At 50.1% G+C, this 61,147-nt stretch overlaps 2 protein-coding genes and 1 pseudogene across 3 annotated transcripts in view; 2 read left to right on the top strand and 1 right to left on the bottom strand.

Annotated features, from left to right (window-relative positions):
* MEDAG (mesenteric estrogen dependent adipogenesis) overlaps positions 1 to 1,875 on the top strand; it is a 12,127-nt gene extending 10,252 nt beyond the window's left edge. Inside the window, exon 5 of the mRNA XM_039862379.1 lies at positions 760 to 1,875. Within this exon, the coding sequence (XP_039718313.1) occupies positions 760 to 881 (122 nt within the window). The 3' untranslated portion in view covers positions 882 to 1,875. The remainder of the gene's footprint in view (positions 1 to 759) is intronic.
* A 4,599-nt stretch (positions 1,876 to 6,474) lies between these two features.
* Positions 6,475 to 29,422, top strand: TEX26 (testis expressed 26). 2 transcript variants are annotated; one of them, XR_005652649.1, is made up of 7 exons: positions 6,475 to 6,904; positions 10,460 to 10,541; positions 15,418 to 15,580; positions 16,623 to 16,776; positions 22,274 to 22,450; positions 23,978 to 24,111; positions 29,148 to 29,422. XR_005652649.1 is itself a non-coding variant. In XM_039862241.1 (6 exons), exons 1-6 carry the CDS (start codon positions 6,844 to 6,846, stop codon positions 24,055 to 24,057), a joined length of 717 nt encoding a protein of 238 aa, XP_039718175.1. In that variant the 5' UTR covers positions 6,475 to 6,843; the 3' UTR covers positions 24,058 to 24,166. The 2 variants fall into 2 exon arrangements, 1 of the variants encoding a protein (XP_039718175.1); XM_039862241.1 differs by lacking the exon at positions 29,148 to 29,422 and having other exon boundaries at positions 23,978 to 24,166.
* A 2,011-nt stretch (positions 29,423 to 31,433) lies between these two features.
* LOC120603143 (uncharacterized) lies at positions 31,434 to 31,553 on the bottom strand (annotated as a pseudogene).
* Between the last annotated feature and the right edge of the window lie 29,594 nt (positions 31,554 to 61,147).

The raw sequence follows: 61,147 nt of genomic DNA, 5'->3' as shown, positions 1-61,147 counted from the left end.
CTCCTCCCTCCCTCCTTCTTGCTTTCCTCTCTCTGTCTGGGTGTTCCTTACCGGGATGAGTGCCCGCTCTGCTGCGCTGCAGCTGTGCGTGGGGGCTATACGCTGACCCTTTCGGGGGAAGGTGACATTGCTGGGTCGTGGCAGCCCCAGATGCCTCATCCTTCCCGTGACGCACTTCCAACCCTGCCCACTGGCCACAGCAGCCTGGGCAGTGTTTTACTGGTTCTCCATCGCTCACCCTCCGTCACGTAGGCTGCTCAGAGTGTCCGCTGCCACTCCGGGGACACCCAGGGGCACAGAAGCTGGGCAGTGCTTCCTCGAAGTTTGCTCTGAGCCAGCCCTGAGACCCCCGCACTCAGAGCTGTGGGGACCACAGTCCCGTGGAGCCCTCGTTAGCGTGGCAGAGGGCATGGCCAGATGCCACCAGTGACCGGGCAGATGGGCCCGGCCTGGCCTCCACTGTCCCCGTGCGGCGGGCCGGTCAGCTCAGCTCCACCTCCTTCTCAAAAACCGACCTCTGACCCTACTGTGGGCCTTTTGTCATCAAGCGAGAAAGAGTTCACGCAACTCACTGCGGATCGCCTCCCACCCATGGGGGAGCAAACGGCCACCCGTGTCCTGGCAGCAAAGCACGAGCCGTAGGTGTGGCCTTGGCATGTGTCTGAGGAAGCCGGGACCTCTGTGACCGTGACGCGGCGTGAGCTCTGTTGGTTTGCTTCTGTTTCCCTCGACGGTAACGGCCTGCTTTCCTTCCTCCAGGTTCCATAGACGAAGTTTTTAACTGCAGCCTGTCACCCAGAGCTTCCTTGACGGGGCCTCTGTTGGAAGAACTGCCGTTTCCTGTTTTGGAATCTGAGGAGACTCCCAACCCATTTCTCTGATCGGCCCGAACATTTCGCGGTTTCTCCAGGCCTGGGCCAGGGCTGAAGGTCGAGGGGACACCAGTAGGGGTGGGAGGCAGGCCCTCCTACCCGTCGTCCTCCTGCCTCCCGCTTCCGTGGGTGCCCCCTGGCAGGCCCCAGAAGCTGACTTCAGGAGGGGGCGGGGCCTCTGGCCCTGTGGCCGGGAGGGTCCCCTCCTCTGAACACGTCCCCAGAGAGGCAGAGGGAGCGGCAGGGTCCTGCCACCCAGAATGCCTTGCTCGGGACCCTGGCCGCTGGAGCGGGCTCACTGGGCGCTGGCTCCTGGCGCCTCGTGAATCAGGTCGGGACACCCTCATCTGGACCGAGACCCAGCCGGCATGGCGTCAAACCCGGCTGGGCAAAAATGCCTGTGACACCTTTCGCTGGATGGCAAGGATGCTTCTCATCCTGCCTACCGGGTCTCTTAGGAGAGCCAAACCCGGTAAGGTTTGCCGACCGATTCGCCACTCGCTGCCTAAAATTTGGACTCCCTTGGCCTCCCTCTTAACCAAGAAGCCGGGTGATGCGGTACCAGACAGCGACAGGGGAGGGATAATGCATAGAGCAGTGTTCTCTTTATGGAAAACACATTATGTCGGTTGGGTATTTTAAGTAATCCTACCACTAAAAGCAAAATAGGGGAAAACTCTGACGTGACCATAATACATTGTTACGTCCGTGCGATGTTTCTCATCTCATAGCCACAAAAGAATTCTTCGAAAAGAAAAAAAAAAATCATCGTATCCACATATAAAACCTGCATGAATGAATCACTAGGTTCATCCTCACCTATGTGACGATGAGGATGCCTCATGGGTCTTGGTATACGTTTTCTATCCTTTCAAAAAAAAGTCTGATTTTCGATAGCACTACCAGTTGTACTTTTTTTATATTTGAAATGTTATGTACTATCTCCACGCAATTATACCCTGTCTCGTCATTCAACAGAGAACTGATTAAATCTGTGACCAAGTGTGTGCGTGATCTTTCCGCCGTGCTCTGTATATTTGCCTCGTAACCTATTCAGTTACAAAGAGAATTGTGGTTTTCACAGCCCCTGTTCAAGAAGAGTCTTTAAGAGTTTTTAAAAAGTGCCGTGTTTGGAGAAAAAAAAAAGGAAATTTGATATGGTCTTTCAGAATGGGGAAGGCATCTTCCCAACGGGAGAACAAACAGTTGTTATTCGACTCGGCACAAAATGAGAAACATTCACGATAAAGCAAGTTCTATGCCAGTGCAAACAAATCCTGCATGGATATCAAATATTAAGTGTTTTCCAAAGGAAATAGAAACTCGATTCACAAAAATTGACAAAGATTTTTTGTAAGTAGCTGAGTTAAGAAAACCCATCACTAACCATCCTGGGAGCCAAGTAAAGTTCTGGAAGCTTTCTCTTGGCATTAAAATTTTTTTTCAGTCAACTGTGAACCGGATACATTCAGTCATTCAATATATACATTGTGCTGATGTACTGTATCGGCAAACATCACAAAAAGTAACGTTGGGTGATCTTTAAAATCGGCGAAAAGTTACGGGGCGGAGACAGATCTTCCTGGGTGAAAGTGGCCTCAATCTGGGTGTAAATGTGGCCTAAACCAGATATTTTAACAGTTTAAGATCAATAGAAATCTACAGGGTGACAGCAACCTAAGCAGTGCATTCATTCGATTCACTCATTCATACATTCAACCCGTATGATTGAGCGTCTACGACGTGCAGTGCCCTGAGGTGGATGCTGGCGTATAAAGGTGCCTATAGCATAGCCCAAGCTTTCGAGACACCCTTGGCCTTGGGAGAGAAGACAGGTGTACAAGTAATAAGAACAGCGAAGTAATTTATTCCAACGAGAATGCAACATGTGGGCGTTTTCTACAGAATGAGGGCGTTTTCTTCTCATTATAGTTATAGTTTGATTTTTGGCTAAGGGATAATATTGCCCAACACGATCGCCTGCCTTAGTTATCAGCTCAAATGTCCTTTTACTGTTTCAAACACTCAATTTACTGCCAAGCTACGCCTGTACTTAAGAAATTCGAAAGTGCTCACCCGTCTCTGAAGGGAGTTCCTAAAGAATTTTTTAAATGCTTTAAGCAACGCAGGGCCATTAGAAGAAATTATTACTTTGAAGAAAAGAACATTCATTTGGATGGCTAAATGTGGGTATAAAAGAGTTTAAATGAGTGTTCATACTTGATATTCGCCAACTAAGTAAACGTGTAAGAACTCACAGTGTAAAGCGTTGGTAAGTACCTGATAGCTGGCCAGGACAGCTTACTTCTTAAGGATCCAGAGATGAGAAAAATATAAGAATCAGAACAGGTGGCCCAGGAGAGAGGTGACATTGATACAGGATTGATGAGGTTTTGATAGAACCAACAGTCTATACTTGCTGTTACAGCTTTATAGATAAAATGTAAGTTTGTTTGGTGAGCAGCCCGTTGGAAGCAGGGCTTAAAATCTCCCCCTTAAATTGGACTGCCCTGATAAAGTAGAGAATGTTCCAGCAGTTTCTTTCCTGCATTTTTGAATAAAAGGACAGCAATTGTTCTTGGACTCCTTGGCCATAACCCTCCTTAGTCGCAGGTAAGAATTCAGTGACTCCAGGAAGATTTGAGTCTGCGATGGTTAATTTTATGTTGTTAACTTGGCTAGGCCACGGTTGGCTGAACATCATTCTGGATGTTTCTGTGAGATGTTTTTGGATGAGATTAACATTTAAAAGTGGATTTTGAAGGAAGCAGATTGTTCTCCACGCTGTCAGTGGACCTCTCCCACCAACCAAAGGCCCGAACAGAACAGGAAACCGACCTGCCCTGAGCAAAAGTGAATTCTGCACAGAATCTAGCTCGAGCTTCATCAGCTCTGCCCTGAGCCTTGCAATAAAGCCCTCTTCACACACATGCTCACATGCTCGCTCGCTCTCTCTCTCTCGCTCGCTCTCTCTCTCAATCTCTCTCAAAGCAACGTACCGCTTCTTTTTCACATGGAGACACTTAAACAAAGCGTTGCATGCTACGTGGTACTAGAAAGTCTTTTGGGCAAATAGGACAAGGAAGCCAGAGGAACTATACTCAGCGTAGTCATATCCAAAGCATGTGGGCGTCACCGTGCGTGGTCTGTGACCTCTTCCGGGCTTTTGGAAGCAGCCACCTGCCGAGTCTTTCACGGGTCCGTCATCAGCTTCCTCTTTAAATTCTCCCAGCGATTCATTCCCATCCTCCCTCTCGTTCAGCAGACAACCTGGCCTCGCATTACCTGGAGCAGAGGTTCTCAGACTTGAATGAGCCCAGGAATCTCTTGGGGGGTCTCATGAGACTGCAGATCCTGTTTGAGTGGGCCCTGGGGCTCTCCACCTCTAATGAGACCCCACGATGCCCAGGCTGCTGGCCCTGGGACAAGGCTCGACATCTGTCCATCTCGAATCCTCTGCCTCACCTGGGGATCTCATCAGAAAAACAGAATTCAGGCCCTGCCTGACATGGAGCTCTCCCTCCCTGCTCCTTACCCTCGGCCTGCGATTTTGGTGACATCTCCCGTATAAGTAATATTTCTACCTGACCCCCTCCCTCACCCCCAGCTGGAGACTTTCTTCCCCTTCACAGCTCAAATTTGAGTGTTCTGTACTTGCTGTCTCCTCCCTCTCTGACCCACTCCACTTCATGTTCGTGTGTGTGTGTGTGTGTGTGATCGTTTATTGTGATCATTTAAGCTGGAAACAATCAAGTAGTATTTAATCCATTCAGTACAACCATTCTCGAGTGTTTTGTTTGTTTGTTTGTTTTTATCAATTCAAAACTCCATAAAAGGCATATTAGTAACCTAGACATCTTTGCTTCTGAATAGTTAGCTTATTCTGGGACCTTGCTTTTCTTACTCCTGGAAAGAGGCCAGAATTTACTTATACTTCTGACCTGACCCGTTTGCTCTGTGGCTTGACCCTCTCCAGTCATCTCACACACACGGAGGGGAAGTCCAAGCTTCCTGACCAGGACTGTAGGGCCTCCCGTTCCCACGTCTCCTAGCTCCCCCACTCCCCCACTAAGGGCCTCTGGGGTCTGTTCTTGCCTCCTGGGCCCTTGCTCGGCCTTGTGGCACCTCTCCCTGTCACCCAGCATCATGGAGAACTCAGCGGGGGGCCTTTCCTCTTCCAGGACAAGTCCCCAAGCTCACATAATGCCCTGCCATCATGCAGCTCAGCTGCGGTGCATAAGTCAGTAGCTGTGGAGGGAAAAATGAAAAAAAAAATAAAATAAATCATAGAAAGAGGCTGCCTTGAGCAACTGCCCTGTGCTGTGGTGCTCGCAATAAAATGGACCTGCACCAAAAATCCATTCTGAAACAGAAATGAAAGATGATGGGAAGCATGAAGACCGGAAGAGCAATGAAACAGAGAAGCCGTACTTCCGGTTTGCGTGGCTTTTACCGTTTATAAATCGTCGGGAGAATTAGTCATCTTCACAGCCTGATGAGGTCAGCACTAGTAGACGTGTTTTACGGATAAAGAAACTGGGGCTCAGAGAAGTCTCCGCCCCACTCCGAAGCCCTCCCAGGCAGAAAGTCAAGGGGTTCTTGACACACGATGCACCCGCCACTTCTCAGCTTACCCAAGAGGAGGCAAACGTAAGATGTTATTAAGAATTCACTTCTAAGATTCTATATACTCGCTGCTCTATTTTAAAAATACAGTCCTCCTAACTTACACTATGCTAATTAGCTCTCCTGTTTCTAGACGGTCATCTGTTATTGGGTGTCACGTTCTTCATTTAGACGCCACTACTAACTCCTAATTGAGACTCATTCCTTTTAACGACAGTGACAAAAGCCTGTGCCTCCTAATGCGGTCTGCCCTTCACTGCCAGGGAGTGGGAGCGTCTCAGACGTGTGCTAGTCATTTCATCACAGGAATAAGACTCAACTCTCAGAAGATTCTAGTTTAGATCCTTGTTAAAAAAACAAAAACAAAAACAAAAAGACCTCCTTAAATGTATACTTGAAATCCTTACTTTGATATAAACTTCTTCGTGTCCTTGGGTAACCGTCCCTCTATGCTACTTCACTGTCCCAAGGTACGATGTCACTGTCCCCTTAAGGTTCTATGTCACTGTAACAAAAACCCTTTTAAGGATAAGGAGTGGTTGCAAATTGCTTTTTAAACATGGAGTCAGAAGTTTCCACCTAATCACCTAGTGCCTTCTCTGCATCTGAGTGGGTAAATGTGTCCTACCCCAGAGGCATGAGACATTACTGAGCACCTACTATGAGTCAAATTGCCAGGTAGTTGCCCAGAATCTGAAGATAAAAGACCCTCCACAGCCTGAGAAAACTCTAACACGGTTTCACTGGTGGGGGCAGAACTATTACTAGGACGGTCACAAAACGGTGCCACGGGGCTTGGTGAAGAGGAAGGTGTCTCCGACTGCCCACTCCCCCTCCCAAACACACCTTCCCCCTCCTGCCCTCTCCTGATTCCTGGGCCCCGGTGACCAAAACCTCTCAGGGACTTTGGTCCTGCTTCTACCTACACGAGGTGACCTTTGTCCTCTTGCTTGAGTCCTGCTTGCGGGAAGGCTCAGTGACAACTTGGCCCTCATTCGCTTAAGCTGAACGTCAGAACGGATGAGAAGCTGCGGTTGAACATCTGACAGCGTCACTTTCTCTTCCGTCTCCTCCTCTTTGGTTCGTTCCTCTCCCCAAATACACGAGACAAAGCTCAGGAAAGCTTTTTGCGAACCAGCGGGCCCTAGAAAGCAAGGGATCCATCCATCTTTCTAGGCGCGCACCTTCTCGCTCTCAGCACCTGCACCTGGTCCCCTGCGCCGCGGAGGCTGAGCCTGGAGCCTCTGAGAACGCGCTGCGTCTCCATGGCGACGCGTCACAAAGCGGCGGCGGCCGCAGCGCCCAGTCCGGTGGCGCGAGGCCCCCACTGCCCGTCGAGGCAAGAATGGCTCAGCCTGGGCACGAGGATGAGCGCCCCTCGCAGTGCGGCCCCCGGATCCGGCCAGGTAAGCTTTTGAGGGTGGGGGCGGGAGGGGTCCCCCCTGCAGGTGGGGTGCGCCTGGGGCTTCAGCGGTGTCTGCCGCTGCCCCGCGGTGGCGCTCCGTTTAGGGGGTTAAGGGGAGACTGAGTGGGGCGTTCAGAACCTCGCCGGTTCCCAGCGCCTCGCGCTGCTTTCCGCCAGCCCCCTCCCAGAATGCCCTGGCACTTTTACACACCCCATGCGATGCTCCTTGCTCGGCAGGGAGGAGGCAGGAAAAAGGAGGGGCTAGCGCCTTTCCAGAAGAATAAAAGCAGAAACAAAGAAGGAAGAGGGGAGAAGCTGGAGACAGCAGACCCCCGAAGGCGTCCTGGTCCCCTGGGAAACAGCTCAGGAAGTGGGGAGGTGCAGACCGCAGGGACACAGCCCCCAAGGGGATCCACAGAGGCGGTGTTCCCCACCACCCACACACACACTCATGGCTGTAGCAGAGGCTGGGAGCAGCCTTGAGCTGTCCCTTGTTAACCTTTGCTGATTTTTCTTTCAAAGTGCTTTTGTATTTTAACAGACTAGTGCTTGAAGTACGACTTTTGCATGCAAATGTGGCAGGTTTCCTAACTCAGCTGTCGATGTCGGTGGAGTGAGATCCACTCGAGCTGCGATGCTAGCGGCTCCATGACTGTGTGGCCAGCTCTGTCCCGGCCTCTCCCGCAGCCTTCTAGCTGGAGGATTGTGGTTCTGCGGTGGCTACGGAGGAGTTGGGATGGTTCCACCGCAAATTCCCCAGAATTGTAGTCCCACGAGAATGAATGAAACGTGTTCTCCATTCCATTCACCCCTTTGTCAATTAAGGAAAGGACATGAAAATGCTTAATGAGTATGAGAAATAGGTAAAACCCCCAGTTTCTATATGGTGGCAGGGCAATAAGGGGGGGGAGCATCTGCTGGGTGCCCCCACTGCACTCCTTCCGGGCTGCTGCCTCTCTTTCCAGCCCCCCGTCTCATCTCCCTCTTCTTGTCGAGAAGTGCCGGAGTCCTCCGGGATTGATCCTTCTCTGTTTGCATCCCCTGTGCGAGTGGCCGCGCCTGTCACAGGGCTTCAGTTCTACGTGAAGGGGGCTCTCGTCTGTGCCATTAGTTGGGATGTTCTTTCTATTTTCAGAGCATGATAGTCGACCGTCTGCCAGATCGGCCTGGATGTCACAGAAGGGCCCCAAACTCAACATGCCCAGAACCACCCTCCTGCCCTCCTCGTCTTCGCCAGCTCAGTTAGGAGGGTCCCCGCTGCTCAGAGTAGGCACCCCAATGTGACTGATTCTGCTCCAAATGTGCCCTCCCTCTTCGCCTCTCCAAAACATGCCTCCTAACATCCAGTCTGGGGCCTCGCGCAGCCACTCTGTGCTGCTCCATCCTCCCTTCCGGAGTGGGCCCGCTGTGTCACTGCCCGGCTTTGTCCCCAGACAAGGATGAGGCTGATGATGGCGGTGTGGGCCAAGTGCTATTGAACTATGGCTATATGCTGGGCTCCGAAGGGCTGTGTTGGTTCTAGGACTGCCATAGATTACCACGACTGGTGGCTTCAACAGCAGAGATGCATTCTCTCGCATTCTGGAGGCAGGCTCTACGTGTTGGCGGACTGTGCCCCCTATCGGTGTCTCTAGGGGACAACCCCTCCTTGCCTCTTCCAGCCTCTCTGGTGGCCACCAGGTCCTTCGGAGGTTCTAGTCAGGTTAAATGACGGCTTCTTTGAGGAGCAGCCCCGCCTCACACTTCCCCCCACTTCCTTGTCCACACTTGACACCCTCTTAACCGAAGGCATTTAATTCTGCTGCGGGAATAAAATGCCTGAAAGCATTAAGTGACTCCCATGAGAGCAGGAATCTCAAAGGATGATGTCATTTCTTCTCCAGTGGGGCCAGAGCACGGGCACCAGGAGCCCGTGTGAGTGTGCCATGCAGGGTTCGGGGGAGGGGGACTTTGACCGCTGTGAAGGCACCAGGTAAACAGCCACAGGTGAGCAGATCCAGCTGCACGGCTGGACCCAAGGGCCTGTCCAGTGAAACACAAGCCCTGGTCGGGAGAGATGGGGAGGCAAAAGGTAAAAAGTACGCACATGGCCAAAACTAAACGTCTGCTCGGGGCTCTGTACGCTTGGCGTTGGCCTGCAGATTTGAAGACTATTTGTGAAATCAAAAATGTATTTGAGAAAGAGACTCGACAGCCATTGTCTTCAGGACACATGAATGGGGGCAGACGCAGGCAACAAATGAGATGTGGCTACAGCGTCCCACAGGGGAGGCCACGGACCCCGGACGGCGGTTTATTCAAACATTAAGGGGCTCATTTTGACCAAGTTCTAGAGAAATGTAAAAGACAACGGGTCACTAACCGTCCAGAGGTGAAGATTTAGAGGAGGTCCAAATTGAACTTAAAATATATACTCTTGAGAAATTAGGTGCTGCGGGGTGGACAGTGGGGGTTAGGGCGATGACTTCTGTGGTTAGCAGAGGGGGAGCCACTCTGACTGTGACGCTAGTGGTCCGTCTTCAGTCCTCGTCCCTCTGGACCCGGCCAGCGTCTGCCATGGCGATGCCTCCCTCCCCCCGGAAAGGCGTTCTTCCTCTGGCTCGGGGGGGTCCATCCCCGCCTGGTCTTCCTCTCACCTCACCAACTGCTCTTCTCAGCCCCTTCCCTGGCTTCTCCTGTCTCCCCAACCTCTCATTGGTGTGCCCAGGTGTGCCCAGGTGTGCCCAGGTGTGCCCCAGGTGTGCTCAGGTGTGCCCCAGGTTATCATCCCCTCTAACTATGCTCCTTCCTTTATTGATCCCACCCACTCTCACAGTTTTAAACAACACACACCGCAGAATCTCGTACAGTCCTTGGAGAATGAATTAGAGCGCCCGAGATGAGCTGGGGAGGGGGGGGTCCCATACGACACGGCTAAATGCAGAAGCAAAGGACCCTCTGTGTAAGATGAGCCCATTTTTGTAGAACAGAATGGTGAGAACTAAACCCCCATAGGTCAACATAGTTATGCACGTGCATACAGATCTGTATATGATTCTATCAGTAGCTACAAAAGTCTGGAAAGGAACAGGCACACTGGTTAACATGGGCTAGTGGGAGGAGGGCTGGGGAGGAGGGGGATGATGAGCAGGGAGAAGAAGGAGCAAGGATATGGTGTCTCAGCTGAAACCCGACGTGCAAGCTCTGAGCCCCCTGTGCACAATCTTTTCGTGTGTTTACAGGTATGTCGAATGTAGGAGAAGCTGGTCTCTAAATCAGAAAGAGTGAACCTCTTAAGACGGTAGCATTTTTTTACATAGCGCTTGAACTCTTTAAATAGCGTGTATGAATTCTGAAGAAAAACAATAGACTTAGTTTACTATAGGGGGAAACCCAGATAATTAAATTGAGCGTCACTTCCCAGCAGAGGCCACGAGTAGCTCTTTATTCCTCTGGACTCAAAATTACTATTCCAAATGCTTTTCTCTCGCAAAAACGATTTTAATGATCAAAACGACATCTGATCAGAGTATGCCAGTTTGACCCATTTGAAACTGCTTTATTGTACTTTCGACAGGTGACACCCGCTGGGACTCCTATGCCACCACCACGAAGACGGCATTCCCGCCCAAGGCAGGCACCGTGCCGCCTTTAACTCGGTACAGCCCTCCTCGAATCGGACTGACATGCACACTCTGTAATTTGTCCCCTGGTGCCCTGTTACGTAGAATTCTAAACAATTAGAAAGAGTAACCCAAGAAGGCTCATGGAACATGCACTCAGGTGGGGCCCATGACACGCATTGTTTTCTGAGCATCAGAGAGAGTCCCCTCCCCCTCCAGCGTCCAAACCTCCTTCCTGCAGGAAAGCTAAGAAAGCAGACACGTGGGTTCTTCCTCGCGTGTCCGCGTGTCACGGTTTACAGCAAAACAATAACTAGGTTGGTGGAGTCGGTCTCCCCGAACCCTGAGTATGAATCGAGTCCCCTACCCGAGCCGTGAAGGCAGGCAGTGGGGGCCGCATGAAGGAACAGATGGTCAGGAGTTGGCGTGTCCGGCCACGTGGGTCCTGGAGGCTGGAAGGAGGCTGCCAGCCCCGGATCCTGAGCTTCACTGCTCTGCTTTGCAAGCGTTGGCTCGCAATGTCTCCAGCTCCACCTGGGTGGCTGGGTGGTGGGGGTTTCTACCCATCAGCTGCTCTTGCAGCTCGTTGGAGGGTGAGGGGTGGGAGGTGGGGGTAAGGGTGGAATGACAGAGCCCGGCATCTCGCGTGGCATCAGCGGTAGGTGGGAAATCAACCCGGAGAAACTTCACTAGGCTGCGTGAACTCCCTGAAGTGTTTCCGATAAAAAGGATCTTTTCACCTTAAAAGTTCAAGCGATCGAGACGTCAGATATGGAGGAGCGGCAGGACCAGGGCCGTGTGGCAGGCAGAGATGGGTTCTGACCTCTGCCCCTGCTCTGACCCGTTACCTCTGCGGCCTTGGGCAGGTAACAAGCCGCCCGGGGCTCATTTTTAAGGTTGGTGCTTTTTCTGAGGCGACGAGCCCAAAGAAGTTCCTCAAAAATTGTTCGTTCGCTGTCCCCCAGCATAATATTTGACAGACTTGCAAAAGGACAGGACTGTAAGACTTCTATTACTGGCTCTCCCTCTGAGTCACACGATGTCCCTTAAGTGGGGGGTTCATTACCTGACAGTAATGGTTCTGCCAGCTTCCCAGACTACGGTAACAGTCGTCTGGAGAGAAAACGTTTGGGACGAAGCCAAAAACAAATGGGTACTAAGGAAGTCCAGGTGAGTGGGCCTCCAATCCACACATTTGTGTTCGCAGAAACGTTTTTATCGTTAATGTACATAGTTGCAAAAGAGAGAACTTACAGCGCATCCTACATATTGACGTTTAAAAATGAAACGACTGGGTCATTCCTTTGAAAACAACCAACCGGGAATCTAAACACCCTAGGAAATCAATACACGTTACTATCCTTCAGAAAAATACACAAGCTCTTCTTTAATAGATCATTTATTTCATTCCTTTTCCTCCTTGAATTCTCATTCCCCCTCTACTTCCTCCATAAGATTTTACCCTGCTGCAATATATTTTATGTTTGAAAGCAATTTATCGATCACTCCATTCTACTTCTCGGCAACTATTTTAGTATATTAATTGAAATTAATTTTTAAACATGTTATGTGACTCTCAGTATTGAGCATCACAGTTATTTGTAGTACACAATTACTCAAAGCAATAACTACATTACACATGTTAATAATTACTAAATGCAAAAATTAACCATTTTGGAACTGCATCTTAATGAGATCAATGGGGCTGTTTTGTTTTCAGTTTATGTATCCAGTTTTGAATGTTTTTGTCTCTAGAATGAGACGGGATTCGGCATTAATTTTTTTTTTTTTTGCTGCTTTTTATTTATTTTTTTTTAATTGCAGAGGTTGGTGTTAAGAAACTTCAAATAAATAAGATGACGTGAATGAAGGGAGTTTTAACGTAGCCTTGTCACTCAATACTCTGAGCTCTTTCTGAGTTATATGCCAAAAATCACGAGGTGACCTTTAATGATTGATTGGCTGGCACCTTGGTTGAGTACTCGTTCAATTTCATTGAAAGCAAATAATTAGATGATTTGTCATCCAGTTATTGAGTTATTTCCTGTCTCGTTTTCTTAGAAGTATCCTGGAAAAGTTCGTCTTACCAAATGCCTCTAAATTCTATCTGTTCCTCTCTTTCTTGGAGGAAGCTCGTTTAATATTATATACTCTAAAAGGACTCAGAAAATGAGAACATTAGTTTTACTAAATGTTTTCCAATATAATTTTTTTTTTGATAAAAGGCTTCTGTCATCACATTCTTTAACTATAGTTTTATCAAAATCTCAGAGCTGAATATTTAACTCACATAATTTAAACCAGGTTTAACTAGTTGGCAAAATCAGTCCTTGTAGTCAAACTAACAAGCGAAATTAGGTTTACTAACTATCGAAATAAAATCTGACCGCACTTCCAGTTCAAAGAACTATTAACGTGCATTTCGAGGAATAGTATGGAAACTACTGATAAATTGTGGAATGCATATTTCAGGGAAGGTAATTAACAGTAGACATGGAAGTATAAAAATATTCAGGTCTGATATGATTAATAATATTCTAGTCATAAAAATAATGCAATGAAATGTATAGCTAAATAGGTAAGTTATCTGTTAAGTGAGGAGTATGATTTAAAAAAATCTGATGTTTCTTAATTAAACGTGTTCTCGTGGGTGGAGACCTTTGGTGCTTGACTGTAGGGAATGCTTAAATCATAATCATGTATAAAAATCAGAAACAATTTCATCGATTTCTTTAGACGCCAGATCAAACATTTATTCTGCGTTTAAGGAAAGAGAAAATTACATATGGTGAAAATTAATTGGTCTGGCAAGCCGGCACATACTGTCATGTATTATTAATATTTGACAACACAATGTGAAGACTGGCTGTATTGGGGTAAATATTTCATAATAAAATCAGGTTAAAAAATAAGATATAAATAACTCATTGAATGACGAATAGAAAATTCGAAGAAAAAAAAATCACAAGATTTTTAGGTACCAGTTTTACCCAGTGAGTCTTTAAATCTGGTGGCTTCAGAAAAGATGGCAGTTACACTGGAAAGAATCACCACCGCCACCCTGTCCTGCTCCATCTCCTCAGACATGCTTTTGTTTCCAGCTAAAGATGTATCTTAGAGACTGTTTTTTAAAGCGGAAAAAAAAAAAATGCTTACCTTTAAATGTGTAGGGGGAAAGAGACATTTTAAGCATGCTATACTCTCTGCTCTCCTCTGAGAGGCTCCTCCCTAAAGAGGGATGAGCATTTTATAATCATTAGGAGATGGAAAAGCAGACGTCACTCTCGGCCATGCCACTGCAGCGTGGCTGAGCTCAGAACACTCCTCATGTACCATGACACTCTGGTTCTGGCACCGCCCTGCACGCACTCAGAAACCCTCACGAGACCGAGGCCGGTGGCTGGCTTTGGATGACAAGGAGACCGCCCTGGAATCTAGGACAAAGGTTTCCTCCACGGGGCGCCTCTCGGGTCGGAGGCGTAGACCCCGGGTGTACGAGGTGTCATGTGCCTTCTTAAGAAACGTGGTGTCGTCGGGGAGTGGGGAAGGGCTGTGGGAAAGGGAGGACCCGCCACCGTGCAGGCTTGCTCTCGGGCAGGTGCCCGCTGGCAGAGGACCCTCGGAGATGGACATCGACGCCTCTAAAGCTCCCCATGCTCTGTCCCCCTTGAGGAATCTTTGTGTACCTTTGATCACTTCCCCTGGATAGAGGACCACGGTCCTGCCTGACCCCACACATCTGGGTGACCAAGTCAAACGGTCCACCATCCAGATGTGTCCTGCTTCCCAGATGTTTGGTTTCGTACAGAAATAACCGGAATCTAACCCAGCCTTCCTTAAAAAAATAAAAAAGTCAATATGAAATATTTGAGATACACACAGTGAAACTCCAGCTGTCACCCAGCTTCCATCATCAAGGACACATAGACACTTTTTATGTGTTCCTTCCTCACGGCCTGGCCACTGGATAATGTTGAAGCAACTGTCTATCATTTCAATTCTAAGTATTTTTCATGTATCTCTAAAAGTCCTTATGTATCTATATGGACTCTTTAAAAATATATAACAATGCCATTATCTCACCTAAAAAAAAAATCCTTAATAACAAATATAGCCAATCAGAGATCAAGTTTCCCCAACTGTCTCATTTTTTTTTTAAAAAAAAACACAGTTGGATGGAAATTAATTCCATTTGGTTATTACATTTCTTGTCTCATGCAATCTATACGTCTCCTTCCCTTGTTTTTTTTTGAGAATTCCTTTGTTGAAGAACAGATTATCGTTCTGGATTTTTCTGATTTCATCCCCATTGTGCCATTTAAAATATTCCCCATTTCATGTAGGTCCTGTAATCTGATACCCCAAAGTCTTCTTCAGATTCAGGTTGGGTATTTTGGCAAAAATATTTAACGGGTGATGTTGAATATGTCCATCCAGAGCACGTGAAACCTGGTGGCCCCTCTTTCTAAGCTGTCAATGGAAACTGACTGGATGCATTATTTCACCGAGGACTTGCAAACCAGTGACACTCTAATTCTTAATTCATTCCTTTTAATAACTGGAAGACGTTTCTAGAGAGAAAGTCGTCTTCACCACCTGGGTGGTCATATTGCAGTACTGTTCATGCAGGAGAATACTCAGCTCTTTAAAAAATGCATTTGAAAATTAGTGAAGTTCAGATTTCTATTCCTTTAAATGTCATTTTTAGAGCCTCCCATACTTTTGTTAAGAGCTGTCCTAAGATTCAGGGTTGCTTCTTTTCAGGGAAATCTGGAGATTAAATGATCCTGGCATCAAGTCTTAAAGTAGTTAATTTTTTTAAAAAACACAACAGGTAAAATTGACGTGTGTGTATCATTGTGAGACTTAGCATTTAATCTCTTAATCTAATTTCTGGTCTCTCTCCTTATAGTCCAAAAAGTACCAGAAGATTAGGGTACACCTATTTCCTGAATGACCCTATTTTCAATCAGACACATTACAATGACGAGTTCACTTGGAAATCGTATCCTAAAGATCTGATCAAAGCCAGGACTTCGAGAACAGTTGGGAGCCACAAGTCTCATATCAGTCAAGTAAGATAATATCTACCTATCTCCTCAATTTAACATTGTATTGATGATCCACGACCGAGAGTTCGAATACACCCCAAAGATCCTTCATCACCTACAGTTATGGTTCTTCTAAGGCTCTTTTTGCCCACCTTCTCACGCTTATTGCTAACTAATTCCCCCCCAACCCCTCAGTTTAAAACGATTTTCAGTTGAAGTACAATTGAAATAGAGAAATTATGAGAGAGAGAAGGGGTTGGAGGGGGAGCCTGGAGATTCCGAGACTGGAAAGGTAAATTTGGGACAGCGAGTGCCACCTAACTGTTTGCAGATTGTCACCACAAAGGCAAACTGAGAACTCTCTCAGTCCGTGGAGGAAGGAAGCAGGGTGAAGAGGGAGTTTTGTTCTTAAACAGGAGACACACAGGGAGGCTTGGGTCCCGACAGCAACTGCCCAGGACAGAGGGAGAAATGGAGGCTTCAGGAGCAGTTGGGGCGATGCGCTGGACGGGGCCAGACGCAGCGGGCTCCAGGGGACCAGGCGGGGCAGGGCGCTGCTGGGTGGCCTCGTGGTGGCCGATGAAGGGTCTCTTCCTGGGCTTCAATTTTCTCAGGAAAACAGGAAGCAGGAGGGAAGAGAGAGGGAAGATGAGAAAAGGCAGTGGAGGTTTCAAGTTTGTCATCACAAAATCTCTTCGAGGCAGAGCGGGGAGAGGGCCTGGGGCTCCCGGCGGGGTGCGCGTGCGGCCAGAGTGACAACTCACAGAAGTCACAGACTGACGATGTCTGGGTGGAGGCACAATGCTTTGCTCTATGCGATCACATTTTCTTTCACTGACAGGAAGTAAAGGAAGGGACGAAGGGCCTGTGTTGCAGCTGGGGAACTGTTGGCTTCGTGGACAGGCTCCTGCGCACAGGGCGTCTGCAGGGTGGCGTCCGGGTGTAAAGGGCTGAGAAGGATCTGTGCGTGCGGGCACGCTCACAGGCGCACACGCGGGCACGCGCGGTCTTCATTCCAGCAGGGGAAGCCGTCGCCTCTTCTCCAATGTCACGTTTGTGTCGACAGGACCTCCTCCACTGGACGCTACCTCCGGGTCACGAGGTGTCACAGAGGATCTACCTCCTTCGGAAAAGTGCCGCTGCCGTGGACGAGGTCAGGAAGGCCTTGGCGAACCAGTTTATCTCCCACACGAAGCAGGACTTTGTGGACAGAGCCGAAGGTGAGCGAGCCCCTTTCTCTGCCGAGGCGCGACGCGCCGGAGTCACATCGCGGATCTCGCAGTGTCCACGCGGGAAAGGGCAAGTTACCAAGGGAAACGGTCAAGTTATAGAAGGTGCACTTTGCGGGAAAATGCCCCGCAGCGTACGGTAGGACATCTAGCCAAAGGCGAGGAGGGAGGTCATGAAAGGCTTCTTGGGCTGAAGGGCCGGGACCCCTAGCCGAGTGCCGATGAAGGGATCGAGTCCCACGGGCTGTTGCCAATTCTTAACCACTCGGTTACTGCTTTTAAAAATTAAGCCTTCGATGGAGCCCACACGTGCATGGACGAAAACGCAGCTGCCCGCGGTCCCTGCGCCCGCCCCTCCCACTCACTCCCAGCCCCACGTCCCATCCGCGGTCACCCCCAGACCGTTTCTTCTCCATGTTTTAAAATAAGGTGTTTATGCCGCTATTGTTCGATCCGTCAATTTTAGGCGTTACCGCTGACTTCCTCCAGCCATCGCCTCCATGCAATGACTTTCCAAACGTTTGGTCCATTCAATCGCTAGGGTTAGTGTTATGATTATGGCGATATGATATATTATGATTATGTCAACATTTATTGCTGAACCAGCCGGTATTTCAGAATTATATTTTCTCTTACCTTTTGTTTTCTTTTGGGTTTCGTTTCGTTTTGTTTTTACCGGAGTTAATAGTTGATGGTTTCTTCATTTGCTTGGTTTTCTACATGCCTGTGACTTTTTCCAAATACTTTGTCATACTCTAAGATTTTCTTCTGCCACCGTCCATCAGTCTCCCCCAGTTTCGAGGAGTCGCTGGGTAGATTTGCCTCCCGCCTGTGCCACCTGCGCCCTGGGACTTCCTTTTTCACCATTCTGGGTGTTTCTTGGGCCTCCGCCTGCCCCGAATCCCGTTTCCTGAGTCCACATCTTCCTCTGCCTTGTCCCCCACCCTCGTTTTTTCGAAGCGCATCCTCCAGTAGCTTCCTATGAAAGGCGCGTGGGAGGAACACTTCTGCGTGTGCTCCTCGTGATCTGGAAATGTCCTTTCTCCTTCCTTACATGTGTTCGATAGTGTGGCTGTCCTTCTAGGGTGACAGTCACGGTCCCTCGGAAGACGCTCTTTTCACCGACGTCTGGCACCCAGGATTTCTATGTAGAATTCTGATGCCATTTTGATTCCTGGCCCGTTCGTATTTTTTTTTTTTTCTTTCCTGGAAGCTTTTAAAATCAGCTCTTTATTTTTTGACATTGTGACATTTTATAACGTGTGTGATTTTCTTACTTTTTCTCTGCTAGGATCTTTCTCTTCGTACCTTTATTACGTTTATTCGAAACACCGTTAACTTTTTAATATAATTCTTATACTGACTTTTCCATTTCGGCGCTCATGCTTTTCAATTCCAAGCTGTCTTTCTTCTTTCTGATTATTTCTTTTTAATGGCATTCTGTTCTTGTTTTATAGATGTCGTAATTATTACAAATTTGAGGATACTTATGATATAGTTTTCAGTGTTTTCATGTGTTCCTTGCATCGTGTCTGTTTCCTCTGAATGTCTCAAGGGTCAAATGAGATTTTGGTTTTCTGTTCACATCTGCAAGGGGGGTGGAGGCAGATTTTTGATGAAGCTTCCATCTCACTTCTATGGGCTCTTCTTTTAGGAAAGCGGGTTTACCCCAGATATGAAGCTCCAGGGCCCACAACACCGACCAGGGAGGTGCTGGTTGGAGTGGCTGGAGGTCCTGATTACAAACTACATGCAGAGGTGGGGCTTAGTGGCCGGTCCTCGACCTAGGTGGCGAGCTCTCTATATGTTGGGGAACCGCCACCCCCACCCCCACCAATGCCAGTATTTGTCGATCACTTTTTCCAGCGAGGTAAACGTTTGGCTGTTGGCTTTCTGGGAGCAGGACTGGGGGAGGGATGAGCAGATTCTCATAGAAGAACCCTCTCTTTTCCAGTCCAGCCCCTCACTACACCCTTCTACTGTTCCTGGTGTCCCAGAATCCAGAGCTCCTGTGGTTCAGTTTTGAGCTGAATACACACCTCTGGTGAGGAATCGAAAGGCACCCCCCCCCGCCCACACACACACTGCAGACAAACAAACATGAAGGGTCACAGAGGAACATCTGAAAGGCCAGCATCCCTCAAAGATGTCTTTGAGGTTCCGATCAAAGTTGTCCTTTCGACATGGGCAGATCGCCCTGTCCCCATGTGCAGATAAATACCCAAGACCTGTCAAGATGCCCTCGTAAATCTCTTAGCTCCATCTGCTCCTCTCGTGCCCACAGCCACTGCCTCAGTTCAGGCTGCCCCTGTCTCTCCCTTGGATGACCTCTAAGCCAACTCCCTCTTCTGGTGCTGTAACCTCGAGTCCACTGTCCATCCACACTCTGCCATAGCGAGTTTCCCGATGTGCCACTTGACATCACCTGCTAGCTTAAAACGCTTCAGCGACTCCCCGCTGTCCTCAGCATCCCTGTCTAATCTGCTCCCTGCCACCGCCCAGCATCTCCCCTCCGGCCCCCACGCTGTGAGATGAACTGCTCTGCGGCCTCCTGCCTTCACACGCACCTCTGCCTCCCCGTGGAACGCTGCCTCCTACCTTTCCTCCTTTTAGCTCATGTCTGTCCGTAACTTAAGCCTAAAGGTAAAGCTTCATTTCCTCCCAGGGTCTTCTCTGGTCCCCCAACTTTGCGTCCGTGGCCCTCCCGTGTGTTTTTATAGATCCTCTCCATAACTACTTCTGCAGCATTTATCACATAATAAATATCGTAATTATCTTCTTTTGTATCTGTTTCGCTCCTACTTTAAGCTTCTGAAGCACAGGGACCAGGTCGTGCCTGAGTGTCCTCATTATTGAATTAAGGTGAAAGAGTCAGAAGCACTAACGGGTGGTTGGTTCCGCATCCAGGCTTGGAGAACTCAGCCTGGGTGATTGAGAACAGCGGATCGAGATACCAGAACTGGTTCTCACATGGCTGTGGATGATGGGCCGAGGGTCCTAGGGGTTTCGAATCATCCTAGCCGTAGATTTACTTTGGGGTAGGCCTTCCAATGCATGCCATTCCTACGCTTTAAAGGGCCAGTGTCTGTCTTTGGGCCACACGTACTATGGAACATGTCACCATTATCAAGCGGAAAGGAAGCCAGTGGGACCGGAGGCCCCGAAGGGCAGGAATGGCCCCCTGGAGGAGTCTGGGCCTTGAGGGTATGGTCAGCAGTGGGCCAGGTGAGCAATGGTTCACGGTCTTTCTGTCTGTCTATACTCAAGACCCCATGGGGACTTCAGATGTTGGTCCGGTCCCTTTCAAGACCATCTCTCCCTAATAATGCCAACGGAACTCAGGAATGCAGTTTTATAAAAACAATAAAAGCATTCATTGAGAAGAACTGAATTATTTTAAGAATATATCACATAGGCAGTCACTAGGGTGCGGTTCAGAATAATCGCTAATCCGCAGCCATTACGTTCTAAATTTTCTTCTTTCGTTCATTCGTTCATTTAGTAAGTATTTAATGAGGTCTATTACTGTGCCAAGTATTAAGGATCGATGAAAATTTACAACTTAAATTTTATTTTCAAAGGAACGCTGAGCAACTGCTCTGTTTCTAGGTCTTGATCACCACTTACTGTACTTCTCCGCCGGTCCAGCCTGATCCACGCAGACCAAGCCCCTGGACCTTCACAGCCTGTTCCTACCCCACCCCAGCGACGCCTCCCTGCCTGCACTCCTCCCATCCCCAAACCAGACTGCATCTCACGGGTGTCAGGGCCAACCGAGCTGGGTCTGCCTTCTCGTCCTTGCCTTCCTTCCCTTCGTCCGACAGAGCTCATCATACTCTCTCTGGGTTCTGTAGCCTCTGAGTCAGTGCTTCTTAAGTCGATGAGAAACTTGTCCACAATATAAGCACCTGGGTCCCACTTCCGGAGATTCTCAATATCTGGGGTGAGCTTCAGGAGGTATAATTTAGAAACATCAGCCCGGTGTTACAGCTGCAAGATGTCGCATTCCATATGTGTTTGTCCTCCACGTACCTTTCTAGTCACACTCGTCCGAGGTCATCTCAAGGTAGAACGACGATTTAATTATCTTTAAACTTGGCACAGAACACATGCAGGAAGTGAACACATTTGCTTTAGAGTAGTCTCTCTCAGGAATGGGGTTGGGCAGATGCATCAAGTATTTCAATCGGTTTGGCTCTGTAAAGCTGTTCATAATTTACAAACCCAAGTGATGGATGATGCTTGCTACAACAAGGCCAGATGGTCTGCCAAAATATCTAAAGGAAGGTCTTGATTTTGAGCTCTAGAGTTTCCTTCTCTCTGTGACCTTGTCATCTCCTTGGGCAGTTTACAGGTTCATCATCATCACCCACGCCCTCTTGTCCTGAGTCATCTAAATTAAGAGCATGCGGATCTACACAAAGATCATTTTTTAAAAATCACTAATAAAATGCTCTTGGGTGACAGTAGATGACATCACATATTGTTTGATTTACAATGTACATTTGATTTTACTTTGAAAAGACCTAGAATCTGGTGTCCTAGTAATTCACCCTGAGTTTGATGTCATAGTAATTGGCACCGTTCAGACATTGTTCGTGAAATCCGCATTTTCAACATCTTCATCCTGAATAAAGCTGGGGTCATACGATGTGCCTCTGAACCTACACTTCGAAGCAAGAATTAAGGGTAAACCCCGTCTAAGTGAGATGCCCATGACTCTCTCTTCTGTAATCTGGTGGTGCTTGTGGATCCTGGCATCTAGTCAGTACTTAATAAATATTTAATGATTATAAATCTGATGGATTTTTTTTTAGCAGTTATTTCAAAGAAACGATAGAGCTATTATCCACTGGTGACAATGGAGTTACCTAACCCTCCATCGGTAAGGGACAAGCTCTGTGGGGTTCTTCTCCAGGTGATAGGGATGATATGCACTGTCTCACCTAGGTCTGCCAGACACAGCAAATAAAAATACTGAGTGCCCCGTTAAATTTGAATAACAATATATCATAGACGAATAACGAGTACCTACACAATCTTACACTGAAAAATGATTCGCTATTTATCTGAAATTCAAATGGAACTGGTGTCCTATGTTCTATACGGTGACCTGGCCCTATCTAAATTCTCTTGCTCTGCTGCCTGCCCCTGCCCCACGGACGAGGCCAGCTTGCTGGAGTGAGAAGTACCTTCTGTGTCCACAGAGTAGAGCAAACGAGTGCCTTTAACTGACACACGATATATTTAGTAACTGCTTCTAGCCCCTTGAGCATGTACTTCCTGTGCCCGATAAAGCAGAAAATGATTTCTTGGTTGAAATATCCTTAAAAAGTACCCTGACCATACCTCTCGATACAAAAAGAATGGGTTTGGGTGTGATCAATTGGAAGCTACCGCCAGAAGCAAAATGGAATGGAAATATGATGCGATTTAGAAATAGCTTACAGGGAATAAGTGTTTCTTTCGGTTTCTACCCCCTCCCCAGCTCAGAAGATGAAGCAAAGTTCCCAGATGTTTCCGGAATGGAAAAAGGTACTTCCGCACCCCGCAGACACTGAATTTCGACGGAATTACCAAGTTCCAGCTAAAATTCCTGAGTTTCAGGATTTGGGGTTCAAATACAGATGTTCCTCGAGCCTCCCAATGGCTTCTCATGGTCCAGGTGAGTACACCTGTGGCTTTTAAAGCAACTTTGTAGATTCCATTCCTTGCCCCAAGATTCCTCCAGACCTTGATGAGAATCGTGGAGACTGCCAGCGACCCCCATGTGGAATTAAAACGATGCCTCTTTGCGCTTAGCCTCAGACTCAGGCAGTGAGTCTCGGAAGAGAACGGATAGCTCGTGGTGAGAAATGAGTACATCCTCCACCTGGGAGGGGCCAGTGTTGGGATTGGGGGACCCCCATCCTTGCTTATAAAATGAAAGGGGAAGAGATTAGGTGGGGATCAAACTGGTCTTGTCCATTATTCGCTGAAAGTTTATCCACAAGGCGAACCCTCAGATTTAGCACTCATTCTGAGTCATTTTTTTGCCATCGAGACTCCTATTGTTTTCAACAGAAAAGTTTTTGAAAGTTCCGTGACCCAGCCACCTCCAAGCCACAGGCGAAGAGGATAATGGGGTGTCAGTCTGAGATAGCGATTGTTCCCCGACGTGGAGTGGGGACCAAGTAATACTTTAGAGAGAAGTCACAGAATGGAAGCTTAGCATCTTGGAGTTAGAAGGTAGCCAAGAAGTTAACCTGGTCTAGGTCCTCGCGTCACGCGTGAGTCACCTTGTCCCATCCTTGCCAAGGGGTGATATCCTTCCTGCTCAAGCTCTTCAGAGGAGCGCCTCTCCCCAAGATGGTGCCTTCTTTCTTAGATGGTTCAGCTCTTCCTTGCTCGACTTCTGGCCTTGGGCTCTCTTCTTCCCAGAAGTTAACCCGTCTACATCTATCATCCTGTGAAAACCTTAGTATATGCCTTCTAAGTTTCCTCCACTGAAAGCATTTCCGGATTCTACCAACACGCTTCTCAGATGTGGTGTCCAGTCCCCTCCCCAGCTCGGCCCGTCCGTCTGGCCGGTGGTCCTTTGACAGGAGACACCCAGAACCGAAAGCAGTATTTAAGGCGTCCTTAAGGTTTACAAAGACTGGACAAGTTCTCACACCATCTTTACTTTTTTAAGGATAATTCCACAACCATCAGGACCCATGTAAAACGAGCAACAATCAGGATGAGATCTAAGTGATTAGGTTCTGCCTGCCCCCCACACACCCCCATTAGTCTGCACGTGCAGTGATGCTGACAGCCTTCTTCCTAACCGCCCGTCCCAAGACACCTGGGTCCCTGGGGGAGGCCCCGGAGCACACGCAGCCAGGTCTGCCCAGGATGTGACACGAAAGGAGAGGGCCTTTGTTTACGAAGCAGGGAGCGAAGCCTGCCGTCCTGGCCCGCTGACCTGCAGGAGAGCGGGCTCCAGGGAGAACAACTTCTCTGAAAACGGGGATCAGACGCAACCTCTTGGCCATCATCATCTCCAATCCCCACCCCTGCCCCCCGCCCGACAGCAGCGCCCCCTCCCCCAACCCCCTTCCCTTAAAGGCTGCTGCGTGTGTGCCAGGCTGGGCTCACGGGCCGGGCCGTCCTCAACAAATAAGGGCGGGAGTTCTCTGCTCCGAGCCTTTCCTTCCCTTATGTCCCCTAGTCCCTGGGGAGCCCACGAAGAAGCAGACTACGTACCAGAACGATTATGGCAAAGCCCGCCTGGATTCTGTAGGAGCTTGAAGTCACTTCATCCCTCCCGAGTCACAGTGTACCTGCGGAGTGTTTCCCAGGAAGGTAAGACGAGGTCTCGAGTTACGAGGGAATGAATTTACAGGTCACGATACACTGCTTTGGGCCAAGTAGAAATTGTTCCAACTTCCAGCCACTGGAGTCAAATACTCATGAAAAAGAAAAATATTGCCTCAAAAAAAAAAAAATCCATAGTTTTTGTGCAAACCTCAACCCACTGAAAATAATTTTTTTTTCTGAAAACGAGCCCCAGGGACTACATGCCCGCTTTTTAAAAAGAAAAATGCAGCTTCTCATTCATTTTCGACCTCACCTGCCTGCGGCCATGTGGTCCTCGGTTTGACTTTTTCTTACAGTTAATGGGTTTCTCCAGTGGCTGTTCTCACGCTCTCACAGTTTTGTCTTATCTGCTGTCGTCTTTATTCCGTGGTTGGTGGTGCTTCCGTGTGACAGGCTTTAGGATACACGGGAATCTCCATGTAGCACATCCTCGGAGAGCAGGTGCCATTCCCAGGTTCCCAAACATGACAGGGACTTGCCCCCCCCCGGGTTTAGGCTTAGTGGCGGAACCGGCGTGCGGGTAGCTTGGGGACCCCCGGTCAGCCCGAGCGTGCGTAAAGCAGCAACGCAGAGAATAAGAGGCAGACGACAGGAAAGCAGACTCTTCCGACGGCTGCCCGTCCGCACCAGACGCTGGTGACGGCGCCCTGTCACCCCCTCAGCGCTGAGCACGTGCCCCAGTGCAGACGTCTATAAAGTACATCCACGCGCCGCTGAACTAATGCACTGTGGATATTGCAAAACCTACGCCATGTTGAAGGAGGGTTAAAAAGCAAACAGAATAGAGGTTTGTATTTCCCCCTGCGGTGAGTGCACCATCTTCTGCAACCACCTGTGCTCTAGGCTACGTGGGGATCTCTGCCTGGTTTTGTGCCCCGTGGTCAGGCTCGATGAGCTCAGAACTGCCTCCAGCTCCTCGGTAGCATCCCCCCCCACTGCTCTGCATGTCCATCTCCGTCCCCAGCCACCATCGGAAGAGCCCGCTCCTCTGAAATCCTTGCTGAAAGGCTTTTTCATTCTTGGATCTCCTGCCCCACACAAGACTGAAACTGTGCTGGGGATAAGAGGAAGTGTATGTGTGTGTGTGTGTGTGTGCCTGTGTGCATGTGTGTGCATGCATGTGTGTGAGTGCGTGCACACACATGTGTGCAGGTGTGTGCACATGTGTGCATGTGTGTGTATGTATGCATGTGTGCGTGTGTGTGTGTTGGGAGAAAGAAGTGTCTTCCGCCTTCAGACTGAGGGCCGATGCCCCAAAGGTACCTGATGGAGCTCAAACGCTGGGTCTCAAGGAGCCTCTAGCCGCAGGTGTCGCAGAGCGAATGTCACGCCTCGCTCTGAGGCAGAAGCAAGAGTCTGTGTTTCCCACTCGGCGCTTCACTGCTCTTAACAGATGCTTCTGGGCCAGTGTGACAACCCAGGACACTGAGGGTTCCTTGAGGTCTGCTGCTCAGATCTCCCAGGAGGCAGAGCAGAAGGGTGCGGGGCCCAAGCCTGCTCTCCACGCCTCTCCCGGCCTTGGATCCCATAGGAAGCGACACCTGCGTGTCACGCCCGCCTTTCTCCCTCCTGGAGCCACGTCTGGTTGACCCGTAGACTGAGTATTTCTGTCCTTGGGAAGCAGACGCTCCCATCCGCCCGGGGCTCACACATGGATGGAGCCGTCCCTTCTCTGCGGGCCCGGGAACCACGCCAGCTGCCGGGGCCTCTGTCTCTTGTCTGCGTGTCGTTCTCAGTTGGAGCCTTAGCAGTGCCCCCCAAGAGCGAGCTAAGGACCCTCAGAGTGCTCCCACTCAGTAGCTCCCTCCTCGATGCCCCGGTAACCTGATCCTTCACAGGGACACTGTCCTCCAGTTGGGCTTTCTTCCCAGACAGTTGAGACGTGGCCTGTGACCTGACAAGGTAGCTTTGGGGCAAGTCTAACCTTTGGTTCCTTCTTAGCTTGCCTGCTCCCCAGTCCCCTAGACAGCCCGGGACTGGCGCCCCATAGTTTTGGCCGTTCGTGGTGACGTGGGTCCTGCAGCCTCTGCTTCCAGTGGATTCTAGTTTTTCCTCCTTCGCTTTGCTTTGGAATGGCCACTCACCGAGGCCAGCTGTCTGGAAGTAACAAGCAAATGGGAGGCTCCCTTGGGATTCTTACACCTGGAACTTCTTGTCATTTGCCTCTGTCCAGGGCGACACTAATGCTTTTTGCTGGCGAGACCTCAGCAGAGCTCGCTTGTCTCAGGGCTGAGCGCGTGTGCCAAAGAGCGGAAACCAGGCAGGTGTGTTAGGCTGAATTCTTAGCCTCTCTGCCTAAGTCGTCGGGATGACCCCTCTCAGACAGCCCAGGAGCCCGGGACCAGGTAGATAGTGAGAGAGGGGAAGGGGAAGGGCCAGCGTCATGGCCCACGTCAGGGGGAGGGGGTGCTGGGAGGTGGCAGGGTGACGTGGGACACCGAGAACACACAAAATAAAGGCAGGAGGAGCCGCCGAAGCCGACTCTTTGCTTCCGCTGGCTCCATGGCTGTTTGGTGTTGAGTTTCTGTACTTAAAACTCGAGGAAAAGGAACGAGATGGCTGTGGTGGCCTTTCTCTCTTCACGGTTATTTCACTCTTCCAGGGGTTCAGGCCACACGACAGCCCACCCTTTGGGCCTCTGTAATGTCAACGCATCATCTCTATAGCCCCCTCCCCCAAAAGATAAAATCAACTGAAATCTGCTTCTCAGAATTTTTCAGCTATGGCTCCCTCCCATCTCTTCCCCCCATGAAAACTCCCATGAATATATGGCTATTCAAAGGGTGTGTCTTCCTAGGGCGTAATTCAGTATTGTTAAGAATGCATTTATTCGCTCGCTGGATCAGCTTCCTCCATTGATTGAATACCGATGATGTTCACGCGATACAAAGATACATGAAAAACAAATCCTCCCTCTCGGGGCACTGGGAGTCGGGGTGGGAGACGGTGCACAGTTACGATGTCATAAGCTCCGTCAGCCTGTAAGGGGCACTCCCAACCCTGCACGTTGCTGGCGGGCTGCCTGGAGGAGGCCTCCTTTAAGCATCACAGGTGAATCGACATGACAAGGGATGCAGGATCATTGCTAAGCAGGGGACCTAAATCACGGGGACCTAGCTCTGCATACATAATACATATGGGTAGCGTGTGGATTACAGCTGGTGACCTTTTTGAACAGTTATTTCAATTGAGATTAAATTTGACGCAGAATCATCTTTTTTATTAATTCATGCCAAACTTGAGTCATCTTGATACCAAAGATAAACAAAGTCATTTGATACCAAAGATAAACAAAGATGTTTATCTTTGGTATCAAAAAAAATTTTTTTTTTTTTTTGCTTATCTTAAACTTAACTCTTTGGCATAAGATAAAAAAAAAAGATAGAGACGTTTCAGGCTGAAAATTAAAACAGCTGACGATAGCGAATGTTGATGACACAGAGTGGATGTTGCTGGTAGCTATAGGACAGTGCACTCACTCTGGGAACAGATCTGGCAGTTTCTTACGAAGTTAAATGTTTACTTAGTCCATGACCCAGAAATTCTAGGTATTTACTCAAGAGGAAAAAAAAAATGCATACACACAAAAGGTCTTGTGCAAAAATACTTATAACCATTGTATTCTTAAGAGCCCCAAACTGGATACGGCCCAGACCTCCACCAACAGGAGAATGGAGAAGCTGTGGCATATCCACATAATGAAATACTGCTAGACAATAAAGAGGAATGAATTATCGATATATTCAACAAAATGTACGACCCTCAAAAACAGTATGCTGAGCAAAAGAAGCCAGACACAAATAATACATCTTGTATGATTTCTTTGGTTCAAAGGTATGTAACATGCAGACCTTGTCCATCTTGGGGTAGGAGGCACAGACTGGGGAGGGGTGTGGCAGGGCTTTCTGACGCTGTACCATCACATGGCTGTGTGTTACACACGTGTGGGTGTCGACCATCGAATTGCACACACAGGAAGATCAGTACATTTCACTTTGTGAAAAGTGTGCCTCGACCAAAAAATGCCGGGGCCGAAGAAGGCGTGGTTCAAAATTGCATGGGAGAGCATAAAAACAAGCAAGTGCGAACAGACGGAGAGTCAAAGGGGAACACGCGCACACACACACACACACACACATACACGCAAGCGCGCACGCACACACACACCCGGGCTGCAGACCTCGGCGGGCGTGTGTAACACTGGCCGTGAAATCTTGTTATCATCTTGTTATCATCTGCTTTCTTCCTCCTCTCGGTTCTGTTCTTTGGCTGCACAGGTGACACTTGCTAGATGTGACCCACATTTCACAGCCTTGCTCTATACGATTTTAAAAATAAATGGTTAGGATTAGGGACGCAGAGATGTTCAGAACCAAGCAAGATTCTTTCATCTTCCAGACGAGGCCGTGGGGGCCGGGTTGTCGAAGGGCCTCGTCATGGCCAGTCACCAAAACCGGCAGAGCCTACCCTAGTTGGCGGGCAGGTAGTAGCCCTGGGTTCTAGAGAACTTTTGGAGTAATGTCTCTGTTATTTGTTTCTTACGTGTTACTGTGTGCGCAGTAATAAAAGAACAGGCTATACGGTGATTGGGTGTCTTTATGGATCTGGCTCCGTCTGGGGGCCTCACATACGACATGCTTAATCCACTCCCACACCTGGGCAAGGTAAGCCCTATCACCGGCATTCAAAGACGAGGAAAGGAAGAAATGGAGAGGTCAAATGACTTGCTAATACTTGGCCGGCACAGAATCCAAACCTAAATCTGTCTCATTCTAAACTCCGTGCTCTCTCTGTGAAGATTTGCTGATCCCTTGAATGTTAAATTTGCTCTTTTTAATCAATAGTGACACGGCTGTGCCTTTTTAGCTATTAGACCTACTACCCATTGGTTATTTCGATCTCATCAAATTCGTGTATGGAGTACTATTATCGGATATTTGCCTCCTTCCTAGAATTTCTTTAGCACTTAAATAGTTAAATGGAAATTTTCATCCTGTTTTTTTTTTTTTTATAATTTTCAGACACAAATTCTTGATTGCTTTATTCACTCTTGCTATTACGTCGACAAAGGGACAGAATGAAAAAGGAAAATAGTCCAAAGGAAGAAAATCTGAAAATCAACTAAAGGACGTCCCGGGCCATTTTACCAAAATTCAAGGAAAAATAATATCCAGATTGTTCCAAATATGATATTCATGACTTTGTGTGATTTTGCTTTCTTTTTAAACAATAAAATCATTTAAGACTATAAATCCCTACTCTACCTGTCTCCCTCCGCCCCCAACAAAGCTTTAACTGTATCCAGGGGATTTTGATTTAAAGTTTTTCCTAGTCTCTTTTGGATTCTTAATTTGTGATTTCAATTTTGATTTCCTTTTTGAACCAGGAATTTCCCAATAATTAGAGGATTATAAAAACCTTTTTATTATTGACTTCCAGTTTGTAAGTTTAAAAAAAAATCTCTGCTTTGGGAAATTTAAACAAAGTTTTCTTTATGCCAAGTATATAATTAATTTGTGTATTGTATGAATACAAGAAGAAAAATATGTCGTTTTTTGTATTTTTCAAATCCGTTATATCTTTGCTTTAATTATATACTTGAACTGTTGAATTCTGAAAGAATATTAAAAACATCCCACAGTGAAATGTTTTCATCGATGCCTCTGCGTATTTCTGGGTTTTTTTGCTTTATCTATATGGCTTTGTTGTTTATCTATTAATGTTTATGACTTACACACAGCTTATTCATTGATTAACTTACCTGATTCCGTTTTTCCTCTTTAATAATGCTTTCGGCTTTGAATCACCTTTTCATTGATATTAATATCGCCATTCATGCTGAGTTTTATTTTTTTTTCCTTTGTATTTTCTTAGCATATGCTTGCCTTCCCTTAATTTCCCGTCTTTCTTTGTAACTTTGTTTTGGTGCGTTTCTAAAAACACTTCGTGCCTGGGTTTTATGTCATAACTAATATGAGGGTCTTTGTCTTTTGAGAGGAGAATTCGGTTCATAGTAATCGCGATGCTCGACGCGCTTGCTTTTATGATTTCCATATTTTTTGTTTGCTATTCTTTGCTGTCCTTTTTAGCTTGACTTTGCCCCATCTTCATTTCTTTATTGCACTGTTAATTTTTAAAAGAGACCGTTTTCCGTGATCCTCGTCGTGTTTGTTTAATCACACATGGTCATTACTAAATTTGGATTTCTCGACTAACACGTAAAAATCGCATGATCCCTCTGCTCCTAGTCCGTGTGCTCCACAAGTCATTCTATCCCCACTCACTGGCAGGAGACATTTTACTTTCCTGTTCTGCATGGTACGTCCCGCTCCATCCCCTGCATGCGTGCACGCACCCATACTCACACGTGCACGCACGCTTCCTTGCTGAGATAGTGGGCAATTTTTGCTTCAAGCTTTTTTAGGGATTTCCTTATAATTTCCTTGTTTAAGACGTAGTCTAAATTCCCAGTCACATCGTCAAGATCCTCCATTTATTTGATTATCACTCTTTCTGGCATGCTCTCGTTTTCCCAGATTCTGAGGTTTGCTTTCTGTTTGTTTATTTAGTTACAACAGTTTCTACGTGTTTCCCCAGATGGGTCACAAGGGTTGCACTGCATCGAATCCTTGCTTGCCCCCAAAAGGTCAGTCTTTCGCATTAGAGTGTACCTTGTCTGGGTATAGAATTATTAGAACTTACTCCTATTTTCTCAGTCGTCCAGTATCATCCCACTGTCTGCTGGATTAGCATATAATTTATAAGTCAGATTCAATTACCATCATGTGATCTGGGTTTTTCCTGGAAGTTTTTGAGATTGTCTCTTTGCCCTTGGGGCATTTCTGTAATATTTCGAGGCTGTGTTCCATTTCATTTTGAATCGTCAAGTTCAGAAATGTTTTATTTCACCTTTTTATTATTGTTACTTTTCTCCTCCATGCTACTCTCCGAGATATGTTTTCTCCTGAGGGTAATAATATTTGCATCGGAGGTCTCTTGGATCTGTCCCTCGAGTCTTTCATCTTCTATCCTTTTGTTGACAGTTTCTTGTTTTTAATGTTCTTGACTTCTGTCGTTTGAAATGTCTTCACTCTGCTCACTCGGAATATCAGTTTGGTTCTTAGCAGTGACTGTTCCGTTTACCACATTTTAAAATCCGGGCACCACATTTTATTTTAGTTTTAATTTAATTTAATTTTATTATTTTTATTATTTTTTTTCAGGTGAGGCGACCCTTGGTTGACCTCACAGATTGCAAGGACCTTGTCAGCTTACAATCCCTTATTTTTTAATTTTTTTATTTTTTATGCCTACAGCAACCTGGTCTTCCTAGGTGGTCTCCCATCCAAGTACTAACCAGGCCCGACCCTGCTTAGCTTTCGAGATCAGACGGGATCTGGCCTGTTCAGTGTGGCATGGCCGTAGTAGACTAGTTTTAATTTTAGAAAGTCTTCTTTTCCTTATGTTTTGTCGAACTTATCCTTTACCTTCTTCATTGACTCTGCCATTGATTCCTGATGGCACGGACTCTCATTCTAGATTCTGTGTTCCAGAATATTCAATACGGTTTTGCTGATTCGAGTTGTGGCTCGCTCATGGGCATGGTTTGATTTTAGGCAAATCTTTCTCTTTGAACTAACTGTGCTAGCGAAGCTTTGTCCGGGGCTGGAGATCTCAGCCACCGCAGAAATGTCACAGACACGTCTTAGGCTTTTCGTCTACCTACAGAAGGAGCTAGCCTCACATGCTGGAGGTCCCCGATGAGTTCCCCGACCTCCTCAATGAGTTTTTAAAACATTTTATATGTTAAAGTCCACTCTTTGTGCTGTAATGTTCTATGGCTTTTGACAAAAGCACAGTGTCACATCTACCATTACAGCATCATAGAGAACAGTTTCACCGCCCTGAAATATGCCCCCTGCTTCACCTGGTCAACAGCCCCCCCACCTCCCCACTCCCCGCTGCCCCCAAATCTCCCAACACTACTTTGGAGATTGTTTTGATGTTTTAAAGGGCAGGACAGCAATAAAAAGCTAACATCACCTCCATTGCCTTGTGGCAGACAGCTATAGGTGAGTGTCATCCTCCATCTGGCTGGACACAGAAAGGCGTCCTACTTAGAGTTGTATAACAGGTAAGTGACTGCCACTCCAGAGCTAGAAATTCTCCCGTAAACACAGTGTGGGGACGCACTATTCTACAGACTTTTTCTCTAGGCCCTGTGGTGAATTGAATCGCCAAGCCCAGTTCTTCATTTACCCCTGGCTCCGCTTAGCTGTGTGACTTTGTCGTCCCTCATGCTCAAGATGGAAGGTATTTCCCCAGCCTCCGACTGTGAGCTTGGCTGTGTGACTTGCTTTAGTCCATGGGGTGTTAGCAGACATTGGCCTGGGCTGCCCACTGTCCCAGGAGGAGGATGAGACGTGTGGGGAGCTGCTGTGATGATCTGAATGTTTGTCTCTCTCTCAAACACAGCTGTTGAAATCCCAGTCGCCGAGGTGGCGGTGTTAGGAGGCGGGACTTTGGGAGGTGATCAGGTCATGAGATGGAGCCGTCATGACTGGGGTTCGTGCCCTTATAAAAGAAGCCTTACGGAGCTCCTTAGCTCCCCCCGCCATGCGAGGACACAGAAAAGACAACTGTCTATGAACTAGGACCCTCCTGCCTGACACAGAATCTGCTGGCGTCACGATCTTGAAATTCTCAGCCTCCAGAACTGTGAGAAATAAATACGTGTCGTTGGAAAGCTATCCAGTTTATGGAATTTCATTATAATAGCCCAAATGAATGACTATAACTACCCCAGCCCACCTGCCCTGGTGACCCACAAACCGTGAGTGAGAAATAAATGCTTTTCCTTTCGTGCCACCGAGGTTAGCGTAGCAACAGGTAACTGATGCGGGCAAGGTACTTATTTCCACGAGGCATCCTGGAAACCTCGAAACGGAATGAAAGTCTACGGAAGGAAAGTCTAGAAAGAATCGCCACAAAGTGTTTGAAAAGCCTTCGTCTTTTAAACAGAAGAGCGTGGTTGTGGTTCTTCTGCATTTCAAAACCTGCCAAAGGGCGGAGGCATCTCAAACTTCGAACACTTGAAAGGTTCCCACGAGGCCGGTACCCACTGTGGATTTTAATGTGCCAAAGGACGGGACGACGGGTCACTGTGGTTTCTTCTCAGAGCAGATCGCCAAGGCCAGGTCAGCCAGGGCACTTGACCGAGTTAATTATGCGGCGCTATCACCCCCAGTAGTGTAGGGGAGGGAGAAGGGAGGTTCCACACGGAGCGTGACTCTGAAAGTCAGTCTCTCGTGGTATCCCCTTCCCCACCACAGCCCCCGCCCCATAGAGCTTTGGTTCCCTTTTTCCCTTCCTGCAAAACTCGCCCTGCACACACACCCCACCGAGAAAGGACACCCAGCGGAGTTCTATCTTTCCACAGACATCTGTTTTTTGTGTTTAATTTGAGGAAGCGATTACATAAATACGTTTAAACTCGTTCTATTTTAAAAGGTGGCTTTCACAAACGGGAAAGTGGAAAAAGAAACCACTTTAAACCGAAGACGGCAATAACCTGTAATAAATAAATTAACCACGATGGATCGTATACCGTTGACCTTGAACAATGCGGGGGTTTTAGGGGCGCCGACCACCGGCATGGTTGAAAATCCCCATTTAATTTCAGTCAGCCTCTACATATGCCGACTCTCCTCTACCAGCTGACCCTGAACTCACAGGTTTGAACTTTGAGGGTCAATTGAAAAAGTGTGTGTGTAAGTGGACACGCCCGCTTCAAACCCACAGTGTTCAAGGGTTGAGTTCTCAGTACGAGCTGACCGTCTCTACGTGCAAGGGGTTCTGAGTGAGAGGAACGCTTCTCAACCTGGGCTGCGTGACAGAAGGTCCCGGAGAGATTCTAAAATCCTGATGCCCAGGCCTCTCTGACTGATGACGTCAGATGTTCTGGGACGGAACCCCGCAGCAATCTGCTCTAAAGGTCCCCAGGAAAGTCTAACACACAGCAAAGAGCAAGGCCCACTGGCCTGGGTGAGTGAGCTAACTGGCAGATCGCACCTGCTAAGGGCGAAGTCGGTCGTTCAGTCAAGGTCTCGGCAGGGACCAGAATCCACCCCGTTTGTCTCGCGAGGCGGGGGCTGCTTCTGAGGGGGAGGCTTGCAGGGAGCAGCAGAGAGAGGAAGCTGGTACCTCTCTCAGCCGGAATGGACACTGTGACTGGAGCCCAGAGAGACTGTATGTGAGATTGCCACTGTCCCCTGGGAAAAGAGTCACAGCCAGAGACGTGAAGCAGCGAGGAGGACAATACCCCCCACGCCTGCTTCCTCCTTCCCTCTGATGGAATCTGACCTCCCGCAATGGCTCCCATGGACCAAACCCCGTGGGCGCCCAGCAGAAGGCACAGAGGATCAGCCTCCAGGGACACAGAGCCGCCCAGAGAAGGGTGTTAGAGGACATTTGGAGGCCGGAAAATATCACCGATACAACTGGCGAGGCGTTCTGAACCCAAACCAAAAGCAGAGCATGTGGTCAATTACTCAGTGTGATTTCCGAATGTAATTTGATAAAGCGCCTTACAAAATAGAAAGTGAAATGATTTATTCATTTCAAGAATCATCTTAAAAAATAATCACATTCATGAAATCGGGATTGTCCCAGAAAACCTAAGATGACAATTTAAACTTTATCCTTCATTCGACATGCGTTTAAAAATATTTTTTAAAAAGTCTGTTGTGCCAGACGCTGCACTGTATACTAGATACGGAAAGCGAAGACCGTATCTTTTCTTAAAGATGTAAGAGTCTAGTGGAAAATAAAGACAAGTTAACAAACGTGGTATTTCATCAGCCCGGAGCCGTGTGCATCATTCATTTCTTCAGCCCCAAGCCCAGCCGCATGGTCCTGATGCCAGCTGGACCCTCGTTGTGCCATCCCCAGGCAGGGCACAGAACACGAGCTCCCCTCTCTGGCCGCAGTCGGGGTTCAGTCCCAGCTTTGCCCCAGCAGGGGTGTGGGCAGAGTTCTCTTTCTTCTGCAGTGACGAGGCTGTCAGGAGACACGTCCAGGGCTAGCGGCCGTCTTTCTTCTGGCCTCATGGGGACGACCAACCCAGGAGCATGGAGAAAGGAGAGAGGACCCCAATGAGACCGGAGCGTGTGTCCTTGGGGCCAGCTCCACGCCTGCCACAGGAACCCATTCATTTCCCCCACGTGACGAAAGCTGGATTGAGCTGAATCTCAGCCCCTTGGAATCAATAACGTACTAACTAAAACCAAAATAAGCGTCAAGCGGCTCTGAGGAGGAAGGCGAGAGCGGGCGTGGGTGCTGTGGGAACCCTGAGCGGCTCGCCTGACCCAGCCTGAGGGCTCAGATCCGCGGTGGGACCCAGACCTTTAGTGCAGCTATAGGCGCTGTCATTACGTGGTTTTCAAGAGCGGGAGTCTCAAACTTAAACGCCTGCGGGGGCCTTGCGGGTGACCCAGATAGAGGAAGTGGCCAGGGTGTGACCATAGGGTATGGTGAGGACTGCGGTGGGCTAGAGAGTGCCCGTCACGTCTAAAGTGCTGCTGAGGCCAGCTGTCACCGCGTCACACTGTATCCGTCATGTGAGGTTTTAGGAAAATCCAGAATTAAAAAAAAAAATTTTATACAATAAAATTCACCCTTTTTGGTGTGCAGAGCTATCGATTTTGAGAAATACGTAGAGTGCTATATCCAAGACCACAGTCATGATACAGAAAAGTCACATCCCTGGTTTTCATCCCTATCGTTTTGCTTTTTCTAGAATGTTCTATAAAGGGAATCATACAATATATAGCCTTCCACGTATGGCTTCTCTCACTTAGCAAAATGAATTTGAGGTTATTTTTGTTGTTGTGTAATCTACGATGATTTCTTCCTCTTTGCTGCTGAGCGTGGGTGCGAGGCCATTTATCTCTTCGCCGGTCAAAGGGTGACTTTGAATAAAGCTGCCATTCATTCATTCTTCACCTGCACTGGGCTCATGTCTAGGCTGTGGGGATTCAGCAGGAAAAGACACACGTCAATGGAACTTATGCTCTGAAGAGAGAAAACTGATAAACTAATACACGATATTCAGAAGGTCACAGAGCCTCTGAGGTCGTGGTTTTACTCAGACGGAGATGAAAAGATGGCTGGGTTTGGAGCAGAGGATTAACACTACCCAACTTCTGTTTCTAAAAGACCAGTCTCTACACAGAATGTATCGTAGGGAAGACATTACAGCAGAGGCCATTGCCCAGGTACCAGTGAGAGGCGCTGTGGCTTGGATTGGTGGGGTGGGGAAAGCCTGGGCGTGGGCGGGCTTCTGGAGAGTCTTCAAAGGCAGAACCAAGGGGATTTGTGGGGACCGAGTGTGTGTTTGGGGGAGAGGGAGGGGAGGGGCATGACTCCAAGGGTTTTTCCCTAAGCAACTGGGAAAAGGGAGATGCTATCTGAAATAGGGACGGTGGAGAAGGAGTGAGATTAGAACAATCAGGGTTCAACTTGGGGCGGCGGATAGCGCCCCAATACAATTATTCTCATTAACTGCACCCAGGCAGAGTAAGAGGCAAAGAGCGTCTTTTCGACACCGGAGTATTTTCCTCTCTAGTCCTCTCCCCCAGCCCACCTCCAGCTTCAGGGAGCATCAATGACTTTCACATGAGGTGGCTCATGCTCCGGGGCGGAGCTGAGCGAGGAGGAGCCCACCCCGGGACTCCAGGCACAAACCCGGAGCCAGAGAGGCAGCCGCCCCCGTGGGCAGAGCTCATGACACTGGCTGCTCCCACCAGGAAGCAGCAAGCTTCCTTCACGTGGCACCTCTCCGATCCTCAGTAAATGCTCCGTGGTCCGAGGGGACCCCATTCTAATCAGCGAAGGAGCACTCGGCAGGTGTTTCTGGTCGACGTGTGCATCGGAGCAGAAGCAGAGCAGGTTCTGCTTTGGGAAGGGTAGGAACATCTCACGTTAACAGGTAAGAAAAAAATGATCTTTATTGCTTTTTTTTTTTTTCAGTCTCACAGAATTTTCTAGAATTCTGCTTGAGGTACAGGCGGAGAGCTGTTTACTTAAAAAAAAAAATGAATGTTATAGGTAACCGTGTGTGTACGTTGTCAAGGCAGTGAATTCTGCTCCTTAGGAGGAAGGTGAGCGAAAGCCTGTTCCATTCGCCACGGGGCCCGGCCACACTCCCCCCGGGCCTGGCGAGGACGTCGTGTGTAGCGGCCACCGGGCTCGTGTGCTTACCTGGCTGTGGCGATGCAATGTTGTCCTTACTCAGAGCCTTGATAACTTAATTGCACTTAAAAAAAGAAAACCTCAAATTTGAGTAAATCCCGAAACTATCACAAGGGCTTTCGATTAATGTAAAATTAAGGCTTTTTCGGAAGCATTAATTGAATAAAAAGAACACTTTCGAAGAGCTGTGAGTACATCCCAAACCGTTTGGAGATACAGACTCTACAGTCAGCTTCTTCAAATCTGGCTAATTAAGGTACTAAGTGTCATCAAACATTTTGACTTTAGGGAACTTCATTTATATTTATGTTTCTGTGTAATTTTCTTGTTCTCCTGACTATCAAGTATCTATTTTTTTTTCTTACCTTGCCCTATCATGCCTCTTCTCTTCCATGTTAGCAGGAAAAAAAAACCCTAGAATATTTCCAACTCAGTCTTTCAACCCATCCTTCTAACTGGCCGAGTGTTGATAAAATGTCCCAATGAAAAGTGACCCATTTCTTCTGAGATGGCTAACACAAAACATGCTTTTAGCTTGGCAGAAGAATTTGGTTTGGGGCTGTTGAAAGGAGCAAACTGTAAGCATAATATTAAATTAGTATTAAGACTGACAAACAAGACACTTAAAAGGTTAGGTAACTGCTATTCCCCCAAATAAGGTGAAAGAAACTGTTTAATAATGGGCACAGCATCACCTTCGGGCCCTGGGCGCGACCATGTTATCAGTGAGTGTGAGCTGCTTTGCTTGTCGCCTTGTGAAACAGGAACAGGTACCAGTTAGATGCTTTGTGCCGTAGGTCATAAAGGACCCACAACCCATAAACGTTTGAAAACTCCATTACCTTAAGTCATAAATTGATTGGTAGTGAGTTCTCGAACGCTGGTTAATTCAACAATTCAAAGGTATTCATTTAAAAGGAATATTCTCTTTGTTGTCTGGGCTTTTGGCCTCACCCTCGTCCTGGGTGCAAGATGGTTGCAGCATCTCCATCCAGAGGCTGCATCTGAGGCAGGAAAGGAACAGGTTTTCTCTTTTTCTTCATTTAAAAAAAACACAGAAACCTTTTCCAGAAGCCCCCAGCGGACTTCCACTCACGTCGGATCGGCCAAAGCTGTGTCTGTCACGCAGTCATGACTAAACCCAAACCAGCAGGGAGAGTGGGTTGACGCGGTTGTCTTAGCAGGACCTCCGGCCCGGAGCTCTCCTCCGAGCGCCACCTCTGGGCATCTAAATGCCCACAATGACAGCGCTTCCCGACAGGCTTCCGGGAGCACCGGGGAAAGGTGGACGCGGGGCCCGATGAGGGACGCGGGGCCTCCCTCAGACGCGCTGGCCTCCCCACGAGGCTCCCGGTAGCAAAGCCGTGTTCGACGGCACTGTGAGGGTCCCACGCGAACTGAAATTGTTAACGCGGGACGTGGATTTTCTCTCGAGAAGGCTTGTAGTCGGTGACCCGAAATGGACACCCGAGGGATATTGTTCTTGTTTTTCCGTCGTCGATGACTCTGATGGGGATCGTGACAGGTGTGACGGGCCCCTACAGGACCATGATGGCACACGGCACTGAGTGTGTATTTTCCACCTGGGCTGGGTGTTGCTGTCCGGCCTGGGTGTGACTCCGCTCCATGCTCTGGGTCCCGGCGGAAGGGGCAGCCTTCTCCGTAATGACAAAAGGTACCGGAGGGCCAGTGTCAACACTGACGGCCCCGCAAAGCCTCAGCTCAGAACTGGCTCACTGCCACTCTGGCTAGTTAGTCAAAGCGAGCTACAAGACCAAGCCTAAAGTCAAGGGCGGTACGTGATCCTTTTGCTTGGAGGGTCTAGGAGTTAGAGGGCCAGGCACGAGGATGCGGAGCGGGGGGCAGGGGGGGCGGGGTGGGGAGACTCTTTACTCTGCCCGAGTGTAGCCTGCGGGAACTGAGTAGTGTGGGGGCAGCTCCGGCTGCTCCGGATGCTTCTCGCTGTGCTTCAGACTGCACTGTGGCCCCTTGGAGACAGACAGAGTCCCCAGGACAGGCTGCATCCCTCCCCTGCCCGTCCCACTTGTGATCTGTTCAACTATGGCCAGACCGCTTCCCGGGCTGGCGCCCTGGAATACTCTAGTACGGTTGTTATGGGAAACTTCACATCTGCCGACACGATTTGCTGTCTCTCTAAAATTAAAAAGGAAAAAAAAAAACGGAGAAAGAGAGAGACTCATACTCCGATGGTTGTAAGGGATAATGAGTAATTTATTCAGAGCTATATACAAATCAGGCTATCATCTTCCAGACAGAATCAATAATATAATTTTTAGCCCTCACACACTTGCAAATGCGAACGCTCGGGCGCAGCTGGGTTGCCATGGGCAACCAGGGCATGCCGCTCTGCAGACAGACTCCAGTGGCGTCTCTGATCTGGCCGCCAGGCCAACGCACCCCGCGACGGCGGTCGGATTCGTTCTCGTCCGAACCGCTCAGCTTTTTGCAAGCCCTGTCCGCACAGTGCCTCTGCCAGGTCGCTTTCGCGTCCGTGTCTTGGCTGGCTGGAGCCAGAGTGCCCAGGCGCGGGAGGGAGCTGCGTGGGCAGCACGGGTGACCGGAGTGCCACCCACGCTGCTGGTGGCCGCGGCGCTGAAGGGCAGGGCTCAGGCTAGCGGTGAGGGGCCGGCGGGCTGGCAGACGGGAAGTGGGCATGACGGGTCGTCCCCAGAGAGGGCCCAGTCGGACGTGGGAGATGATGGGTGGTTGTGGGTTAGGAGAATGAGCCAGGAGCAGACAGGCGGGAGGCGGGGGTGGACAGAGAGCTGAGCAAACACGAGCACCCAGGCAGGCAGGCCCCACTGGTGCTCTGGGGTGAGGGGCAGATGGGAATGGCCCCTGATGGTCCCACTTAAGCTCATCGCCGCAGACCCAAGTCCACCGTCGGAGGGGTCTGCGGGAGGCAGCTGTGGCCGCTGTGACAAAGCACCGGGGACTGGGGGGCTTCAACGCCAAACATCTGTTTTCACAGTTTTGGAGGCCGGCAGGGCAAAGGTCAGGGTGCCAGCAGGGTCGGCTCTTTGCTGAGGCCTCTCTGCCCGGCTAGGAGACAGCCAGCCTCTCCTCGTCACCGCACGTTACGGGAAGAGAGGTGACCTCTCTCGTGTCTCCTCTGCTGAGGGCACTCGTCCCAGTCAGAGGCTCCGCCCTCACAGCTGATCACCTCCCATAGGCTCCGCCTCCAAACGCCCCTCACGTCGGGGATCAGGGCTTCAACTCCCGGGTCTGAGGGAAGGGCACCAACTACGAACTATGGGATGTTCCCGGCGACGGAGCCGTGATAGCCACAAGAATCATGGAAACTTTTAGTGATGATGGAGATGATGTTCGATGATACTGTAAAGTGACAGGGGCCGCCCTTGCTGGCCCCTGTCCTGGACAGACACAGGGACGAGCAAGCTGGTAGGGAGACCCTGGTGACATCGGACACCCGGCACGGAGCAGCACACGCCCTGACTCGTGACCGAGGTTTCTACCTCAGTTTACACATTGGCTACATTGGGAGGTGCCTCAGGTGGGGATGGCATGAGCAGAAGGTCTCAGGTGACACTAGCTTTTTGTGTTGCCAGAGGCAGGAGACCTGGGAGCCTATGGGTTGACGTGAGCTGGGGTGGGGACGTTTCAGGAGAGTCTTTTTTCTTCTCGTGTGTGTGTGTGTGTGTGTGTGCTGCTGGGCACGTGTGTGTAGTGCGTGCAAGCGTGTGCTGTCCCTGTCCGCCCCTCCCCACCCCCTCAGCCCCTGGCAACCACATTCCCACTTTCTGTTTTTATGAGTTTGATTTTTTTTTTTTGGATTCTGCATATGAGTGACACCATGCAGTATTTGTCTTGGCCTGGCTTATTTCACTGAGCGGAATACCATCAGGTTCACCCGTGTTGTCGCCCATGGCAGGATCTCCTTCTTTTTAAGGCCGGATAGCATTCCATTGCATACAGATGTCACGTCTTGTGTATTTGTCCATCCGCCCACGGACACGGTGGCTTCCGTTCCTTGGCTATTGTGAGTGACGCCGGCATTTACAGGCAGCGGGGGGTGCAGACGTCTCTCTGAGATAGTGATTTTGTTTTTCGGATAAACCCCCAGGAGTGAGGTGGCTGGGTCTCATGGTAGTGCTGCTGTGATTTTTTGAGGAGCCACCGTCCCGTTTTCCGCGGTGGCCATACCAGTTTACGTTCCCTCCAACAGCACACGGGGGCCCCTGTCTCCACATCCTCTCCAGCTCTCGTTACCTCCCATCTTTTTGATGACGACCGTCCTGGCGGGTGTGAGGTGGGGACAGTCAAGGGCCTCAGAGCTACCGTACGAAGCACCTGGGCGATCACCTAGCCACCTCACTTCCTAGACATGAAAACTGAGGTCACAGGAGTTGAATGATCTGCCCCAAGTCGGACATCCAGACAGTGGCAGGTGTGCCCGGACCACGGGGCAGTGGAGAGACCCTGGGCTCCAGGAGGGGAACAGGTTTGGGGCCACGAAGGATTGGGGAGACCCGGAAGCCCCCCAGGTAGATACCCGGAGAAGGACAGAAGGCCATGGGGACGAAGCGGGTAAAGGGGGTGTGGGGCGAGGCGGAGTAAAATAATGACTCACGTCTGAGCAATGGCGGTTCTGTTTCCGGGGAAGTGGGGAGCAAGAGAATCAAAAAGGACTCGGGGTCGGAGGCCAGGAGGCTGGTCCAACAGCAGGGTCACTCCCAGAGAGCCGAGGCGGAGTGGCTTCCGGCAGGCTGGGGCCCAGGGGCCAGCAAGACAGCCCCCAGGAGGGGCCAGTGAAGGCTGCCCTGGGTGTCAGGATCAGCGGGGCACCCACCGCCACCCCCGAGCCCCACGTGAGGCCGAGGGCCCACAACTCCAGAGTTCACTTCTTGCCCTCGGCTCCCTGGCTCTCAAATCTCCTGGGTTCATACTGCCCAGTGCCTGCCCGACCTCTTCCCAACCAGTAGCCCTGACCATCACTCTGCGTGCGCGTGGGCTTCAGCGACACCAACATTTCCGAGTGAGGACAAGACTCTCTGCACACGAGCCTTCCCCGAGTCACCTCACGTGACAATTTCCTTTCTTTACGACATCCCGCGGAGAAGCTTCTCGACCTCTCCAGCCCGAGTTGAGCGCATCCTCTCCGTGCCGCTACAGGGCTCCAGCGGACTCCCTTCCACGTGGCTCTGTTCGCGGTGTTCAAACGGCCGGCTCGCTCATCTCTGTGCTCTGTCTCGTCTTCGTGGTCCCAGCAGCCAGCCGGGTGTCCGGTACGAGCCATACACTTAATAACAGCCGATGGGAAGAGCGAGCGAGGGAGCAGGTGGAGGCAGGGTTCCCCAGCGCCCTGCCAGCTCGCACGCCGCGTCTGGAAGGGACGCTGCTCCCAGAACGCCAGGTCTGACCCCGGAGGAGACCGGAGGCCACGCCCGTCACATCGGTTACAGACTGGGCAGCACGGACGCCGCCGAGATGGTTAATAAGTAGGCTAGCAGCGGCGTTTAGCACCGAGATGGACCTAGAGATGCCTCAGGCCCCTTCTCACGTTGGGGACCAGGGCGCACGACCGGAGGATGAGAAAACCACTGGGCGTGGGCTCGGCTTAGTGTTCGCTCTTCCCCACGCTCGCGCCCCGTTTCTGCTCGCTGCACGAGAGGGCCAATTCTTTTGCTTAAAGAGCATTTTTTTTTTTTCCATTACGGAACAAGTGTTCACTACGGAATACGGCGAGTTAATTGTATAGGCTGGTTGTCAAAAATATAGAACGGAGAGAAAAACAGAAAACGGCAGCCACGTGACGATGTGTTATTTCAACTTAGCTTTTTCGGACTGCGGGGGACAGAAGTCCCCTCCAGGGAGCACCGCCAGGGAGCTTCGTGGTGGGGACACCCCTGGGATCATAGGGAGTCTCACAGAAATCCCGGGACGGGCGCTGTCTCTGCGCCGGGTCCCAGCGAGGCTGGGGTGGGGACGGGTGTGCACGCCAGGCCGTCTGTGTCCCAAGCTGCAATCGCTCGAAATCTCTCCTTCCAGCCACTCTCCACCCCCGCTGCCCCCCGTTCTCTGGGCACACCTCAAAAGTCCGCGTTTAAACCCTGAGAGAGAGACTCACATTGGCCCAGGGTTGACGGACAGCCAGCTGTGGGCAAGCAGGTCAAGGGCGCTTGTAGGGTGGGGGAGGGCAGGGCTGGTCTATGGTAATAACAATAATAATAACAATAATAATAACAATAATAATAATAATAATAATAACAATAACAACAGCCGCTAACATGCACGGATCACCTGCCGTGTGCCTCCCACTGATCTAAAAGCTCGACACATTATGACGTTTCCTTGATTTTACCCTCTGCAGTGGGCACTGTGGCCACCACCGTGCCACAGCTGAGGAACAAAATGTTACAAGCCGCGTGGCTGCATCTCCGCGCTCTCCCTCCCTGGCACAAAGGCTGTCGCCTGCTTCCGTAGCGTACGCCCCTCTCTCCCCTTCAGCCCCCTTCCTGCAGAGGCCCAGGCCCCCCAGAACTCCCTTCTCCCTCTCCCCTCCCTTTGCCTCACCCCGGAAACGCCTGGTCTGGCCATGTGTTTGCAGGACCTGCCGTTCTCAGAGGGGCCTTTCCTCCAGGACAGACTCCAAGTCCTTCTGCTCCCATGAAGTAAAATTTCGGGGCAGCAAAAGTAACAGGCGCTTCAAAGGGCTTCACAGGCTCTGCAGACAGCGGCCTCCACGCGGTGTCCCAGGCATCACCGAGCATCCCGGCCCCCGCCGAGGCCCCACCACCTACCCGCAGCCTATGGCGGAGCCTGAGCTGGGTCACTGGCCTGTCTTTTTGTTCCCTCTCCCAGAACTTGAATTACGGGCCCAGGAAGAGGAGTTTGCAAACTTTTTTTTTGCCTCATTTGGCAACCTAAGAGATGGGTGTCTCCCTAATCTCTATATTTCAAAAGGACCCAGTAAGCAAGGTCTTTAAACCAAGGAAGGGACTAGCAAATGCTGCTCTGCAGATGCAAAAGGATGCCGTACTTACGAGAAACGTCCAAACTCCGTTCATGCCTGTTTCCTTAACACGAGCACTCAGAGAAGACCCAGCAATGCTGGTCACCTGAGGATTTTTCTCGAAACAGCGTCCCCTTCGCCCCCGTAACACTGCTGTAAAATTAATGGTAATTAGCATTATTGCTTAAACAACTTGTCATTTTTATCTAATTACCATGCGCTACAATAAAAATGGTCACGATGGATTTGCTTTCTTGCAGGCTTTATTTCATTATAATCCTTAATGTCCGCGGGTTTCGTGTTCATGGCTTACTGCTTGCTTGTTCTGTTCAGAAATGAAGACATTTAAGAAACCGGTAGCTCTGCCGCAGTATCGGGGTCTCTGTTCTCTTATTTTCCTTCTTCGTTTATTTTTAAGCCGAGCGGGAAGGGCTCAGCTTGATGTCTTTCATCTCGGCCTCCGCTCCCCGAAGTCCTTCGCTGCTCATGGCGCCTCCCCTGAGAAGGTGGCCGCTTAGGAAATTGCACGTGGCATGTGGGCAATGGGTGTGGGGTATGGTAGGACCCCGTCTCCTTCCCGCGACCCCTAACGGGACTGTCTCGGGGTGGCGTGTGGACAGCATCCTGCATGCAGCGGTGATCCCGGGGGAGCCGGTAATGCATGGGCCTCGGACTCATGCTGCCGGACCTGGCCCAGGAGCAAGCAGGGCCTGCGGAGAGCGGACCCCGGCCTGGCTGCTGTAGGCCCCCCTCATCAGGGAGAGGACGCGTGGTCACTCCATCGCAATGGGGGACCTAGCCAAGGCAGGCCGCTGCCCCAGCACGCCCGCCCGGCTGGGAACCTGAGCACAGAACAGGTAAGGGGCAGCCAGCCGACTTAGGCCTCACAGGCAGGGCCCTGAGGCCGGGCTGGAGCCCCCTGGGGCTCGGGGTCAGGAGGTCAGCCTTCGGCCAGTGACCTGGCTCAAAGCCGGGGTCCATGCTGGCTGTGTCATGGCCTCTGTCCAGGTAAGGTCCCATCCACGTGTTTGCTTCTCCTGACCCACCCCTCCCCCCACGCACATGCTCCCAGGGGACCCCCTCCCCCAAACCCTCTTCTCCTCTCTCTCCTTTCCACGTCCATTATCATTTTCCTTTGTCAGGTCCAGCTCCTTTCCAGCCTCGTGCTCTGCTTTCCAAGGTCACACCTGCCTCCTGGAATGGGCAGATCGGTTCAGAAATCGTTAATAACAGAATATTTATGCTTGATGTGCCACAGAAGTCTAGCAAGCACATCGAATGTACGATTTCACGATTCCTGCCGTTTAGCCTAAAGAAGGTAGTATGGAAAATCAGCAACGCCATTTAAAGGGAAACATTAATAAATAACATAGAAACGCAAAAATCGGAGCAGGTGATGGACTCGTGGCAAATTTTTAGGAAAAAGAAGCTCGGTGAGAGAGGAAGACACGTATCCAAAAGACATGTGCTCTTAACGAGGAGACGGAAATTACTTCCCGTTTGGGGCACAAGGAAGGCTTCAAGGAGGAAGTGGCATGCGGGCCGGGCCTTTGCTCTTTTTTGCCATGGCGACCTACGCAGATAATCTATCGAAAGGGGCCTGCATCCTCGAGGCTGCGGGTGAGATCGATTAATGGGTCAGGAAGCTGAATTGCTGGCATATGACTGACATCGAAATAAGTGACAGACGGTAGTCAGTGTTCCAGAGTGGGCACGAGCCGTGCGTTGAGAACTGCGTGTGCTCTGTGTGTGCGTTGCATTGTGATACACATGGCCACAGTCCAAAAGGTGTGCCCCTGTGGCCGCGTGTGATGAGACTTCCAGCCACTGAGCAACCTCGCGATCGGCTTCCGGTCACCTGCCCACCCGGGACATCCGGAGTTCATGGTGTCCCTCCTGCTCCAACCTTGGCTTTGCCCGTCAAACCCTTTGGCGTCTTCCGAGATTCGGGATGAAGTCCCGGGCGTCGTCAGAGGGTGGCATAGCTGCGTGGGGTGTGCCGGGGGCAGGGGGAGTTAAGTGGCTGCAGCCAGCCTAGGTTTCCACCCCCTGCTCACCGGGTTAAACATTTCAGGAACCAGAGCGGCCCAGGCCGTATCGTTTGTGACTGGGCCATGTTAACAGGGTGCCTCTGAGGCCCGAGGCTCCTGAAGTGAAGTCTGTGTGTGGGTGCGGGGGGGGGTGAAGCGAGGCCGTGCAGGAGAACGTGGGATGACGCCACGAGAAGGTGAAAGTGTCAGCTGGTGAGGAGGGTGTCTGTCAGGGCGGGGGTCCCATCTTGACGCCATTGAAGCACAGCGAGCAAGCAGTTGTTTACCCCACCTGTGCTCACACTCAGATTCGGGTGGTGTACACAGAATCGGTTTTCTTAAGCTGGAAAGAACCCCGCCAAATTTCTTTCCCTTAAAGATAAGGCAACCGAGGCCCAGAGGGACAAAGTAACTCAAGTTCACCTGAACAGGTGCTGTTTTGGGTACTGTGTGCCAGACGCCATGCTCGACACAAGGGCAACAGTGATGGACGCGAAGCGGCACCTGCCCTTCATCTTCCAATGTCACATGGTCCATCTGCACTCAGGGTGGCGTCTTCACTCCTGCAGGCTGCTCTGTCACTGAGAGTCAATGGGCAGGGCACGGGATGGGCGGCTTTGGGAAAGATGCTTGAATTTGTTAGAGCTATGGCCAGTGACTCATAAACGGCTTCCACGGAGACTGGAAGGCCCGGAGCAGTGACCGTCATGTCCCTGGAGTCTTGGGAGGACCCATGAGGCAGAGATTAAAAAGGCAAAGCCAAGACTTTGTAGCCGTAGCTTCTCTCGATTCAATTGAACTCAACAAACACTTGTTGAGTGCCTATTTGCGCCCACAGTTGAGAAGGGGCCAAACACACAAAAACCAAAGAGGCCCATTTGCTCAGAGTCTTGAGACACGGCTTGCTGTGATTTTCAGCATGCAGGTCCTTTGGTCAACTTGTTTGAGAAACAGGAAGAGTTAGTAGAGAGAAATCAGGCTTCCGGTCTTGGCACTGATTAGTTCTGTGACCAGTTACTGCTGGTCAGTTACTGCTCTTCTCTGGCCCTCGGTTTCCCCACTGGAAAGGGAAGGTGGGGGGTGACTGTGTGGGTTTTAAGGTCCCTTCCAGCTTGTTCCTTCTCAGTCTCTCTCTTTCCCCGTTGCCTTGCTCCGGGCACAGATTTGCTGCTCCCCGCCTGCCCCCCTCCCCCCAAGGCTCGTGGCAACAGAGCAAATCCCTCCCGGCAAGAGCAGATACTGCTTCAGACCCTTTCTCAACATAATACTGGACCACGGCCATCGGTCAGTGACACAGGTAGGTCAACTTTGCCATTGTCCCCCATTAAGAGGCCGTGGAATCAACCCAGGCAGCTCGAAACGCAGCAACAGATTTGTTTCTGATGGATTTTGAGAAGCAAGCAGGGAAATGCTTGGGCCGCTCCTTGCAACAAATTGAGATCCTTGCATAAGCTGTGAAATATCCCGATGGTGGGAAAATCTTCAGTTTGTACTCGGAGAAGGGAGAGGATACGACTCTTCAGATATCACCGTTACTTTTAACCGTTGAAAAGAAATAAATAAGTAAGAACACCCCCGAATAATAGGGGGTGTGAGGTTCACTTTTAGGGGGCCAGCAGCTTGGCCTGAAATGATCGACTCTGACTTTTAGCCTTTGCATAGGAGAAGAGACAAGAGGGCAGCGGACATTAGAGGTCTTGAAGTCCACGCCCCTCCACAGTCTACTGCTCTGTGTTCCCTGGAACCTGGCACTGGCTGGGGACCGCAGGCGGAAGGCAGGGTTGGATGGTAAGTGACCTGGAGAGCTGGGTCACCGGGCTGGGGTCCTGGTTCTAGCGCGTCCTAGCTGTGGGAAGCTGGGCAAGCGACCATCTTCTTTAAAGCCTGCGTTTATCGTGACTTGGAATGTTCCTGGCAGAATCACCCAGTTCTTTTCTTTCTCCTCGTCCCTTGGTTATGCCAAGATCTTTTATTTATTTATTTATTTTTACACAAGTGCTTTCACAATCTAGGTGCATTGTAGAATTCCTTCAGCACCCCGTTTTCCTCTTCAACAGGACGATCTGCCATGGAACCCCCTAAATTTTAACCCATGAAACACCCGAAACTTCTGGAGTTACCGTGTCTTTTAGCACAGGATCAGATCTATTTTCCGAGGCAGCCACTTAAAGGACAGATTTGCAAAAGGATCCTTCATTCGATTAATTAGTCGATTCCCTCATCATAGACATGAAATTACCCCCAAACCATCCCGGCTGAGGAGACTCTTACAGCAGAGAAGCAAAGAAATGCTCAACAATAGAAATGCTCATTTGCAATGCAAATGAGCAACCAGCAGGCTGATGAAAGCTTATGGGAAAAACCACTCTAGTCATAAAATCTGCTTGCTTGGGGGAGGCTGCCATGTAAGGACAAGTAGAATCACAGCTCCATAAATTCTCTCTCATGTAGGATATCAGAGAGCGTATATAGGTAGTGTTCTATGACACTACATTTGAATAAAGCCAAATGCATTTTGGGTAGTAGATAACATCTTTAAAAAAGGACTCCACCGTTGTGGACCGAATTATTTATGGTTGTCACTATAGCTATGATAGTTTGGAAATAAAATAGTCGGGCTTCTCTCTGTGTTTTTATTTGTAGGAAAACAAGCCATTCAAGCTTTTTAGTGATACCACGTGACTTGCTGTCGATGGCAGTTACGAATTTTCTAGCCCTGCCAAGTGCAGAAATACCCAGAAGGGACATATGTTTTCCCTGCTTTGTGTTCCAAATTTTCCTTAAAAACATGCAATTATGTGAAGGCCTGACTTATATTTTCAGGGAAAAGCACAATAATGGCTCTGTTTTGTAGCTGTGTTTCTCCAAAACAAATTTATACGGCTGCCTTTTGAAAAGAAGTTGGCTAATGATCACTGCATTTTCAGTTTCCGTCATGACATTTGAAAATTTGATGAGGTCTGTGAGATGTAAGAACGGATTTCTTGAGTGCGATGGAAATTTAGTTAACATGGTGTTGCATCGCGAGCCTGAAAAATCTTCTGTAGTTAACTTTCATCTTTTTCCTTATTTTTCGGGCGGTGGAGAAGGGGAGACAGGAAGCAGGTGTATTTGCAGCCAGGAGGCAGAGGCGGAATAGAATAGCCAGGATGACAAAGGGCAAACCTTGGAAGGTTCTGGAGGCTGTGGGTGTGTCAAGACGGTGAGCAGGAGGCAGGGTGGGGTGGGACACTTGTTGGGGATGGAAGGGTGGCTCTGAGGAAGGGAAGCTTTGGGTCACATTTGATGCTACATGAAAATTACTATAAAGCCCTTTTGTAAATTAGGTACTCCCACCAGCTTGAGATTTCACGCCCGTTGTTACTATTATTAATAATGGTTTTCGCTCCACGCAGCGGCATTTTTAGGAAGTTTACGGAGAGAAGATGAGATAGTCTCTTTCTGGATTGGGGAACCCCCTCCTGGGAAGTAGGGCAATTTTTATGTTTTTCCTTTATTTTCCTTTCTGTTTCGATGAGATAGAGCATCAAGTGACCCTGGAAGAGCTTCAAAACATAAACATCCTCTTTCAGGTAGGAATTCACCAGGTGAGCTTTCTAAGTATTCATCCGGGTAATCTGATTCTCGTTTCGATGGTTGATTGTTCAGTGGAAAAGTGCAATCCTTTTAAATCTTATAAAACGGCAATGAAAAATAAATTCTCTTGAGTCGTCGTTTCTTGATGGAAGTAGAAACAAACTGTGAACGCATCAGAGAAATGAACAAAAGGGGTAAGGCGTCAGAAGTTGACAGAGTTTGGGGAAGTCTAATTAGACACTTGCTAAGTCTTCGGGCACTTGCTCCCAGACCAAACAAAACGCAACTACAGCCATAGCTAATTATTCTCTTCCCTCCCGGGAGTATGAGAAAAGGGCGAAGACAGCTGCTGTGTATGGAAACGTTCAAACGCATAATGAAGCGGAGTATGAAGTCACAGGATAAAGCAAATGGGTTTGTGAATGTTGGATCGTTGAAACCACAGTTACAGCTTGAACCACAGGAACCAATTACGCTTGACGATCTGTCCAGATCACTCCGGGCTCCAAACTGTGATTTATGCTAAAACCCATCTGATTTATCGAACAGTCTATACTTAACATACTGAGCCAACGAGATATTCAGAAACCTTTTTGAAAAGGAGAAAAAGGTTCTTGCTAGATCACATATTGAAAAAATATACGGGTACTTTCCAGAGGGTTTGGGCGCTTCTCCCCGACCCAAGCTGTGGGAATTACATGTTTTACACATTCCCCCGGTCTTGGTAAGCCTGGTCGTTAGCCCAGAATGTGAGCTTTTCGTGACTGTCTAGTGCATCCGAGCTGCTGCAATAAACTCGTACACTTATAAGCAAGCACTTATTCTCACAGTTCTAGGGGCTGGAAGTGTGAGATCGGGGTGCCAGCGAGGTCGGCCGAGGGTCCTCTTCCAGGTGGCAGACTCTCAAGGGCTGCAGGGGAAGCTTAGGTGTGGTCAAAGCTTGACGGAGAAGTGATCGTGTTTTTAAAAAGCCTCCATCTGTGATATTGAAGAAAGAATTTCCGCTCGGAGGAGAGAGGACTGTTTTAAATGGGTAGATTATCAGGCGTTTTACCAACTTTCCAGACTTTTTTTAACCAAAGCAATTTCCTATATTTTTAGAATGCCTGCCACCTAGTCATCTTATCCTCACGTTCATTCATTCATTCATTCATTCATTCATTCAATAAGTCTTTACCTGGGCAATATTCATTGTAAAGCAAATGAACTTTTTTCTTCTCCAGAGTTTTGAACAAATAGAACAACTTTTCATGAAGATAGATTATGAAGCAGTGGGCAGAATTCAGTGGGTAAGTTGAGTTATGTTTTGTGACTCAGATTTGAGCACAGAAGGAAAATGTATAACATGTTTGGCTCCCAGCATGTCCATTTCTGGAGTACCCTCTGCCAGTGAAGTTTTGCCAACTCGAAGTTGAACCAAAGAGACCGGCATGTTCTCAATTTTCAACTTCTCGTAATGGCAAGTGATACCTGGAATTGTTTAACTAGGGATTTCAGTAGCTCAGGCAAAGTGAAACACCAGTGAGTGAGAAATCCGTTCGCTCATGTAAAGTATTTAGAATGCGAGCAGTCACAGAGTCAATCCTCAACAAATATCATCATCATCACTACTAATATTACTCAGTTTGGGCTGGATGATAATGAAAAGCCAACATATCTACTTTAACATTCTCTGCCATCGTGTCTATTGTTCTAGGATGAATCAATTTCCAAAATGACAGTTGAGCAGTAAGCACCTCTGTTGCACGGAACACGGTATGCCCTCCACCATCACCACCATTCCATCCCCATCACCATCACTCCATCACCATCACTCATCACCATCACCATCACTCATCACCATCACATCACCATCACCAACACCATCAATTCATCAACATTCCATTCATCAATTCAATTCATCCTCAATGATTCATCCATTCATCACCAATTCATCATCAATTCACCATCATCATCCATCATCATTCACTCCCATCACCATCACATCAATGATCAATTCATCAATTATCGCCATCAATTCAATTCATCAATTCCATCTTTGTCAATTCATCAATTCAATTCACCACCACTCAATTCAATTCAATTCATCAATTCGTTAATCAATTCAATTAATTCATTACTTGATCAATTATCATTCATCATCAATTCATTCATTCTTTAGAGATTGGGAAGAGACTCCCGTCCCAGATGAACAGACACACCCCAGTTATTAGCCCTGGGTCTCTGGCAGCCAAGTTCATGCTAATGAAAGGGTTCATACTAATAACTATATCATGACCAAACTAGATCGTATCTGTTCCCCGATATAAAGAGGATTTTTGAAAGCCAGAAAGACAGTAAGCAGCTGTTTAACAAATTCCCCTCTGCTCTCTTGGGTGGCTTCAGCACGGATCTGCACCCAGAGTGTTCAGAGCAAGCTAGGGCTTTGGCTGGACAGAAAGAGGTTTCCTTGTGGCTGCCCGCTGTGCCTCTGGGGCTTCTGTGGGGACGTCCCGTGCTGCGCCTTCCCTCTGAGCCTGACGAAGCCTTAATCACCATCAGAGAAAACAGAGCGATGTATTTCTGGCCCCTGCAGCTGAAGTCGAAAGAAGAAAGCAGATTTTTGTACGTGATTTTCATTCGATAAGGATGCTGAGTGCTCCAGTTTGATTTTATTTGCTATTTTAAACCGCTCCTCAAGTGGCGTGATTGCAGAAATTGAATATATTCATGTTGGATTTTGCTAGTCTGTGGAATGCAAATAATATATGATCTCTATATGTAGCACAAGATAATGCTTCATTTTGCTTCTAAAATCAGATGGAGTGGTGAATTACATATGATTCCACCGTGCAACTTATTATATGTCTCAGTGAACAACAAATGGAAAAGAATTTTCCATTTCCTTCCTGTTAACGGTTCTTTCAGTTTAAGTAGCTGTGCTAGGGTTTCTCTCAAGAGCACTCACTGACTCGCGGATACAGACATTCAGAAGGCAAAAAAAAAGCATTTGAGAAGTACACTCGGGATGGGAAATAACAGAGCCTGACCCAGTCCGGAATAGAGTTTGTCAAAGTCATTCTGTTATTATCTCATTCAAGGAATGAGCCCAGGCAGGCTCCCTGCTGGGTACTGGGGAGACAGAATCCCTCTCGACCCTCAGGAGACCTGCCACCTACACTAGAAGCAGCAGAAATCCCAGCCCCCTCCCCCCGGCTGCTGGACGAGCCCTGCCTGGTGAGAGGAAATAAAGTTGACTCTTGAGCTCTCAGAGGCACGCTCTTTACCCTGAAAGGAGAAAGTCAATGGAAGAAAATGCTCATGTTAAGGCTGGTCTATTACAGACAAGACTGGCTTAAGACAACGGCAGGCGTCTTACCATTAAAAAGGCACATTTTCATGCATTTCTGTCTTTCCACCCTTTAGGACAAGACTACTCGTCGGAAGCCCAGGCAGGTGACAGACGTTGTCAGCATGTCACAGTACGACAAACTGATCGTAGGGACCTGGTGAGTGCCGCAACCCATAAGCCGACAGTCGCTGAGTTATAAAACTGATTTTCCTGTGTGAGTTTACACAGACACACACGTTTGTGGAATAGGGATAAAATCATGAAGCCCTTTTCAAAAATACTAAAACTCATGTGTCATTCATAGCTACTCTGCAAAGTTATCGTTCTGTTTGGCCTCAGACACGGAGGCAGGCCCTCTGTTTGGAAGGTATGGGCCAGATGAGAAAAAAATTAATCTGGTGACATTTTAGCACACTTTATTTGAGATTCAAAGTAATATTCCTAATTTATTATCTTATCTACCCACATGCAGTCCACAGCGCTTCAGACTGATTCAAAAACTAAAATCCACAGGAAAAGATGGCCACACGCCTGCCGAGGAGCCTCAGGCGAGCGGGTCTCAGGCTGGAAAGGAAGACTCCAGGGTCTCTCGGTCAAGGGCAAGGAATGATCACGAACCTGCAGCAACCCCACACTGCGTGTTAGCCTCAGCGCCCAGCCAGGGCAAAGCGGGCGGGGCTTGGTGGGAAGGAAATGTGGAAAATTTCCAATCAAGCTTGAAGCAAAAGCAAGTTCACTGTTAGGGGAGGGAAGACTGAGATCCAGGAGTCCAGGCTGAGGAGTCAGGATGCTCAGTGGGCTCTGGGGGGCGTGGCTAAGGGAAGGGGCGGAGCTCGAAAGAGGTTCCCACAGCCCTGCCCACTGTGGCCACCCCCTTTTTTTATTTTTTAAATTTATTCTGTTTCGAAGTGTAGTTAGTATACAATATTATATTAGTTATATTAGTTTCGAGTATATAATATAGTGAGTCAACATTTTTATACCTTGTAATGTGATCACCCCACTAATTCTAGTAATCCTCTGTCACTGTGCCAACACGTCACGATATTTTCCACTGTGTTCCCCTCGCCCTTTTCACCCATGCCCCCCATGCCCTCCATCCTGACAGCCATCTCCTCTGTCTCTGTTCCTATGAGTCTGGTTTGGTCTGGTTTGGTTCGTTCATCCGTTTGTTTTTTTATATTCTATATATAAGTGAAATCATACAGTATTTTCGAATTAGTGTTTGGATAAATGCCCAGATTGGGATTGCCGGGTCATAGGATAGATCCATTTTTAGTTTTTTGAGGACCCTTCATACTGTCTTCCATAGTGGCTGCACCAATTCCCAGTCCCACTAACGGTGCGTGAAGGTTCCTTTTCCCCACGCCCTCACCAACACTTGTTATTTGTTGATTTATTGATGATGGCCATTCTGACAGGTGTGAGGTGGTAGCCATTCTGACAGGTGTGAGGTCCCGTTGTGGTTTGAATTTGCATTTCCCTGATGATTAGTGATGTCGAGCATCTTTTCATGCATCTGTTGGCCACCTGTGTGTCTTCTTCGGAGGAATGTTTTTTCACGTCCTCTGTGGGGCTCCCCTTTGACGTCTCCCCTGCCCAGCCCCAAGGGTTTGCCCTCTGTGAGTGGGCTCCCCCGGGAGCCCCTTATTCTCTCATCTGCAACCACTTCAATGAAGAGCTCACAGTTAAACCAACCTCAGATCACCCCAGGCTATTAAACACAATGAAATTTAATGCGAAGTTTAATCATTAAAATGTATTTATTAATATATGCCTATATGAATATAACTAATATTAACTATTAAAAAGCAACAAATTTAGATTTATAAATTCAGCCCAGTTTGACTTTAAAAACCACGCTCAGTAACTTTAATGATCGTGCCTGGTACACACAGAGAAGTTCAGGAATTGACCAGTCACTTATTAGAGACATTCCAAAGTGACAAATCAGAAGATGAGGCATATGACCCCGAGAGGCAGGACACCACTCGAGCTGCGTGGCAGGGGGAAAGAAAAATGGACAAAAAGGCTTTATCGCCTAGAGAAAGGAAGGCTTTGGGATTTAGAGAAGGACTCCCCTGTGTCCCACGCAAACAGGGCAGGTCGAAGTGGTATGTTGCTTTTCCTGCACCCGCAAACTTATCCTGTCGGTTCGCGCCAAGAAAGACGAGCTGCCCCAAGAGGCAAGGGGTCAAGGGCACAGGCTGGGAAGGGAGGAGATCAAGGGAGCCCCAGATTAACACCTTAGATGGGAGAAAGCCTCGACCCCCACTTGGCAGCTCTGATCTTTGCTACCAGCAGCACTGGGCAGCTTGCAGCTTTGAGCCCTTAGCGAGTCGCAGGTGCTGGACTGATGGCTTTCTCGTAGCCCTCTGGCAGGACAGGAGCTGGTATGAGCCCCATTCGGCAGAAGAGAGGGCTAAGTGGGGGGCTGGGACCTGACGCCCTAATGGCTGAGGGAGGACGGGCACGGGCACATGGAACCAGGCAGAGCGATGTCGCCAAATGGCCGAACTAGAGAGGGACAAGCAGGGGGTTGAATCCTCCCCTGTGTGCTTGACCTTTGAACAGCAGCCGTGAAATCTAGCTGTACAAACTCTCCAGCGTGGCGCCCTCCCGTCAGACAGGTGGCCTGGCATCTGTGCCCCTGAAACTCGACGGCGGGCGAGAGCACCTGCGGAGTTGTCCCTGGGCACCAGAGTCCCCCCACCTCTCCCCTCGGGCGGTGACGTTCAGCTGTGCTCTGTCAGCGAATGTCGGGGCTCCCAGAGAGCCTGTCATCACCATGTCACAGTGGTGTCCAGAAACGGGGGATCTTCCGGATCCCCGCGAGGAAACGGGAGCCGAGAGAAGGGAGGTGGCTTTCAGCTGCGCCATCATGAATTAATCGACGTCGTGAGTGTGGCTGGATTAACCTTCCTGAGACTCAGCTCCGAGCGTGTTGCTTTTTAATGGTCACCGAGTCCCTCGCCAGTGATCGCCACGCCTTTCAGATTGCTTCCAAGCCCCCCTCCCCGCCCCCTTCCAGCCTTTGTCCCCACCGAAGCTTCAGGCCCCTGGAGTGCCAGCCTAAGCAGAGCCCCCTCGGCACGGGCAGGCCAGGCGCTGGCACCGCCATGCTGGCCCCTGTGCCGTGCTGGCCCCGATCGACCGCTTTGCTTTGGCCTCTCCGTCCCCATCTCATTTTCCTTCTCTGCCTTATGACATGGCAGTCTTTCTAGCTGCCCCCAAATCTCCTTAGAATCTACCTTCCATTCTGTCTTCTTCTGCCAATCATTTTGTGCGCCGAGAAATACAGAGAAAAGCTGACGGATGCAGAAGGAGATGAACAGCCGGCCTGTGGCCACGCAGATTCTCAGAGAACAGAGAGCCGGGGAGACAGCCAGACGAGCCGCCAGCCCCACGCCCGGACCACTGTCCCGGTGCGTCCACAACTCGACTTCTGACCTCTGACCTCCCCTGGGAGGTTCGGGTGGCCCCAGGGCCTTTCGCTGCTCTTGGGGGGCCCGGGCGTCCAGCCTGGCCCAGCGAGGGCTGTGCTTTATGCAGTCGTGGGGCTATTGATTGCCTGTCACCAAAGACAGTCTCCTGAGAATGACAGATTGTGTTATCGCTCTTTTCAAGAAAGGCCACTTCGATGAGAAAAAGAAGACACCCCTAGGAGAACTCACACGAGCCCCGCAAAGCAGGTGCCGCTCAGCCCCGCGGGGCCAGCCTCTTGCCTCCCCCAACCCTCACCCAAGACGCCGGCACCGCAGGGTGAGCTGGGGTCCTCCTGGGGCCGCTCAGGGCCCCGGGGAGGGCAGGGCGAGGGGTCGGACTCACGTCTCAGCCCCTCCACTCACATCCGGGGACCGGGCAAGTCACGTCTGCATTCTCAACCTCAGGGGTCTGTCTGGAGAGCAGGGCTGAGGCTGGCCTCCGGGCTACCTCGGAGGCGAAAGGAAGAGCCGGGCCCCACACACCGGACGCCTCCCTCTTCCAGACCTGACCGGTGCGAGCGCGGGGGCCAGGCTCGGCAGCCCTGACCGCTTGTGTCCCCACACCACGGCCTCCCCTCTGGGTTCTTCAGAGCCAGCTTCTCTGTCACTTGGCGGCTCAGACCTGCCCTCCGTGTCCCCACTCCAGGGCCTTTGCGCAGGCTGCTCCGCAGCCCAGAAGCCCACCCCTGCCTTGCCCGCCTCTGCCTTCAGGGCTCAGCTTAAACCTCAGCAGCTCCGATGGTCCTTCTTAACGGCCTTAGCCAGCCGTGTCCCCGCTGACCGTTGGGGACCGTTACCTTAGTGCCCGTATCGCAGGCTATGAGTAGAGGGTGAATGCTTTGTCTACTGTCACCTCACAGATTGCGAGGACAGGACCACTTCTGTTTTGTCCCCCACGGTAAACAAACGCAGTGTCCACCCACTGGGCTTTGGGAGATGACACCTGTCGGGGACTTGTCTGGCCCACAGAAGGGGCTCGAAACGCTGGCTTCCACTGTGATCCTGGTTAGGCGCACTCTTTACAAGGGGTGGGGGCGCTGAACGGAGAGCGCCCCAAATTAATGAAGGGTCTAGGGACTCTGTGGTCCCAGGGAGTCAGAAGCGCCTCGTTCCGCCCGCACTCCCGGCTCAGAGCTGAGTGTCTTGGGGGTGGGGGGTACATTGCTGTGGGAGTCAGGGTGCGCAGCCTCAGCAGGGACGCAGTCTGGTGAATGTGCCAGTCAGCTCAGGCCACCATGACAAGGCACCGCAGACGGCGTGAGGCGGTGGGGGTGGGGAGTGCGTCCACAGCAGCACTCAGAGTTCTGGTGCCTGGGGAGACCAGGAGCAGAGGGCCGGCTTGTTTCATTTCCGGGGAGGGCGCGCCTCCTGGCTGGCGGACAGCCACCCTCTGGCCTTTCCCGGGCACATGCATGCCCCTGGACAGAGAGCAGCCCTCTGGTGTCCCTTATAAGGACACCAATCCCGTCCCAAGAGCCCCTCCCTCACGGCCTCGGCAACCCCGATCACCTCCCAAAGGCCCCGCCCCAAATACCACCCTTCAGGGGTCAGGGCTCCAACAGATGGATTTGGGGGGACACACTCAGTCCACAACACTGAGCGGATACCACTCCTCCATGAAATGAGCTCTAAAGTATGGATTTAAAACAAAACAAAACTACTGTCTCACGATGTTTGCATCCTGGTGGGGGACATAGACAGGCCAACCAAACTTTGTAACACGGGAAATAAGTACTGGTGAGAAGGGCCCCAGGTAGGGGTCCCACCTCTGCAGACGGGGGGAGGAATGGAGGGGACGGGTGACAGCAAAGGCTTCCTGGAAGAGTGACTTTTACGCTAGAGGACAAATTGGTGGTGCAGGCCAAGGCCAGAGAGGACATTACGGTCCCCGGGAGCCGCACCGAGCACAGCTGGGGAGGAGGAGGAACGGGAGACGGTGACTTCTTTGGAGAAACTTAGGAGCTTTGTATGTCTTTGAAGGAGGGAAAAAGAAGCTTGGGAGAGACAGACGGAGGTTTGCGGGTGACCGAGGGCCATCTGTGCCGAGGACGCCATCTCGCATCCGGGTTCTGTGGGTTTCATTGGAACATCTGACTTTCATTCTGTCTTAGAAATCGAGCGTCGCGTTGTAGATCGTATCTGTCCTAACGACCGAAGGACTAGGACAGAGGAGAGGCCCTCGCCTGCTGGCCGGCTGCCCTCTCCAACGAGCCAGCATTGGTGACGCCTGCTGCGTGTGCCAGGCCTTGACGGACTCAGAGGACGGGTCAGGAGAGGAGGTCACAGGACGTGAAGGGTGAGGGGTGGCATCTGAACATCCATCCTCTGTGGTCGCGTGGGGAGGGGGCGAACTGGGGGCTTGCCCAGCCCCCTCCCTCGTCAAAGCGCCATCAACCGAACGGGTCCCAGTGCCCGAGGTCCGCAGCGTCCCCAGCTTCCACCTCCGTTACAGACGTGGCCACAGCCCAGGGGTCCTGGGCCTGTGCTTGTGTTCGCCCCGGGCTGGGACGCGAAGACGCTGGACGAGGGCCAGGCGTGGCGGGGACGAGGTCGGGAGGGCGGTGGACAGGATCTCGACGGGAGGGACAGGGGGCCTGACCAGTACGACGGACGCTGAAACATGCACGATTTAAATGGGGAGGATGGTTCTGAGCAAGCCGGACGTGGCAGAATGAAAGTGACATGCTTCATGTCAGGAAAAAGGGGCGATTTCATCCCTGCACTTTGGACTGATGGAGACAGAAGCTCATTTCAAGGACAGGCCGGGGGGACTCTGTGTCCAAACACAAGATGCCGCGAACTTGGGTTAACTTTTAGATCTCGGTAAAGGGGGGATGGACGTCCATGTAAAGCTGAGGGAAATGGGCTTTCCAAGGAAGCAGGCTGGCAAGAAATCGCGCCCTGTGGGATTTTTAGACTTCCTCTCCCGATCTCACGTTATTTGTTTGCGGCCAAATGCAACCTTTCGTTTTTCCAACAAGGCTCTGTTCTAAAGTCCTTCCGAGAAGAAAAAATAAACTCATAAACGAAGCGAAGGAGAGAGATGTCAGTACCGCTGGCGGAAAACGTGCCGGCACACAGACGGAGCTCACTTTAAATTCACGACGAGCGGGAGGGCCCTGGGGACCCCGGGCGATCCTCGTGTGTGCCGGGGGCGCTCTGGACCGCATCCTGCCGGCAGCTACACCAGGTGGCCCTTGGTGCTCCGGCTGCACCAGGTCTCTGCGTGCAGGCCCCAGACCCTGCCCGCTCACCCGCGGGAAGACGCCCCTTCTCCCGCGGTAAAAGAACACACAAACCCTTCTCTGTGGTGAGTCCCACGGGTGCGGCCGCTCGCACCCAGCTCTGCCGCCCGCCGGCCACCCCACGTCTGACCCCTTCCTGCCTTACCTGCTCCTTTCCCGGCTCCTTTTTTGGCTCGGCCCCTTCTCCCTGACCCTTTGCCCTTGGAGCATCCTGGGTTTCCATCTGGGGTCCTCTGCTCTCATTCCCTTTGGGGACCTCCCATCTCTTGGCCTTAAATGCCACCACTGTGCTGATGACCCCAGATCCATATCTCTAGGGCAGTGGTCCCCTCGAGCTCCGGACTCGTCAGCCCAGCTACCTCCTCGCGCCTCCACCCTGAAATCTGGCAGAGGCACACAGACGCCAGAGCGTGTGACCTTGACTGACCCCTGACGACCTGCCCTCTCCCTGCCCTACGCCCTCCTCCCAGGCATCGGGTCCCAGCCCACCGGGTGGCTCTCCTTTCCCTGCAAGGGTGAAGCAATTCCCCACCCCCAAGCTGCCCATCACGGCCCGGCTCCTGCACGCCCACCCGGTCGACCCTCCAAGATCCCGCTCGGGGCTCCAACGCCCACGGAGCTCCGTGTGCGTCTCTGTTCTGCGCACTGGCGCCTCTGTGGAAGCAGCCGCGTTCAGGGCGACATCGACAGTAAACAGTAGATCCTATAAATACACAAATGACATAGAACGTCAGAAGGCGTGAGTGCTACGGACAGAACGAGGAAGCGATGCCCAGGATGTGTGTGCGTGTGTGTGCACGCACGTGGGAGCATGCACGTGTATGTAGGTGTGCAGGAGGAAGGTCTGTCCGCGTGGTACTGTCAGGTGGTTGACGAGGCCTTCCAGAGGGGGTGACATTCAAAGACCCGAAGGGTGAGCCCGGGACTGGGCGCCCAGACAGAGAAGCAGCTGGAGCCAGGGCTGCAGGGGTCATGCCCCCAGCTCCCCGCCCATTCGAGGACACATCCTGTCCCTGGTCCTCGCCCAAGTGACCCTGACACCCCCGCCGCCAGGCTCTGCAACCTCCCTCCCTCTCCCCAGACCTCATGCAGTCCCCCCGAAACCCCCG

Source organism: Pteropus medius, unplaced genomic scaffold, assembly GCF_902729225.1.
Source record: "Pteropus medius unplaced genomic scaffold, Ma_sr-lr_union100, whole genome shotgun sequence".
In the NCBI taxonomy this organism is placed as follows: Eukaryota; Metazoa; Chordata; class Mammalia; order Chiroptera; family Pteropodidae; genus Pteropus; species Pteropus medius.
Note: the sequence above shows the minus strand (reverse complement) of the source record. Positions and strands in the feature narration are given on the sequence as shown.

What these genes read in the sequence shown, in the direction of transcription:
- TEX26 (XM_039862241.1), top strand. Translation starts at nt 6,844, where the DNA reads ATGGCTCAGCCTGGGCACGAGGATGAGCGCCCCTCGCAGTGCGGCCCC. An exon ending in ACAAGTCTCATATCAGTCAA is followed by an intron (nt 15,581 to 16,622) that starts GTAAGATAATAT and finishes TTGTGTCGACAG; the next exon opens with GACCTCCTCCACTGGACGCT. An exon ending in CTTTGTGGACAGAGCCGAAG is followed by an intron (nt 16,777 to 22,273) that starts GTGAGCGAGCCC and finishes CCCCCTCCCCAG; the next exon opens with CTCAGAAGATGAAGCAAAGT.